The sequence below is a fragment of the Eulemur rufifrons genome, chromosome 6, assembly GCF_041146395.1.
Source record: "Eulemur rufifrons isolate Redbay chromosome 6, OSU_ERuf_1, whole genome shotgun sequence".
In the NCBI taxonomy this organism is placed as follows: Eukaryota; Metazoa; Chordata; class Mammalia; order Primates; family Lemuridae; genus Eulemur; species Eulemur rufifrons.
Window position 1 is genome coordinate 102479254 of NC_090988.1, and position 67408 is coordinate 102546661.

At 63.4% G+C, this 67408-nt stretch overlaps 3 protein-coding genes across 16 annotated transcripts; 2 read left to right on the plus strand and 1 right to left on the minus strand.

The window, feature by feature from the left end:
- Positions 1-2559: 2559 nt before the first annotated feature.
- On the plus strand, positions 2560-34978 carry LSP1 (lymphocyte specific protein 1). The gene is made up of 11 exons (XM_069470383.1): positions 2560-2625; positions 25606-25743; positions 26655-26819; positions 28369-28522; positions 28865-28933; positions 29176-29219; positions 29391-29472; positions 29904-30038; positions 30354-30431; positions 30581-30678; positions 34496-34978. Exons 1-10 carry the CDS (start codon positions 2573-2575, stop codon positions 30668-30670), a joined length of 1008 nt encoding a protein of 335 aa, XP_069326484.1. The 5' UTR covers positions 2560-2572; the 3' UTR covers positions 30671-30678; positions 34496-34978.
- Positions 32025-33431, minus strand: PRR33 (proline rich 33). Its single transcript, XM_069470382.1, has one exon. It carries the CDS (start codon positions 33375-33377, stop codon positions 32025-32027), a length of 1353 nt encoding a protein of 450 aa, XP_069326483.1. The 5' UTR covers positions 33378-33431.
- Positions 34979-39265: 4287 nt separating the features above from the next.
- TNNT3 (troponin T3, fast skeletal type) lies at positions 39266-56270 on the plus strand. 14 transcript variants are annotated; one of them, XM_069470385.1, is made up of 15 exons: positions 39266-39320; positions 42174-42208; positions 42377-42390; positions 42908-42925; positions 43929-43946; positions 45647-45661; positions 47764-47782; positions 50048-50096; positions 51859-51975; positions 52065-52142; positions 52404-52517; positions 52605-52714; positions 52862-52952; positions 54158-54198; positions 55999-56270. In XM_069470385.1, the coding sequence occupies exons 2-15, from the start codon at positions 42192-42194 to the stop codon at positions 56051-56053; spliced, it is 756 nt and encodes a 251-aa protein (XP_069326486.1). In that variant the 5' UTR covers positions 39266-39320; positions 42174-42191; the 3' UTR covers positions 56054-56270. The 14 variants fall into 14 exon arrangements, with proteins under 14 accessions (XP_069326486.1, XP_069326485.1, XP_069326487.1 ...); XM_069470384.1 differs by lacking the exon at positions 54158-54198 and adding an exon at positions 54775-54815; XM_069470391.1 differs by lacking the exons at positions 39266-39320; positions 42908-42925 and adding an exon at positions 44139-44153 and having other exon boundaries at positions 42192-42208; positions 55999-56053.
- The last annotated feature ends 11138 nt before the right edge of the window (positions 56271-67408 follow it).

Genomic DNA, 67408 nt, shown 5'->3' on the forward strand with positions numbered 1-67408 from the left:
ATGCATAGAGGCCGCCCACGGTCCCCGCGGAACGCTGGCCCTGCCCACGCCGGCCGGGCCAGGCTGGAGGGGAGCTCGGCCCAGGCGGGGGGTGAGGCGGGGCAGCACCAGGAGTCTGTGCGTGGAGGTGCGAGTGGTCTGCGCACTGCACGGCAGGACGGACGCCCGGCGGGAGGAGGCAGTGCCCAGGGACGGGGCTCAGGCAGAGCCCAGCGCGCGCCAGAGGGAGGGCGCTGCTCTGCCGTCTGCCAGGACGTGGAGGGGCCGCGGGAGGGGCGGCCGCGTCTGGGCCCCCAGCACCCCCTCCGTAGGGCCCCCAGAGCCCTCAGAGCCTCGAGTGTGGCCTGCTCCGTAACCCCTGGTGTTCCTGGAGGCCGGGAGGGGCTCTCCCCACGCTGGGGCCCCGGAAGGAGCTGGGGCCCGTGTGCCGTGCTGCTGTCCTGTGGGGCCGCAGCCAGGCGCCACGCCCCGGGCGGGTGAACAGCAGATGTTCACCCCACACCTCTGGGGCCACCTGTGGGCAGGGCTGGCTCCTTCCGAGGCCCTAAGGAAGAGCCTGTCCCAGGCCCCCCCAGCACCGGGGCCTCGCTGGCCATCTCTGGGGTCCCCCAACCTCCGCCATCATCATCATGTGTGTCTTTCCTGTGTGCGTGTATCCACATTTCCTCTTTTTGTAAGGACACCAGCTGTCTCCCGCCCCCACCCCGGCACCATGACCTCACCCCTAACCAATGCCGTCTGAAACAGCCCCGTTGCCAAATACGGTCACATTCTGAGGTCCTGGGGGTTAGGGCTTCAAGATGGGAACTTTGGGACAACAACCCGGCCACAACAGGGGCCCAGGCCCTGCCCCGGCTGTGGAGGATGGGGACAGGCAGAGGGCAGGGACACACCCTCCGAGGGCCCTGGGGTTAGGTCACACCTTGACCCCAGGCCTGTGGATTGGATTTTATCCCTGGGCAGACCCGGCGCCGTGGGCCTGGAGGGCCTGAGTTTGGTTTCATGCCCCGTGTCTCCCTCCTGAAATTCTTATATTTTGAACCAGAGAGTCTTGCATTTTCATTTTGCTTTGGCCCCTGAAAACAAGGCAGCTGGTCCAGGCTTCGGGCAGTGACTTTCGGGACTTTCAGGACAGGGTAGGACCCCGGCCGCCATCTGCCTCCCTCTTCCTGGCGTGGCCCCGAGCTTCCCAGCCAGGAGGGAGGGACCTTCTTCCCGCTGGAGGAAGGACCCGAGGGTGGTCGCCTGGGCATGACAATCGCCGAGGAGGCCTCTGGAGCTGGGGGGTGCAAGGGCCTGGCCCTCCCCCGTGTGGATGCTCCTGGCCCGGTGGTGAGACCCCAGGATGGTCTCAGATGCAGGCCGAGGGCCGCCAGATTCGCCCGTGCCTCTGATCTGCCCACCAGGCCCCGAGGGGGGTCCTGGGGAGGGGACACAGGAGGAGGCAGGAGGCCCAGGCCAGGATGCCCAACACTTGCTGGGGTGGGACCCTCCTCGCTCCGTCTTTGCTCACCGCTCTCAGCAAGTGAGGGCAGGGGTGGGGCTTTGCTGCTTCCCAGGTAGCCGGGTCCTGATGGGTGACACCTCTGGGACCTGCAGCCTTCCCTGCCCCCTGGGGCTCTCTCCCCTCCTCTTTGCCTGGGGACCCCTACAAGTCCTTCCTGGTTGGATTCCCCAGGTCTGCCCACCAGCCAGAGCATGGCAAGATGGTACCGGGGCCTGCTGCTTCCCACCCCCTGGGCAGAGGGACTCGGCCACGGCAGCCTCTATCACCTCCAGGGCTGCCCCTGTGACGCCATAGCCACGGTCCCCCAGCTTTGGGGTCCGGGCCCACAGCCACCATCTCTCCTTACGATGCCAGCGCATCTCTCTGGCCACCCCTATAGCGAGGGGACAGCAAAGGGTCCCAATCCAGCCCTGTGTCTGCCAATGCCGGCTGGCAGAGCCCCCCAGAGACAAGGCAGCTGCCCAGCCGCTCGGAATGGGAAAAGGGCGCCGGACAGCGCGGGGAAGACACCAGACGTGTAGGACGTGGGAGCATTTCATGGGGTGCCCAAGGCCGTGGCCCCGAGGCTCTGAGTGGAGGTCCCGCCAGGTTCTGGGGGTGCGTGCAGAAGATGGGCCTCGGGGGAGTCCCTCCGAAGAGGCCCGAACACTCCACGCGGATGCTGCAGGGAGAGCCCCCCCGAGCACAAGGGAGCCTGGCCACCAGGGCTGCCGGCACGGGCCCAGGAGGAGCGTGGGGTCCCCCAGAGCCGAGTGGAGCTGCCTGACCCCTCCTCTGCCCTGGCCCCTGCCCTCTCACCCCAGGCCCTGCGACTTGCTTAACGCTTCCTGATGGGTGGTTTGGTGTTTCGGTTCTTTCCTCTCCTCTTGCAGCAACAGATTCAAAAACAACACCCAGCCCGAGTCCCGTAGGTTCCAAACCTCAACCTGTAGCCGGAAGGGGAAGTGAAACCCGAAGGGAGGTGGGGGCCCGGCAGGCCACCCCAGGAAGCACCGACAGCCGACAGCCGCACAGCCACACCGGAACCGGCCCAGCACCCTGTGAGGCCCAGACGCACGCAGGCCGATGGCGGAGGCTCCGAACGACCCCGGCTCTGAGGAGCAGGAGGAGTTGCTAGGGTAAGGGTCCGCGGCAACACCTGGTTCGCTGCGCCTCTTCCGGAGTGCGCGCGAGGGCAATTCCTACTACGGAGACTGGCTACCCAGTGGGACAGGTGGCTGGGGGTCTTCCTGGGCCCCAATCCCCATGGTGGGGTCCTAAGCCCAGGACACGGCCGGGCGGCTGCGGGGGAGAGTGGGGGCCACACACTACGGGCCAAGGGAAGCGGTGAGGTGGGCTGGGAGGGCCGTGGTCCCTGGCCATCCTGCAAGCCTGTCTCCCAGGGGCTGCTGGGCCTTAGACCCCACAGCCTGCAGTGATGGAGACCACCAGGATCCCAGCAGATGCCGTGCTGGGCACCAGGCCCTGCGCTGCCAGTTGAGGGGGCATGAGGAGGGCGGGGGCAGAGGCCGTGTGGGGCTGTCTGCAAAGGGGCCACAGACCGCCCCGGCCAGAGCCTGTCTGGAGGCCTTCTCAGGAGGCAGCTGTGCACCATGGAGCCACGGGCACCCACGCCTGGGCTAGGGTCTTGGCAGAGGGTCCCCCACGGGGAGAGCCCTCCCGGGCAGGCTCCCAGGCTGAGCCATGCCACGAGGGCCGAGCTGCCCCAGGAGAGATGGGCGTGGTCAGAGCTTGGGGCCAGGTAGGGCTCTGCGGGGCAAGGGGGACATGCTGGCCACTGGGGTGGAGGAGCCTGGGGTGGGGACAGAGACCCAGGACAGGACAGGGGGCTGCTGCCGGGTGTGGGGAGGGAAGGCGCCCAGAGCCACGCTGGCCGGGCGAGCAGAGAGGCTCAGAGCAAAGGCTCGGCCGGCCACCTGGGGGAAGGTGACCTCCAGGCTCTGCGCTAGGGCTCAGGCTCGGTGCGGGCCCTGCCTGAGCAGCCACTGGGCTGTCTTGCAAAGGGGGTTCTGGCCGTGGCTCTGGTGCTGGCAGCCACCATGTCTCACGGAGCCCACGATGAAGTCCTCGGGGCTAGCACAGATGGCAGAAGCGTCGGGACCCGCGTGTGGGGTGGAGGGGAAGGCCGGCTGCACCTCGGCCTTCCTGGGGCCAAGTCCCCTTTGGGTGCTCGTGCCGGGGGTGCTGTGTGGGGACCCGCGTGGAGTGGGTGGAGCACAGGCTAAGCAGGGGCCACTGCAGCAGGGCCGGGTCAGCGTGCATGTGCCTGGCTGGGCCGTGGGGCCACATTGCCCCTCGGAGAGGCTCCCTGGGCCTGTCCCCCGGGAGGGGTCGGAGGATGCCCCGCCCCGGGTGTGTGCCCTGTGAGGACCCCGTCCTTCACGGGGAGACGGGCCGTGCGGTGGACCAGCAGGTGATCGGGCAACAGCTGCGCCCGGCTCAGAATCCGCCCCTCCCGCGGTGCCGCCTCCAGCCCCGGACTCCGTGCGCCTCCCGGCCACCTCATGCCCATAAAAGGCCACGGCGTGGGCAGCCTGGCAGGCACCCGCCTTCCTCCTCGGCCCCATCCTTAGCCGCCCCGCCCAGCTGTCCACACGGGCGGCAGGAGGGGCACAGCCAAGGCTGCCTGTGGCAGACGCGGCTGACCCTGCTGACCCTGCGGCGTCTTTGTGCAGATCCGGGGTCTGCAGCTGCTCCTGCGCCGGGCCTGGGGGGGGCTCCGGCCAGAGAGCTGGTGGCTGCTCCTCGGCCCTCGGACACCCCCACCCCCACGGCGTGCGGAGGAAGAGCTCGGCCGACCTTTCAGAGTGAAACCGAGACCCGGAGGGCGGGCAGGCTCTCATTTCACAGGGTGACTCGGGGAACCGGGGCTTCCCACCTGCGGGGAGAGAAGTCCCCAGCGCCAGGCAGGGGACGTGTGCCTGGGAAGCCCCTGCCCGGGGATCCCCAGGAAGGCTGTGCAACGTCAACCGAGGCTGCAGGGGGCAGATGAGACCCCCGCCCTGCCCACAAGGGCCAGGACAAGAGCCTGTGAGGGGCTCAGGACAGCCTCTCACTCCAGGCTGAGGGTGGGCTGCCCTCCACGCCCCCCATAAGACCGGCCCCTCCCACTGGGCAGGTCTCTGCTGCCCTCCTGGGCCCAACAAGTGGGCCGCGGCTCCTTCCCTGGGGCGCTGGCTCCCTGTCCTGGCTGCCCAGCCTATGGGTCACTAGTGTGTCCTGGACCTTGGGAGCCGCGGCACGGCATTTCCCCAGGGCTGCCTGTGGCTTTGCAGGGACTCTCTGGAGTTGCTAAGGGAACCCCGGGAGCAGGGCTCACCCCACACTGCGGGGCGAGGACAGGGCTGTAACCCATTTCACGGTGGGGTTGACTCGGGACGCCCCCATGGGCCTGCCAGCCAGCAAGTCCAACCTGGTGCCCCAACTCTGCCCAGGCCCCTCCCTGGGGCCAGCCCCCGCTGCCCTGGCCCCCGCCCCATGCCCACACCCAGAAAGTGGGAGCTCTGGCCCCCCAGACAAGCTGGCTGCCGGCTCAGGCTGTCCCCGTCTACCTGGACAACCTGGAACCTGCACCTGCAGCCTGTTCCTCCCGCACCAGGAACCATTCACATGTAGGCGGAGTCGGCACCCTGAGGGGCGGGGGGGCCAGCCCTTCTGCCTCCCGGAACTCCCTTCCTTCCATGCCTGGCATTCCCACCCCTGCCCCATTCTAGAAGGTGCCAGAACCAAGGCAGACGTGGGTCTTCTGCACGTGCTCTGCCATCTCCCCCTCGAGCTGAGCCCCTGGTCCCCCCACCTCCCATGGCACCATGTGCTGGGCTGAGTCTGGAAGGGCAGGGATGGCCTAGGGGGTGCCTGGCAGGGCCCCTTCTGGGCCACCTGTCCCTGGAGACCCTGTGAGCTCCAGGTGCTGCAGGAGGGTGGGGCTGAGTTCATGGAGAGACCGGGCAGCCCCTGGGAAGCCTTCCTCTGGGGCTGGGAGCCCACAGGATGGAAGCCCCCCGCACCAGGCCCCCGGGCAGCCCTCCCACCCACCTGTCCTCCGAGCAGGCAGCACTCCCAGGAGGAGGTGCAGTGCTCCGAGCCCGGACCACTCAGGAGGGAGGTTGGAGCTGGGAGAGTCCGGGGGAGCCCCCCAGGCCCAGCCCCAGCCCCGGCAGGGGGCTGCTGAGGGAGGCAGAGTTGGGGGCAAGCCCTGCGGCCCCCTCCCCAGGCCTGCCTGGGCTCCAGACCTGAAGGCAGCAGCTGGAGCCAGCTCAGGCCTGGGATCCCTGGGGTGGGCCTCCCTCCTCCTCCCCCAGGTCAGGGGTCTTCGGTGCCCGGAAATTTTCCAGGGCATGGGGAGGTGAGGGTGAGCCCGGCCCGGATGATGGATGTCTTCCTCCTGTGCCAGGGTCGGTGGGGGTCTGTCTCTCCCTCCCATCTGGACCCCTCCATGTCCCCTCCTTGGGTGGGGGAGGGGAACGGGCACCTCATACACACTGGGGCCCCGTACCTGCTGATTCTGGAACCAGAAATCCTTCCCGCCGTCCCTGCCCCATCCTGGTCCCACAAGTCTCCTCATCGGGCAGTCCTGGGGCCACACAGGGCAGTCCTGGGGGCCTTGGGAACAGACGGTCCAGAATGGGGCGGGCCCTGGCTAGGTGGCACCTTAGGTCAGCACAGAGGCTGCCCTCCCCTGCGCTACTCCACCGGCCAACCTGCCTCTGCCTCGGTTTCCCCGAGAGTGTGCCAGAGGGACGGCTGGGTCTCCAAAGCAGAAAGAGCCTGGAGTGGTGGGGCCTGTGGCCTCCCCCCGAGTGCTGCGGCTGGGGAGGGCGGGGCCGTCGCTCTGCTTTGCTCTCTCAGCCCCCGAGATCCCGCTGCTGGGGGGTGTGCGCAGCAGCCCCCAGGCACAGCTCACCCGGACACTGCAGCCCTGCCTGGGACATCCTGGGCAGGAGGCCTCGGTTGGCATGAGCGGTGCGCTGGCTGGGCACCCCCAGTGGGTGCTGGGTAAGCCCACACTCATACACGCCGCCCTGCACTCAGGTGCTGCTGGCACCAGGGTGGGGGTCTCAGGGCATGGCTCAGCCAGCACCCCAGGGCCTCCCCGCAGAGCAGAAATGGCACCGGTGCTGCCGGGACCAGCAGGGCCCTGGGCTTCCCTCCTAGCCCAGCCCCACCCAAATCCCAGCCCCAGCCTCTTTTCAGGGGCTTCTGAAGACCTTCCAGGAGGGGGGCAGCCCAGGACCACCAGGCAGCCAGCAAGGGGGGGTCCCAGTGCCCCTGAGGCCGACGGAGTCAGGCCCCCTCTTGGCAGCAATGCCTGAGACCAAGATGGAAGGCAGGCTGCAGGCTGGCCACTCCGCCAGGCCCTCTCCAGCCAGCCCAGCCCCCACCCCAGTACCATGAGCCTGGAGAAAGGGGATGAGGGTCTGCGTGGGCTGTGGGGTTTACAGGAGAATAGGGAATTGAGACAACAGTCCTCCCGACCCTGCCCAGCCCAGGACGGCCCTGCTGGTGCCAGACACAGGCAGATAAGAGGGGGCGGCAGGCGCTGAGGGTGGGTGGAGGAGGAAAACCCCTGGCCCTGTCTTGGGCCCAGGCCCAGTCCTGTCTGCTAACTGCCTCCAAGTTGGAAATGTGTCAGCTGGTGGGGGAGGGGATTGTCTGATCCCGCTGGTGGCAGGGAGGGGCTGTCTGGGAACCCGGGAACTGCCTTTGCCCCCCTTGGAGCCACCCACCTCCCAGAGCAGGAGTGGGAAGGCACTTGGAACCTGTGCCTGAGCCTGGAGCCTGGAGCCTGGAGCAGGGCAGCTCTGGGGGGGCCTGCGAGGGTCAATGCCCCGCACGCACAGCACGACACCACAGCCCTTCGGGGCCCAGGCTCCCGGTTGCAGGGAGCACCTACCCACCCGGGAGTGTCAGTGTCTGGGGGACCCTGTCCGCCTGGGGGAGAGGTGGCATGGGTGCTACCCCCAGTGCCCCTCCCAGAGTCCCCCCCTTCCCGAGCTGCCACATGGGCTGTGCAGAGAGGGTCACTACCTTGCTCCGTCCAAATAGGGCTCTTTCCTGCTACCAGGGCAGGGCGTAGCCCCTCATCCCAAAGGTGTCAGTGCTCCTCTTTCCTGGATGTAACCTACACTGTTGACGGTTTGGCTTCTGCGGTAAGCCAAGGTTGCCTCCTCCTCCTCCTCTTCCTCCTCTCCCAGGGACCCCCCTCAAGAGAGCAATGGGCTTGGGACAGATGAATCTAGCCAGTTCATCCAGAGGAATCTAAGAAGCCTTTAGCCTTTCTCCTAGTCCCAGCTCCAACCAAAATCCAAGCTTCACCACCACTGCCCATCACCCATCACCCATCACCCACCCCCCTGGCCCCTGCCGATGGCTCTGGTCCGCTCTCGCATTGCCAGAGGTGCTTGCTTGGACAGAGGGACGCATCAAATAGATGAGTGTCGAGGCATTTGGAGGCTGCTCCCTCTGCAAATCAGAGACGTTTCTCTAGCAGGGATCAGCCAGGAGCTGTGGCGGCCACTGCCCGACCTCCCCCATCTCCATGGACTCTCTCATTGCACACCGCACCTTTCACTGGGCTACCGCTCTGTGAACATGTATTTGGGGTCTGTGTGCCAGGGGTGATGGGAACGTGTGAACAAGAGGACAGATCCCTACCCTCCAGCCCCTGCTTAGGTTCCATTGTGGCACTCAGCCTCCCAGACCATGACTGTCTGCTATATCCTTGGGCTGCGAGCTTATGAACCATGCTTAGTCACAGAAGAAAGGAAAACAGAAAATAAAAGAAGAATCAATTATGAAGAAAAGTATGAATAAATGGAAAGATGGCTGAAGAAAAGCAGGATGTAGTAACAACTGGATGGATGAATGGATGGATGAGTGAGTGGATGGAAGGATGGACTGATGTATGGACGGACACGTGATAGAAGGACATGAAGAAAGAATATGTGAACTGATACATGGGCAACTTATGGATATCTAAACAAAGGCCATATGGAGGGAGGGAGCGATAGATGGGTGGGTGGATAGATGGGCAGATGGGTGGGCGGATAGATGGGTAGATGGGTGGGTGGATAGATGGATAGATGGGTGGATGCATAGATGGGTAGATGGGTAGGTGGATAGATGGATAGATGGGTGGATGGATAGATGGGTAGATGGGTGGGTGGATAGATGGGTGGGTGGATAGATGGGTAAATGGGTGGATGGATAGATGGGTAGATGGGTGGGTGGATAGATGGGTAGATAGGTGGATGGATAGATGGGTAGATGGATGTGTGGGTAGATGGATAGATGGGTAGATGGATGGATGGACAGATGGGTAGATGGATGGATGGACACATGGGTAGATGGATGGGTGGGTGGGTGGATGGACTAATGTATAAATAGAAAGACAAGTGAATGAATAATTTGGTAATTGATGGATGAATGGATGCATAAAGACTAGATGCATGGACAGAAGAACAAATGTAAGTCTCTATGTATGTATGTATGTATGTTTAGATGGACATATGGATAGTTGGATGGATAAATGCAGATGTGATATTTAGAATATTTAACAATGAATATGGTACAAATATCAATCTACCAGAATGAGTGCTGACTTCAATCAGTTGAATACGTGAATATATATATATTCATATACTGAATTCATATCATTCAGATACTGTGCTGTATCTGTGTATATCAGCTAATGATCAGCTTAATTGATGAATGAGTAAGTGTACCAAAAGGTGGGTGGATTTATGGATGGATGGAAGGATGGATGGTTGGGCTGGTGGATGGACATATGGGATGAAGGTATGGATGGGTGGATGAGTAGATGGGTGGAATGTGGACAGATACTGACTGGACAGATTCACAGAAGGATATCAGGAGACATAGACATGGGTGGATGTGGATGATGGATAGATGAAGAAATGGACAGAGGTGAATTTAACAAGAGATGAGTATAAAGGTAAATGGATAATGAGTCAGTAAGCAGATGACTCAGTGATGGATGAACTGTTGAAAAGGCAGACGGGTGAACAGACACCCCTAAGTAGGAATTTTGTGCTCTGTTCCTGCAATACTTCTCCCCACTGGATTACAGCTCTCAAGTCTCTTTTCACACAAGAAAAGACTGACTTCTTCCCGTGAGTCTTTCCTTGACTGTCACATATAAAATATGAATCTCCTCCAAAATTCCACATCTCCTTACCCTGACTTATGTTTTCTGCAGCATTTGCCATTATCTGATATATTACAGCATGTATACTGTGGGGATATACATATATTCTCACTAAAATGTCATCCTCATGAGAGAAGAGGCTTTGTTAATGCTGAATGCCCACCTCAAAAGTGCCTGAATTTGATACAAATCTATTGAATAAATATACAGATAGATGGACAAATATACAAATAGATAAATGGAGAGATCAATGCATGGATGGTTGGAGGAATGAACAGATGGACAGAACATAAGTAGCATTGACTGAGGTCTGTCTATGTCCCAGCGGCTGTCGTAAGCCTGAACTCATCTGGATGACCTAATACACAAGCTGCCGGGCGAGCATGTGTGTGGAGGCAGCTACACTGTAAGTGTGTGCACAATTGCATGTGTGGCTGCTAGGTGGGAAGATGCATGGCGTGGGTGTGGACAGACAGATGCATGAGTGAATGTGCGAGTCGTGTGGATAAATAGGATACTCGGACAGGTAACTGAACATGAGAACAGACGAACGCTTGGAGATAGAAAGATGTATTAAAGAAAGGACGGGTCGCTCACTGGTTGGCTAGCTGGGCAAATGGACATACAAATTGGTGGGTGGACATCCCGGTAATAGTAATTAGCATGTAATGAGGGATTATTATGTTCTAAATGGATTAATCGTTTGCTGAATGCTTCTTCTCAGTGTTTTCCATGTATTAAGTCATTTATATGGAAGGATGGATGGATGGATCGATAGTTGCTCAATGGAGAAATGTGGAGAGAGATGGGTGGACAAGGGTATATATGTATTGATAGGGGCTTGAATGAATTAAATAGAAGGAAATATTATATTTATACAGATAAGTGAATGGATAGATATATGGAAAAAGTGATGGATTGATAGATGACAGGCATTTGTTTATAAAGGATGGGTGGGTGGATGGATGGGTGGGTTGATGGGTGGGTGGACGGATGGGTGGGTGGATAGATGGAGGGATGGATAGATGGATGGATGGATGGACAGATGGATAGGTGAGTAGATGGATGGATGAATGGATGGATGGGTGGATAGGAAGATGGATGGATGAATGGATGGAAGATATGTGGACAAATAACAGTAGAGCTGACATCAAATACTCTGTAGTTTTGTCCGTATTAGGACATGCCCTAGTTGTAAAACTAGGATTCTTGGCCACTGCATTTAAAGATCTGTTCCTGCCACCTCCCACCCACCAACATTTCTGACAGATGACCCTTCTCTGGTGATGGGGAACTTCCGCCATTCCAAGGCAGCCCTTTCCCCTGTGGGAACATTCTTCTTTCTTTTGAACCAAAATATGCCTTGGCCACATTTCACACCCGGCTGTCTGTGGCTGGGACTCCAGAGCCGAGGATGGGAAGCAAGGAGGAGCAGGCAGGTTGAGATGCCAGCAAAGCGCCAGCCTGCTCTCCTGGGTGCCCTCACCCCCAGGAGACCTGCTAAGCGTTTGCCCAACCTGAGGTCCAGCCTCCTCCTTCCTCCCTCCTCCCTCCTCCTCCTCATTCTGCCAGAACCCCGGGGTCTCTGCCGCTGTGTGGATGCTGGGGATAGGCAGTGGGCACAGTGGTCTCTGTTGTACACGCGACATCCTCTGGCGGCACATCCTGGGTTGTGCTGGGGAGGGGAGATGGTGCGGGCTCCCCTCCAGGACCGGCCCTGGGACCCAGCCTGGTATGTGCCTGGGGGGGTGTGCCTGCCTTCCTGACCCCGCAGTCCCCCCCAGCCCATCGCCTGAGGCCCTGCTCACCTGAGCTGTGGCCCTACGCGGGGTTTTCTGGCTGCTGCTGCCACCCTGGCACCCACTGCCCTCACGCGGGGTTCGCCTCAGACCACTCAGCACCCTGGGTGTCTCCGCCTGGCTGCCTGCCAGCCTGGGTTCCCACTAGCTGGGGAGGCAAGAGGGGACAGGCCGGCGGGGCAGGCGGGCTGCACACGCAGAGAGGATGGCCCAGGGCGGTACCGGGTGGCTGGCCGTTGGCAAACCCGGCTCTGTGGCTCTGGTTCCGGCTGTGCCAGGCCCTGGCTCTGTGACCCTGGACACCAGTGCTGTTGGCTGGGCCTTGGTTTCCCCATCTGGGACATGGGTGCAGAGGCGCCTGCCCCTCCGGGTGGCTGCGATGTTGGCGAGCTGGGCAAGCTGGTGGGGTGAGCCTGCGCCACAGAGCTGGCCACGGCGACTCCCACCAGGGCGAGTGCCGCCCTCCCTCGCCGGCCACTAGCCGCCTGCTCCAGTGAGTCACAGCGCCTGAGCCCAACCAGAGAAACGGCGGGCTGGGCTGCGGCTCCCTGGGCCTGGGCCAGGGATGGGCAGGGCCCAGCTGGCGAGGGCACCGGGCCCACCTTGTGCCCGCCGGCCACCCTCGGGACCACGGTTTCCCGTGGAGATGCCGTGTTAGTGGACACCCTGCCTCCCCGGGTATCGCCGCAGCGGGTGGGGGTGCTGGGAAGGCAGCAGCCTCCCCTCCTGGGGACCAGCGAGGGTTCCGGGGGTGCCCCGGCCTCCCCCAGGTGATAACAAGAGCACAGGGCTGGGAATAAACAGGGGAAATGGAGAACCAGGAAGAAGGGGAGAGGAGGGAGGGGAGGAGGGTGGGGAGGAGGGAGGGGAGAGGAAGGCAGTGGGGGAGGGAAGGAGGGAGGGAGGCAGAGATAGGGTCAGAGACACCAGAGGGAACACAGAGGAGAGGGGCTGAGTGCGGAAGGAGGGGACAGAGCAGAGGAGCTTGCGGGGCCCAGGCCTGGGGCGGGGCACACGGGAGGAAACGCTGGACCAAGAGGAGGATGAGGGGGAAAGAGGGGGCTGGGGGGAGGGAGGGGCTGGCGCCAGGGGAGAGGGCACGAGGCCCAGGGGTGGGCGGCAGCAGTGGGCAGGCCAGGTCCCCGGGCCGGGGGTGCAGGGCCAGGGGGCAGCTGTCCAGGTGGCCAAGGGGGCAGGCAGGGGAGGAAGGGGAAGAGGAGGACAGGGGCGGGGAGGGAGGGGGGGAGGCAGCACCTCTGCCCATCAGCAGGCGGCAGAGGGGCGGCTGAGCCCCCGGGCTGCTGGGCTGGGAGGGTTTCTCTCTGACATTTTTACTAGTCTCAGAAGGAGGAGGAGGTGGAGGTGGAGGAGCGAGGGGCGGGGAAGGGGCTGGGGGGACAAAAGGGAAGCAGCTGCCGAAGTCCTGGGGAGGAGAGGGCAGCGGGGCCCACGAGTCAGCCAGACCCGCAGGCGGGGCACGGGCCAGGGCTGCCTGCAAGGAGCCAGCCCGAGACCCCCACCGGGCCAGCGGGTCACAGGGACAGAGGACCAGGCAGAGAGGGGACAGGGCAGGGGGTGCCAGAGCCAGCCTGAGGCCGGACTGCCAGGCACAGAGGTGGAGGGTGCGGGCAGGAGAGCCCAGGGCCTGGGGACAGAGGGGCCCAGGGGACAGGGGCAGCAGCGCAGGAGCCTTTGGAGAAGCTGCTGCGGCATCCCTGGGCCAGGGTCAGGCCAGGTCACAGCGCAGGTGGACCCTGCAGCCTGCGCGGCTCCGTGCTCCCGAGGAGGAATTCTAGCAAACAGGGCCCGGAGACCCTCTTGAGGTAGGTCCCTCCCGGCCCAGGCTGGGGCACGGAGGGCGGGACAGGGTGCCCGTGCCGGCGCCAGCCGCGTGCGCTGGGCACCTGCTGGGCCCAGTGCGGGGCTAGCTGGGGCGTTGGGCTCCCTGCGCCTTCCCCCGGCCGAGGGCTCTGCCGCCCAAGCGCCGGGCAGGGCGAGGCTGTGCCCGCTGGCTGCGCGCGCACGTGGAGCCTGGGGAGGCCAGCTCGAGGCCGCGCCCCTCCCCTCAGCCCTGGCAGCCGCCAGCGCATCCTCCTCCTCCCCTCCCACCTGCACCGCCTTCTCCCGGGCTCCAGGCCAGGCAGGGATGAGAAGCGTCTTCATCCTGGCTCCTCAGGCCTCCCCTGGGGTCCTGCTGGCCCTTGGGACCATCCAGCCACTCCGTGCCCTCCAGGTGATGAAATCAGACATTCGCTGGGCCTGGCCCTGGCACACCGACCCTGCGTGGGAGGCACGTGGGGCCAGGGAGAGAGCTTGGGCCATCTGCCGGGGCTTGGGCCAGCATGGCAGCCTCTCTCAGCCTCAGTTTCCTCCTCCGTAAAGTAGAGGTATGGTGCCTGTGGGTCCTGGCGAGGGCAGAGTGCATAGGGCCCTCCTCATGGCTTGGCCACAGTGGGCCAGAGCCACCACCCTGTGCCACCAGCCACTCACTGCCTCCCTCTGAGCCACCTGCAGTGGCCTTCCTCCTCCTCAACTCTTCCAGGCTTTCAGGGCCCAGCTGAAATGTCACTTCCTCCACGAAGCCTGCCTTGGCTTCTCCCAAGGTGGGAGGCCTGCCCTCCCTGCCACCCTCCCATGGAATGGTCACTCTGGCCAGAACTTGAGCTCCTGAGAGGCAGGGCTGGCATCGCTCAGTGCTCCCCACGCCACCCCACCCCCCGCCGGTGCCCAGTGCTGAGGCTCTGGGAGGGAGGAGAGACGGGACATGTAGGGTAGGCTCAGCAGTGTCTGCAGAGCTCAGGACAGCCCCAGGCCCCGTCTGCTCCTTATGAGGGTCCCTGCACACGCACAGTGGTGGCTCCCTCCTGGCCCTCACCCTGCCCCTAGGCTGCAGGGAGGCACCTCCTCCTGGGCTTCACACCTGCCCTGGTGCTGCCAGCCGGGGCCTCCCCTGCCGGGGCCATGTTCTCAGGCCAGACGTCCCTTCCTGGCCTGGCTGGGATGTGTCCTCCCAGGGGCCTGCGCCTGGGGATGGAGACCCTGGAGGCCACAGCCCAGGCTCTGTAGCACCACTTAAATGGGGAAACTGAGGCCCAGGAGGAGGGAGCACAGCACCCCAGGGAGTGACAAAGAGCCCGGGCCTGGCTATGCCTGTGCATACCCTTGTCACAGGGCGCCTGGCCACAGCATCCGTCCAGCTGTGGCCCAGGGCCAGGCTGGGTGAGCGAGGGGCACCCAGAGGGCACGGACGCACAGCTGGGGAGGGGGCTGGGCCGATGCAAGCCCCCAGGACCTGGGCAGGAGGCAGGTGGGAGGGGCCCGAGGCCAGGGCCAGGGGGTGACTGGCCAGTGGGGCCAGGGCAAAGGCAGGGTCCCTTTGAACCCATGGGATCTGCCCCTGTGGGGCAGGGCAGGCCCTTGCGAAGAGCAACAGAAGAGTTTGCGCAGCTACCACGAGCAGGTCCGGTGAGGCTCGCGGCTACGCACGAGCCTGCATACCTCGATGACCCGACCCTAGCAACAGGCCAGAGGCCCCACACACCCAGGCTCCCCCACGCGTGCACACACACAGGCACACACACGCTACCACCTGGCACAGTGACACCCCTGCTGCTGTTACCACAGCTGGCATCTCTACAGAAACCAACAGTTTTAACTGCCCCCAACCCCCAGTCCTCACCAGCAGATAGCTCCCCTACATGTCGCTGTTGGATAGATGAGGAAATCAGGCTCAGAGAGGTTAATTGACTTGCCCAAGGGCACCCAGCAGGGCATGGTGAGCCCATCTCCCTCTTCTACCTGCTTCACAGCAGTCTTTCTCCGGGGACCCACTGGGCTCTCCCGCCAGGCCTGGGCACAGGGCTGGGAAGGGACCGCCACGTCTTCTGTGTGACGAGCTTTGCAGGGCCCTGCTGGGCGCCCACGGCAGCCAGGTGCAACTGGAACCCAGTTCAAGCTCATCAAAAACGATGCCACAGGGGGTTAGAAATGCTCTCTCGGCCAAACCTGGGGGTCAGTGCTGGGGCCCGGCAAGTGGCCACCCGGACACCTTCCCTCCAGGCCTGACTGTCCCAGCCTGCACAGCACCAGGCTTCAGGTTGGCAGGGTCAGACTCGGGGTGACACCTGCCAATGCTTCTGTGCCAGGCTCTGGCCTTTCTGGTGTCTGGGAATCGCCCGTACCCTCCTGCCTGCCCCCAAGTGACGCGAGAGTCTCCTCAGGCCAGATCAGTGACAGGGACGATCAGTGACCTCAGGAGGAAGTGCCAGCTCCCTGCCAGAGGTCATCCAGACTCTCAGCCGCCTGCCTGGTGCCACGGCCCTGGGGCACCTGGCTTCGTGAGGCACAGGCTGCCCAGGAGTGCCTTGCAGCCTGGCGCGGAGTAAAGAGGCCGGGCGGAGGGTCACCGTGGTGGATGTCCTTATCAGGCACTCAGGCCCTCCCTGGCTGGCCCGAGCCGAGGCTCCATGGGGGGTAGAGCCCCCGTCCCATCACTCTCAGGCACACAGCTGCCCATGGCCCACACGGCCACCCCGAGCTCGGCTCTCCTGGGGCTGTGAGGCCCTCAGGCGGGCACCACCCTGAGCCGTCTGGCCCAAGAGGCCTCTGGGGACCCCAGTGTGGCCAGCGGGACAAGGGATGGGGCAGGTGGCCTGCTGGGCTGGCCCCGAGGGAGGCCGGGGTAGCCAGGCCTCGAAACCAGTGTCCAAAGGGGTGTGGCTGCCTCGGGCCCATCCAAGGCCCGGCTCCTGAGGGTGGGGCGGCCCCCGCCCTGGCAGGGCCGGGAGTCTGGTGGGCGGCACCGCCACAGGCCCGGGTGGTCTGTCGGCCAGAACCCGTCCTGCCCCGGAAGCCCGGCTGAGCCAGCCGCCGGGGTACAGGGACCAAGTGGCCCAGCCCCCTGGGCAGGGTGTCAGGGCTGGAGCCCAGAGGACGGAGGTTCAGGCTCCAGTCCCAGCCGGCGCACAAGAGCTGGGCAGAGCGGCCAGTGAGCAGCAGCCAGGGTGCCCCGGGCACCTGGGGACTTGCCCGCCCAGTGCCCCTGCCTGAGCCTTGGTGGCACCCAGAGGCTCCTGTGTCCCTCGGGACCGCCGGAGGACGCACAGTCCCTGGGGACGCTGCGCCAGGCCCAGAGCAGCTCAGCAGAGGTGGGTGGCTGGGGCTGACCGCAGAGGTCTCCGGTGAGCCACTGCAGGGGCGAGTTCATGGCGAGGAGCCCTGGGTGGCCCTGGGCGGGGCGGGGGCAGTCGGGGGGAGGGTGGGGTGCCCCAGCCCCACCTGGGCTCAGAGCGGGATCGGACCCCAGCCCACTGCTGGGCGGGGCCAGGTGTGCAGGCCCCGAGGGTGAGCGTCGCTGTGAGGGTGGCTGCTGCCCATGGTGGGCAGGGGTGGTCCTGAGGCGTGAGGTGCCTGGTGCAGAAGTGAGACTGGGGCCGGGACCCGGTGGGGGACATTGGAGGGGCGCCTGTGCCCGTAGGCGGTAGGTCTGCCCCATGGGAGGAAGGACAGGGGTGGTGAGAGAGCGGGGGAGGGCGTGTGGACGGTGACAGGGGGAGGGGGCAGAGAGGAGGCGGGCACAGAGATGCAGGATGCCCTGGGCTTGGCGCTGCCCTGTGCCACGTCCCAGGTGTGGCAGGAGGGGTCCCTCCCATGGGACCCATGTGGCAGGCCTGGGGCTGCCTGGTGCTGTCCAGAGAAGGGAGAGGGAGGGAAGGTAGGAGGAGGGAAGGGTAGGGGCGGGGGGAGGGGAGCTAGAGGCAGGACGGGTTGGGGGGCAACTCGCTCCCCGGAGGGAGGGTGGGATTCTGTACCTGAGCTGGGGCCTGGTCGGGACCCTGCCCTCAACTCTCTCAGGGGGCAAAGGCTTTCTGGCGTCTGTGCTGCCTGGTCCCCTGCAGCCAGTGCACAGGGCTGGGGGAGGGACCCTGGCTGTGCCATTGGCGGGGCGCTGCCCAAGCCCATCCGTGTGGGGTGATGGGAACAGCGTGCGGCCCAGGGGCCGGCCGAGCAGGTGTTCACTGTGGCCCTTTCAGTGTGGCCGTCCCAGCTGAGCCCCCGGGCCCTGGCCAGGGCCACAGTACAGAGGACCAGGGCAGGTCCCCTTGGCCTCAGCTGTGGTGACATCCGGAGTGCCTGGGAGTCTCCCACGCCCACAAGGCTGGCCCTGCGTCCCCACTGGTGCAGATAGGCACCCCGAGACCGAGGGAGGCCCAGCGACTCGCCCGGTGCCTGGGGGGGGCATCAGAGGACACCTGGCCCAGAGGCCTCGCGCTGGGGATAAGGGCAGGGCCAGCCTGGGGCGAGGCCCCCCCTCTGTTCCCCATGCCTCCCCCACGCCCCAGGAGCGTCCTCTCCAGGGGGGACTGGGTGTCCCTGAGAGCTTCCGAGGAGGGGCCAGTGCCAGGCAGGGCACCCGCCACTCCAAAGGGCAGAAGCGGTGAGGAGGCTTCAGGCAAGGGGCCGGCTGCTAAGGGCCGGAGGCAGGAGCATCACAGTGTGTTGGGGGCCCTGGGGCTCCCCGAGGGGCCAGAGCAGGACAGGCAGTCGTGTGCCAGGCTGATGTGGCCGTACCCTCTCGGTCCCGGCGGCAGCTCCTGCCCAGGTGGGCAGCCAGGTCGGAACAGCACGTGTGCCCTCTGGGCAGCGTCTGTGGGCAGAGCCCAGAGCCGGGCCTTCAAGGATGCGAAGGCCATTGAGCACGGCTGGCCAGGAAGGAAGGCAGGGCAGGATGGCAGGGCCTCGAGCCGGTGCCAGCGCCCAGGCGCGTGTCCCGGAACGTGCCAAACTCTTGCCTCGTGAGCACAGCAAGAGCGCTGCCAGGGCAGTGCCAGCCGGCATGGGCGCCACGCCTCTCATGGAAGGCCGCCCAGCACCAGGAGGGACAGAAGCAGCCAGGGTGGTCACTGGTGGGGCCCGTGGGCAACCGGACCCCTGGTCCCACCTGGGAGACCGGGCGCCGAGCGGCGCGTGTGCAGATGCACGGGCTGGGCAGCGCTCTCGAGCCACAGGAAAGGACGCTGACCTTGGAGCTCGGGTGTGGGTGCCGGAAAGTTCTCCTGGGCTTGGCCCAGGCCCCAGCATGCAGGCTGGCCTGAGCAGATAGGGGCAGAAGTAGAAGAGCCACAAGGCCAGGGCAGGGTGCTGCCGGCGCGAGGCTGACCACGAGCACATCGCAAGAGGTAGGGCACCCAGCCCGAGGGAGGTGACGGGCTGGGCAGCGGGGCATCAGGCTCGGTTCTGGGCCCCACTCTGAGGGCAGAGGTGGAGGGTCCCTGGTCCAGTGTCTGAGGACCCATGGGAAGCCAGAGGGAGAGGGGCTCGGGGAGGCCAGGGCTCAGGGCCCTGTGGCTTCCCAGGGTCACAGCCATGCTGAGGTCCACGCTGTCTGCTGGCACATGGCGAGAGTGAGGGTCTGCCCGGCAGCCTGGGCACATTTGGGGCCAGGAGGTGTGGTGAGCAGGCCTGGCTGCGGCCAGCCTGACCGCACTCACAGTCTGGTCACCCTGTCCGCTGTCTGGGTGAAGCCGTGCGGCAGCTTGAGGGCCTGGTGCAGCCCGGGGTGCGTCACAGGGCCTCAAGGGGCATCAGTTTCTAGGGACTGTGCTCCTCCCGAGGGGGCGCTGACCCCAGGGAGGGCCTGGGGCTGGCGGGAGAGCGGCCCCAGGTGGGGGTAGGAGCTGGTTTGGACAGGTTCGGTGGGTGGGGCCGAAGGAAGGCAGTCCAGGGGGATAGACCGCCTCCCGTACACCTCTCCCAGAGGTGGGGACAAGCAGCGTGGCTGGCCTGTGAGCATGCGCCATGGCACAGGAGGGCGGTGGGGCTGCTCTGCCTGCTGGGCCCCTGCCCTCCGCCCCCCCTCGCCGCGGCCCCGGGACTTCCCAGACGCTGCACAGCCTGCCACCCTCCCTCTCTGCAGTGGCCTCACCCACCCTCCGTGCCCTCCCTTGAGGGACTGCCTGCCGCCCTCTCCCCCAGAGAAAGCTCGGAATAGTGGCCTCCTCGGGGGTCCTTGGTCCCTGCCATGGGACGTCCTGGTTTCTTAGCAACCTCTAAGATTCACAAAGGCAGGAGGAGACCTCACTGGGCTGATTTGGGTCCCTGGCACCTGGCAAAATACAGTGCCGGTGCAGGAGGGAGGGGGAGGGAGGGGAGGAGGAAGAAGGGAGGGAGGAGGAGGGGGAGGGGAGGGGGGAGGAGGGAGGAGGGGCACTGGACCCAGGCTGTGGCCGTGGAACTGTGCGTGGCCACGGCAGCAGGCTGAGCAGGGCAGCCGGACCACACCTGGCCGGCATGGCGGTCGTGGGGCGGGCGGTAGAAATCAGGTGTCACCGAGGGGCAGAGGAAGGCGGTTGCTGTGGTGATGGGGGCTCTGGTTTCCCGACTCCCCTTCCCAGTGGCGAGACCGCAGGGCCAGCCTGGCCTCCCTGGCCTCCGCCCTCGGCGGGGAGACAGGTGAGGAGTGAGGAGCAGCCCCGGCAGGGCCACCAGGGTCTGAGCTCAGACGCAGGTCGATGGCCAAAGGCCAAGGAGCAGGTGGGGGCTGGGACCCATGGGTCCTGGTGACCAGAGCACGTGTCCTGGGCCAGCATGGGAGGGCAGTGGGCCTGGCAGAGGTGGCCCTGCGTCCGTCGGGCTCTTGGCCGTGAAGCCCCAGGCAGGAAGGAGGGGCATTTCCGTGGCTGTGGGGTTCCGGGTGGAAGCACGGGGGGCCCCCAGCAGGAGGCAGCACGGGGAGCAGAGGCCTGCAGGGAGTGTGCAGGTCCAAAGGGCTGTGGCTGGGAGACGGGGGATGCCCGGGGGCACAGGCAGCCCCGGCCCCGTTGGCGCTCTGTGCACGTGGACAGCCCCCGTGGCGGCTGTCTGGCCTTCTCCCACCCGAACGGCCCAGAGGGGTGCAGCTGCCTGCCCTGGTGGCCCAGCACCTCCTCCCTGTGTGAGGGGGCCGGAGTCCTGATTTCGGCAGGGTTCCCCCACAGCCTCCTCTCTGGCGGCCGTCCCTAGGATGTCCTGGCCACCCCCAGCTTGGCCACGGGGTCCTCAGCATGCAGAGAACATTTGCAGGGCTGGGCCCTGCAGCTTCGGGCTCCCTGGGCCGTGGCTGTGTCCTTCCGTGGGGCGCCCAGCACGGGCCTGGGTGCTCTGGCACTGCAGCCCTGCGGGCCTCCCTCCCCACCGCCGCGAGGAGCCCCAGTCTGCACCCTTCGCAGCTTCAGCCCCCGTGGTCGCAAGGAAAGCCAGCTCTGTAGGCAGACATCCAAACCCAGTGCTCCTCTTCCAGGGAGGCCTCCCAGATGTGCTCTGCCCCACCAGAGGCCAAGACAGACGTGGGTGCAGGGACCCTGGGCAGCCTCCGTGGGCCCTACCCCTGCCTGTGGCTCAGCCTCCGTCTCAGCACAGTGAAGGCTTCAGGGAAGAACTCCCAGCAGCCAGCCTTGGGGAGCAGGTGCCCACTCACAGGGGCCCTCGGTGTGCACCCTGCTGTGTGGGGCCACAGCTCCTTTGCCCAGCTAAGCAGTTGAGGCCGGGGAGGACAAGGCTGGGCCTGAGGTCTTGCCACCGGGAAGGGGATTTAGGGGACTAAGGCCACACCCTGCCACCAGCCCAGACCCCCTCCTCCAGCCGGGCTCCCTCCAGGCACTGGCCCACAGGTTCCCTGGGCCACTCTGCTGCCTCCTCCCACCTTGGTCCCTCCCTTCCCCTGGGTGCCCGTCCAACCCGACAGGGGCCCCCAGTTGCTGTCCTAGCGGGGCCTCGTCCTGGGCACCCAGCCGGTGGCTTAATCACTCATCGGCCCTCTGCAGGGCAGCTAGAGGCTCTGGGCCCCTCTGAGCCTTCCCTCCCTGCTTAAAGCCGCCCGTGGTGCCCGTGGCCCCAGCGTAGCCACTCTGCGCACTGGTGATCTCCCAAAGACCCTCCGTCCTCCGACGCCATCCCTTCTAGAATAACGGCAACAAGAGTCGCAAGGATGGCTGGCCCTTGTGCGTGGTGTGGCACTGCCTGCATGCCAAGGCAGGGCTGAGCTGGGGAGAGCACTCAGCACTGAGCCCTGTGGCCCCTGGCCTGCTGGCTGTCCCGGCCTTGCCTCCCACCTGGACGCGCTGGGGTCAGCCTCAGGAGGCCGAGTGGGGCCGCACTGGCCCAGGGCAGACCAGGAGGGGCCTCGCACTGGGGCAGGGCTGGGGCTCCGGCTCTTCCTGCACCCTCAGGCTTAGCTGCCCCAGGCTGTGGCCACACCCTGCTCCTGGGCACCTCTGACCTGCCCGCAGGGCCCACCCCACTGTCCCTGGGTGGTCTGGCCCCTCCTCAACAGCAGACCCCCTGCTGGCTGTCACCTGGGGGTCCCCTTGCACCCCGCACTGCATGCTCACGCTCAGCTGTGTCCCCCAAACCGAACCCCACCAGCGCTGTCCACCTCATGCAGAAGGGACACCCCGGCAAGTCCCAAGCTGCCTGTCCTCCCCTCCAGCACGCCTGTCCTGCCCTTCCCCCCGACCCCTGCATCTGCACCTCCTCCCTGTCCCACGCCCAGCCCGGCCCAGGCACTGCCGTCCCTCTGCCGTCCCCCTGCTGTCACTGCCGTCCCCCTACAGTCACTGCCACCCTGCCGGCTTCCCCTGCCCTGGCCTCCCTAGTACACCAGGGCTCCCGACAGGAGGCCGCACCGAGTGCTGTCGCTCCTGCTGGGGGCCGCCCCTGTGGGCCTCGGGGTCCCCGTCCCTGGGCTCCAACCACACTGTACTGTCCCTCCAAGTCTCTGGCTCTCAGGCCTCAGCCCTGCCTGGCCCGAGAGGTCAAGGTCACCTCCCCCAGGTAGCTCATGGCTGACTTTTCTGGGCAGGGGGCCCAGAGTCTTGTGGGGGGGGGCGGGGGGAGTGTCTACCTTGCCCACTGGCCTGTGACTACAGGAAAGGGTCACCTCCACCCCCTGCCCAGCCGGGTGAGACATTCCTTGAAAGAGGCAGGGTGGGGGGCCCAGCCAGGGGTGGGGGGCTGGGCCAGGGCCAGGCATGAGGGGCAGGCTCCTATGCCCCCACCCACCCGCCGTCTGGGGGCTGTCCTCGTGCTCCCAGCTCCCGTACAGCCACGCCCCCAGCTGCCTCTCCGGGCTTGAGTGACAGCGGCAGCATCACACCCCTGGACCCCTCCCTGGGCGACTCCGCCCTGGGGGCAGGAACCCCATGTTGCACAACCAAGGGGACACGGTCAGGAGGGGCCCCGTGGCCTAGGGGAAGGGTCCCCGCGACATCCTCCCTTTGGACCCGACCCTCTGCTGAGTCCCCGGGCCCTTCCTCAGGACCAGGGGAGCAAACCCTCTGCCGCCGACCTCTGGGCTGGGACAGCTGGGGGGCGGCCACATGAGCTACCTGCAGGGGGCAGAATTGGGACGGGGACAGGGGCCTGACAACCCTTCTGGAACCGTCCATGAGGCACAAGGGGTGTGGGCAGCTGGGAGGCCCAGCTCGGGCGTCGCTGGACCCTCGGTGGGGACCGGAGGGCACGGTTGGGGGGCCGTGGAGGAAGGAGGGGCCTGGCGTCCTGATCGGGGCAGTGGCCAGGGCGACCCTGAACGCGGGGCCCACTCGGGACGGGGACGGGGAGGCCACAGGCACCTGGGTGGAGACCAGGCCCGCGGTGGAGCCTGGGGCCGTGAGGGTGGGGGCAGAGCCCCGCTCCGGGCCCCTTGGGCTGAACTGTGGGCTTCGTGGAGCCAGAACAGACACAGGAAATGGCCTAATTGCATTTGCGCAGGAACACCAAATCCCTTGCAGCTGCGCTCGCTGAGCCGGGGCCACGGGCGGGGTCGCCATCGCCAGAGTCCTGACAGCTCTGCCGAGCGTGCCAAGGGTCTGGGCTGCGGGCCGGGGGCGCCTTTCCCAGGCCAGAGGCCCCCACCCCAGCCCGGGAGAGCCGCCCCCTCTCAGTTCCCAGAACAGGGCCCAGCTGTGGAGTGGGGGTGAGGCCACGGGAGGGCCGCATTACTCACATCCTGGGGCGGCCGGCGGGTGGGGAAGGGGCCCGGGGCCCCCTCGTGCACAGGCTACTCGAGGGGTGCACCGGGGACTCTTAGGCTGCAGCCCGCACCGTCCCCCGGCCCCGGCCAGGGCCCGGCTCCGCAGGGCTGGTGTCCCCAGAACCCACGCTCTGGTCTCCCGCCGCACCGTGCGTCGGGGGACGGGGCAGGAGCAGCACATGTGTGCAGTGAGGTGGGGGCACCCCTGAGGGACCCCTGGATCAGGGACGGGACCTGCCATGTGGTGGTCCCTGGGTTCCCAAGTCTAAGTCTGCACGTGGATGTCCTTGGGTTCACATGTGTCAGCACACGTGTGCAGACCATGGGTGTGTGTGCCCGTGTGGGCCTGGGTATGGGGCTCACAGAGAACTCGTGTGAGCCGGGTGTACAACTGCGTGTGCCCGAGCACACAGGCAGCCCGTTGCCATGGTGGCTTTGTGTGTCAGGTGTGACCACGTGGGGGCCTGGACACACTGCGCGTGGGGGTGGGCCCAGGGAGTTTGCACACACCAGTGTCACGTGTGCTTCCCAAGTCCCCCCAGGGCTTGGTGGAGGGGTCTGGAGAGAGCCCCACAGAGAGGCCCTGGGGCAAGGCCCAAGGAGCTGGGCTCTACCCCAGGCCGGGCGCACACAGCCCACCTGGGCACACGCACCCGTGCACACCGGTGCACACACGCAGACGCGGGTCAGGAACAAGGCAGCCCGTGGCCAGGCTCCCCCTCCCTGAGGCTGCCCAGGAGTGGGCCGGGGGCACCTTCTGTGCACACGGCCCTGCCCTGCACCTAGCCTGCCTCCCCAGCTAGAACGTGGGCCCGGCAGCCCCCACCCGCCGAAGGCCGGAGGCAGGAAGCGCTTCATCTGCGGCGTGATGGGAGCCAGGTGTGGGGAATTAAGTGGCTTCCTCGGGCCGGGGCTGAAGGCACTTCTGAGAACTCGCGGGCGGACGGGCTGGGGGCGCGGAGGTTGGGTTTGCGTGGCTGGGGTCCCATGTGGCTGTGGTGGGGGAGCAGGCCTTGAACCTGGGCCTGTGGAAGTGCCTGGCTTTCGTCTGAGAGGCTTAGGGGAGACCTGGGGGAGATTAGCTCATGTGCTGGCCGCGCTGCCTGGCAGGAGCCTGCGGCCCAGCGGGGAGTGGACTGCGGGGTCAGGCAGCGGACACCGTCCGGGAAGATCGGAGACCCCGGCCCTGCACCCAGCTCTGGGGCCTGGGGTAGTCAGCCGCACAGAGACGCACAGAGACCCTGGACCCCCGTCGGCTTCCACATCCCTGGGCCGGCCAACGCGTGTCCCCTCCTCTGGCTGCACCTGGCCCTGGAGTGAGGGGCACCAAGAAGCCGTGGTATCAGGTGCTCTGAGGGCAGAAGCCCTCCCTTGCCTCAGTTCCCCATCTTTGGAACGGCGCAGAGAGACTGGCCAGAGGGCTCTGAGAGAAGGGTGGGTGGTGTTGAGTGAGCTGACCCCATAGGGCCCCCAGCCGTGGGGTCGGGCCCAGGCCTGAGACCACAGGGCTTCTCCTGTGGGCAGGGCTGGTGGCGGGACGGGAGCACTGGGCCTGGCTAGCCAGGCTCCTTCCCCAGCCTAGGACCCTGGCAGGGCAACTTCTCCCAACACACGTGCCCTTGGGGTGCGGTGGGGTAGCGTGGCTGCCCAGCTGGGGCACCTACCGGGCCCTGCAGTGCTTTGTGGACTCAGGTGGCGTGGCCTGTCTCTCTCTGCACCCGGCATCCCCTTCCTTGATCCTCCCGGGGCCCTGCCTGGGGCCGAGCCCACACTGGTCTAGGTCCTCGCCCTGATCAGGTCCAGGGAGGCGGCTGGTGGAAGCGGGTGGAGGGTCTTATGTCCTGTCCTTGGGTTTCTGCCAGCCTGTCAGGAAGTTGGAGGAGTCTCCACCCCCTGTGGTGCCCTGGGACCTCCACCTGGGCAAGGGGACTCCTGGGCGACCGCTCGCCGGCCTCTGTATTAAGGAGGGGTGAACTGAGGCCTGGAGCTGGGCTGGGGGCTGGCCCTAGTGGACCGGGCTGGCCCACCCAGCAAGGGCCCAGCAAGGCCTGCCTGGACGGGAGGAGCAGAGTGGCACTCTGTCTTGGTGGCAGTGTGACTGTCCCTGTGTCCCGCACCCCAGGCTCACCACCCAGTTGAGTGTGGAGGACGCGGAGGAGGCCGCCTGTGAGCAGCACCGGCATGAGCGAGACAGGCAGCTGCGGGCCCAGGACGAGGACGGAGGTGGCCAGTCCCCGGAGCGGCCAGAGCAGGAGTCACTGTGAGCTACCCTCGCCGGCATGCCTGGGCCCCGACCCTGTTTCCTGCGGCCCCAGGCCTGGGCAGGGGGTGCTAGTGGCCAGACCCTGCGCCTGGGGGTCCCAGTGCAGGATGGGGCCGGGGTGGTCTCCATCCCAGGAACAGGAGCAGAACGCTCAGCCTGCCCCACGCCTGACCGGCCGAGGGGCTGCGGGCACCAGTGAGGCCAGCCCTTCCCGGCCGGCCCCCTGGGGCTCTGCCTCGGGGCCTTGCTTGGACCGACTCTGACCCCAGCTGCACAGCGCTGGCCCCCGAGCCCCCCACCCAAGCTCCCTGCTGCCGGTGACTCACGGAGGCCACGTCCAACTTGGCGGGCCACAGGCCGGCTCGTTTCCTCCCTGGGCCCAGGAGGCCTCCGCGGCTGGGCTGGGCTGTTTTCCCAATAACGCTCCCCTTCCTCCTGGCGCTGCTGTGTTCCATTTTCTCCGAGTCAGCAGCTCTGGGTGGAGTGGGGTGCTGCAGCGGTCACGGCCCCTCGGCCAGGTCCTCGGTCACCCCTGGGCCTGAGAGCCCTGTCCAGCCCCCGGCCCAGCACCCCGGTTAGGTCACCCTGCGATGCCTCACCCTGTGAGGACGGGTGGGCAGGGGCCTGGGGGCCAGAGCCTGTGGGGGAGCCCTGGGCTGATGAGGGAGCCCTGGGATGATGGGGGAGCCCTGGGCTGATGGGGGAGCCCCGGGCTGATGGGGGAGACACAGCCCTGCCCTGGGGACTTCTCTGTCCAAAGGGGAGACAGCCTAGCCCAGAGTCACCACCTCTGGCAGTGGGGGTCTCCCACACGTGGGGCCCAGGGTCTGAGGGGCGGTGGGCTGGGGCGTGGGCCCGGCTAAGGAGCGTAGCTGCAGGCCTAGTCCGACTCCCCTTCTGCTCCACAGCCTCGGCCTGGAGCCCTCAGAGGTCCCTGAACTGGACGAGGACGAGGGTTTTGGTGACTGGTCCCAGAAGCCAGAGCAGCGGCCTGGCTTCGGGGCTGGGAGGACCCCGGGCGGTGGAGAGCCCCCTCGGTGTGAGAGTCCTGAGGGCAAGCCGGAGGCACAAAGGCAAGTGAGGGGCGCTGGGCGCGCGGGCTGCCTCCAGCCCCTCAACCTGCACCTGAGCAATGGCCGTTGCCCGCTTCCCAACCAGCCCCCCAAGTGCCCCCGCCTGGGAAGGGGAGGGAGGGAGGAAGGGCGCGAGACAGCATGGCGGCTGGCCGGGGGCTTCGAGGGGCGGCGAGGAAACTTCATCCTGGGCTCCCCAGGGCCCCTGGGCCCCTCCAGCCCAGCTGCGAGGCCGGGGTGTTGCCGCGTCAGCAGCAGCTGCAGCCCGCTGACGCAATGGAGGCCCCGCGCCCGCCGCCCCTTCCTCCCCGGGGGCTGGCGGATCTCCATTCCCACGGAGGGGAGCAGGTATTTCCAGATGTGCACGCCTGAGCATCAGCCAGATGTGTGGACGTGTGTGCCTGTCTGAATGGAGGCGGGGAAGGGGCCCGGGGAGGGGGCTGCCCCCAGAGCCTCACCTCATCTCCCCCCGCCCGCGGCCGCGGCCGTGGCCGAGGCCGTGCGGGTGCCCAGCCCTGCCCGGGGGCTCCAAGCTTGGGGGTCAGGCCCCCGTTGCCTTGAATGGGTCGGAGCCTGTGGCCGGGATGCCTGACGGGTCCCTCCCTGCCCCCAGCCCTGCCCCAGCCTGGAGCTCCAGCTAGGACGGCTCCCTTCCTCCTACGGCGGGGCTCCCACACCCCGAGAGCCACTGCTACCTAGGGGCCCCGGTCCTGGCCTGGCCTGCTGCCCACTACTCCTCTCCCCCGGCCTCAGTTTCCCCATCTGCCCCTGGGAGTCAGGGCCCTCTGCAGTTCTGAGCTGGGGCGGCTCGGCCTGCATGAGGCTCCCGCTGCCGCGTCCCAACAGCAGGGGGCACTTTGACTCTTCTGGTGGAGACGCTGGGCAGCCTGCGCCCCACCCCCGCACCTGCCCGCGGCGGCAGCTCCTGAATGGCCCCTCTGTGTGGCTGCTGGCTCCGCCGCCCACCTTAGGCGGGTGGGTCTGGGTCTCGGCTGGCACGTACACCAAGGACCTGAAATCATGGAAAATGCTAGATTTCCCATCTCCTCCAGGTTCCATCCCGCTCAAAGGCAGAGCTGCACCGCTGCCAGCTGGCCGGCCCCCCACCCCCCGCGCCCCCTCCTCAGGGAGGCAGCCTGCCCTTGTGGCCCACGCACCACGGACCCTTCTCCCCGACCCGCTCGCCCTCCCGCGGAGCAGGGCAGCGGCAGGCGGCCAGGCAGGGGGCCCCAGGGGCACAGCCAGACCCACAGGGTGGTCCCGGGCAAGGAGGCCACCAGCTGGGGCCTGCCCAGGAAGCCTGGGGGCCGGGCCCAGGGGAGAGGCCTGCCTGGCGGGGGCTGGGCAGTCACCGAGGGGCCTCAGGCCTCAACACAGAGGCCCAAGGGGACAGGCTGGCTCTGAGGTCTCTGGGCCTCCTTTCCCCAAGAGGCTCAGGTCTCAGAATTGCTCAGCACTCACAGGTAGGGAAACTGAGGCTGGAACTGGGATGGGACTGGAACCAAGTAGGCACATGGCCGTGGGTCAGCTTGCCTCCCTCCCACCCCAGGCCCTGCCCACACACCTGTGGGACTGAGGATGGGGACCTGCGCCCGGATGAGGTCCCCCTGGAGGAGTCGGGTCTGAGCCAGGAGAGGCCCGGCCCACGCGAGGCTGTCCAGGACATGCTGGGTGCAGCGGAGGCTGAGGAGGCAGAGGAGGAGGTGACAGTCCCCCACGGGGCACCTGGGCACACCTGAGCCCTGGCTGGGCTGTCTTTGCTGCCTTCCGGAGGCCTTGCGGGCCTGGCCTGGGAGCCAGCACCCCACCCCGGGGCCCATATTCCCAGAGGGGGTGAGGCTGGGGACCCTCTGGAAAAGTTCCTCCTACATGACGAGGGGACAGGTCCCTGGACCCATCTGTCCCAGAGCTGGAGCCTGTTGCCTATCGGGGCCAGAGAGTGCGGGAGGCCCTGGGAGGGACAGTATCTGCCCCATAAGGTGCTGGGCAGGGCAGGAGGGTGCGAGCAGGGGGTCACCTGGGGCATCTGGCTTCTCTTTTCCTAGCACCAGACAGGCTGGCCACCCAGGACACCCAGCCCCTTGGGCTCACCTCCCCTGAGCCCCACCACCAAAGTAGGTCAAGCTCCAAAGGTGTCCTCTTTGTACCCCTTCTAGCCTTGTGGCCCAAAGGAGGGCCCACACGTCAGCCTGGGAAGACAGGGTGCAGACCCAGCCAGTGTGGGTGGCCCCCGCGCCAGCGCTCGGCGAGTCCTGATGCACAGACAGGGTGGGATGGGTGGAGGGGGAGACTCGGGGGCCTGGAGCTCGGGCATGGCCTCCGCTGCCCAAGGCCCACGTGTCTGCCCACCCCGCAGCTCATCGACAGGACGGAGTCGCTGAACCGCTCCATAGAGAAGAGGTGTGTGTGTCTGCCCCCGTCCCGGAGCCCAGGTCTCTCCAGAGGGGGCTGGAGATGGTGGTTGAGGGGTAGAGACCTAGAGGCCTGGGGGGCTCTGGGAGGGGCTGGGCTGGGCTGGCAGAAGCCGGGTGGGGGACAAAGGGCCTGACCCCACTCCCTCCCATCCTCCAGCAACAGCGTGAAGAAGTCCCAGCCTGCCCTGCCCATTGCCAAGATTGACGAGCGGCTGGAGCAGTACACGCAGGCCATCGAGGTACGCCCACCCGCCTGTGCCGCAGGCCCCTCCTCCACCCAGGCACCACCCTGCCATGCAGCCAGTGCCCCTGCACCCAGTCAGCGCCCTTCCATCTAATCAACGCCCCTCCACCCCGCCAGTACTCCTCCTTCCAGCCAACACTCCTCCATCCAACCAGCAGCTTTCTGTTTAACCAACGCCCCTGCACCCCCAATGCTCCGCTCACGCACAGGCAGGTGCGCCTGTCTGTGCCAGCGCACCGTGCGCTCTCCAGAGCAAGGGGTGTCTCACACGGGCACTGCACCTTTGCAGAGAGCCTCTCTCCGGCCTGCACCGGGGAGCATGCCCAGGGAAGATGCAGAGACAGAGGGGGGGCTCCCAGTGGGACCTCCGATGTGTCCCATCGTGGCTGTCCACTGTAGAGGTGTGGGGCTCTCTCCCCTCCGCAGAGTGCTGGCCGGACCCCCAGGCTGGCCCGCCAGGCCTCTGTAGAGCTTCCCAGCATGGCTGTCGCTAGTACCAAGAGTCGGTGGGAGACGGGAGAGGTGCAGGCTCACTCCGCAGCCAAGACCCCTTCCTGCAAGGTAGGACCCCCTGGCCAGGCTATGCTGGGCTGTCAGAGCCTGGGAGGTCAGCAGCGGGCTGGGGTCCCCTGGGGAGGCAGGTGTGGGGCCGTCCGGCATGAAGTGCGCTAGACAGAGCGCGGAGGGCGAGGCGGATCCTTCCCGGCGTCCGGGCCGTGTTGGCGGGGCGAAGTGGTGTTCTTCCTCGCCTTGCGCTGCCTCTGCTGGGGTCTCACACACAGGCGAGGTGGGCGGGTCCCGGGCTCCTGGTAGGTAAGACCAGGCAGGAGAGCAGGGCCAGGGGTCTGTGCCTGGGACCTGTCCTTTTGCCCCCAGGACATTGTAGCTGGAGACATGAGCAAGAAGAGCCTCTGGGAGCAAAAGGGAGGCTCCAAGACCTCGTCCACGGTGAAGGTAGAGTCTGGTGCAGCTGGCATGAGGCGGGCGGTGCGGCAGGGAAGGGTGGACAGGGGCTGTCCGCTGTGCATCCGGGAGGACTCCCTGGAGGCGGCCATCACTCTTCTGCCAATCCCACCTTTATTCTTGATGTCCTTCCCCAACAGAGCACCCCGTCCGGGAAGAGGTATAAGTTTGTGGCCACTGGACACGGGAAGTACGAGAAGGTGCTGGTGGACGGGGGCTCGGCGCCCTAGACCTGCCGGTGAGTCTGGGGCAGCCACCAGAGTGCGCCATTCTGGGGAGGTGACACTGTGAGCAGGGCCTGTTTGTCCCTGCTACTGGCTGCGAGGGTGGGCTCTGAGCCGGCCAGACCCCAGGGTCGGCTCAGTGTCCCAGCCCCATGCAGACTCGGCCACCCTCTCTTACGCTGGAGTCAAACTCTGCTCCTCCCGCCAGAATCAGCCTGGCTCAGCCTCCGCCCGCCAGGGCAGGGTGATGCTCCCTCTGGGCTCCCGACAAGTCCCAGGAGGGCTCACTGGGGAAGTGAGGGCAGCCCGGCCACCGTGGGGCTGGCGCTGAGGGAGGCAGATGGAACTCAGCCCCGGGGACCTGGGCTCCCCACCCCGCAGTCTCACCTCCTGTCCCAGCCGAGGGCCACTCGGGGGTTCTGCTACCCTCCCTACCCCTTGACGAAGACAGAGAGGTGACACCCAGGCCATGGTCAACATACGTTTATTGGTGGCCTGGCCCCAGCTCCCTGGGCAGCACCTGTGACATCCCAGGCGGGGCAGCATCTCTACCGCCCGCTTCCTTCCCCTCCTTTCCTGCCCTTTCTTGGTACCTGTGTCCCTGTCCCCGTGGCCCCTGCCCAGGCTCAGCCGGGCTGATTTCCCAGCCCCAGGGCTGAGCTCACCCTGCCCGCCCAGCGTGGAGGCCGGGGTGGTGGCTGGATGCAGCCTGGGCCTGGCCGAGACCCTGGCCCTCTCCCTCCCATGAGCAAGCCCCTTGCGCCGCCAGCCCAGGCCAGGGGAGCAGGTGTGGCCGCGAAGGGGTCACAGCCTGGCCTCCTAACCAGCACCCACTCATGTGCCGACTGGCCCCGGCCCGGGGTCTGGCTCCGTCCCTGGGAAGCGCAGGGGCCAAACTGTTTCCACAGCCCCCATGCCCACGACCACCCCGAGCGCCCCCACTGCCCACAGCAACAGCCACCTGGCCCCCAGTCCTGGAGGGCAGACGGGGAGGCCTGCAGGGCTGGCCTGGGGGCAGGCTTGGACCGCTTGCCTGGCGAGGCCTAGGGGTCCCGCCCTCTGCTTCATCGTGGACTTGTGTGTCCTCTGTCTGACCAAGTTTCACCCCATAAGCCCCGACACTGCACCCCAGCACAGACCCCTCCACATGCCTTGTCCGCACTCCAGCCTGTCGCTCCTGCTCCATCCCCGGCCTCCTCTCCCGACCTCCCTCAGCACCCTCTCACCCCTCCCCACCTGCACCTCGCGCCTCGCGCCCCTCCACCTCTGCGCTCCCTCTCGCGGTGGCCACGGCTCCAGCTAAAGCCTCAGCCCTCTCCATCCACCCCACGGTCCTGGGCCTGGGGCCACCCCTGCTCCTTCACTGGAGCTTCCAGCCGGCCGCTGTCCGGTTGAAGTTCCTGGGTTGGGGACTCAGCTCTGGGAGGGAGTAAAACGTGGGAGGGGGCCGGGCAGCCTCTTGCAACTTCCGGGCGTTGAAGCGAGGCCGGCACAGAAAGGGCAGGCGGGTGAGGCCAGCCAGGGTGTGCTCCCCATCTCTGGGCCCCGCTGGGCGGCTGCGGGACTCGGCCACCGACATGCGGTACAGCACTGCGTCCCACATCCTGGAGGCCCGGGAGGCAGGGGGCCGGGCGTTGGCAGGGGCTGGCGCCTCCTGCTTCTCGGGCTCCGGGCTCTGCCTCTGCTCTGGGAGCCGGGGCTCCTGTGCCTCTTCCATCAGCTGCTTCTTGAGACGCGTCCAGCCGCTGAGCCGGGGCTTGGGTGCAACTTTGGGGACAGGGTACGGGTGGGGGCCTGACGGTGGGACAGGGGATGGGGCCCCCGGGGGGCTGGAGATCTGCTCCACCTCAGCAGCAGGGCCAGCCGTGGCAGCCTTCTCCAGGTGCTCAGCTTCTGGGGCCACAGGGGCTGGGCTGTGGGGCGAGGGTCCCAGCGAGCGGCGGGTAGGGGCCACGGGCACCACCACCCTGGTGCTGGCCTCTCTGGGCACCGAGGCCTGGAAGCCGGGCGGTGGCCTTGGTGCAGGGGGCTCCCCGGGGCAGGGACTGGCAGCCTGGGCCCCGGCAGGCAGTGGGTGGATGTGAGCCACCAGGGCCAGGGTCTGGGCCCGGCTGGGGCCCGGGGCTGCATCTTGGTCCTGGCTGCTGGGCCCCCCTTCCGAGGCTGCCCTGGGGGGCTCAGGGGTCCCAGCATGTGGGGACGGTGCCATATGGATGTGCACCTGGGTGATGTGAGTGCCTCCTGCTGCTGGGGCCGAGACAGGGACAAAGCCACCGGGAGGCCGGGCAGGCTCCGGGGCTGGGGCTGTGGGCTGGGACCCAGTGGCCTTGACGTGAGTGGCCGGAATCCTGCACTGGGCCAAGCCGAGGGAGAGGGTGGACTTCTGCAGGGGTGACGCCACGTGGTGGATGACAGGGGTGTGCAGGGAATGGGGTAGGGTGGCCACCATGTGGGGGACCTCCACGGGGTGTGGGGCCATGGTGTCCTGGTCGTGGCTGGCCTCACTCACGGGGGACAGGGAGGTGCGGAAGGCCCCGGGTGGGGTGGGGGGCCCAGTCCGCTTCATCTTCTTCCAGGCTGCCTTCCTCAGAAGTTTCTGTAGACGCAGGTTGTCCTTCCCGGGCTTGGGCAGCAGGGGTGGGGGGGGCCCGGGTGGTCCCTGGAGTCTTGGGCCAGCTGCCTCAGGGGGTGTCGACACGGCTGAGAGGAGCATCTCTGTGTTCTGGGGAGGGAGGCAGGACGGTCAGGCCGGCCCTCGCCCTCCCTGCGAACGCGGGCTGCTGTCTCCCGTGATGTGGGAGGACTGTGGGCCTGGAGCGTGGGGCCCTGGCCGCCCAGAGCCTGCCTGGGGCATTCTAAGCTTGTGTGTACGCTGGCGACTCTATGGGGTGGCTACTCCGTCACCTGAGTGTAGAAATGAGACCACGGAGGCCCAGGGTCACTCGGTGGGCGACAAGGGCTGGGGCCTGCCTCCGGGGCTGTGTCCCCGATGCTGCCCTGGCACAGAGCAGGGTGCGGCATGGCGCAGGAGACCCCGCGGAGCTCCAAGTGGGAGGCGTGCGCCTGGTCGGCTGCCGGCCACGGAGGGGCAGGAAGAGCGGGCTGCCCGCAGACACGTGAGGGGCGCCGCGCCGTCGCCGGCTGACCACAGGCGCGTCCGCTGCAAGCCAGCGGTGAGGAGTGGCGGCCAGCAGGCTCAGGAAAGCTGAGGCTGCATCATCAGAGGTAGATTGGCCGGAAGGTGGGAGCAATTTTCGCTGAGCTACGCTGAATGGGATATTCCCGCAGACCTCCCGGGGTGGTCTCAGCCAAGCCGCCCGCCCTGGTTTCTGGGCGCCACGTGTTTGCAAGGACATTGACAAATGGCATCTGGGCTGAGCCAGAGGCTGTCTGGTTTCGGGGGAGGAGGCCAGGGGGCTGCCGCTGTGGGGGCTGGTCTGCCAAGGCAGGAGCGGATCTGCCTGGGGAGCGGCCAGGAGGAGTCTGCCCAGGGCTCACTCCCAGCTGTGGGCCTTCTCTGGGGGGCAGGGGCCGCAGGAGCCGCAGGAACCCCAGATCTAGCTCCAGGGGCTGCCAGGCTGGGGGTGGGCAGGCAGCATTCCCTGCACCTGGAGACCCAGGCATGAGCACACGCTGAGAAGCAGGTATCCGAGGCAGAGGCTGGAGCAGGGAGCCTTCTGCAATGCAAAGCAGGTGTGGGCAGGGCCCTGGCAGCCACCAGATAGAGGCCCCTGGCCTGGGGGAGTGGGGGGCTCTGAGCTTGCAAGAGGCAGGCTGTGGCCCCTCCTGGACCCCAGCCTCACCCTGCCTGCTCCCCACACTGTGTTTCAGCACCCTCCGTGTTCCCAGGGGAGATTCCGGCCAGACACCTGCCCCTAGCCCTCGCTAAGAAGTCGCTTCCTGTCACCAGCCTGGCCCATTCTCCTTTGACACCCCCCCACCCGCCTTGGCCCACCTGCCTTTGTCACCCCCCCCAACACCTCCTTTTGCTCCTGGACCCTCCAGCCTCTCTCCCCTCCTACTCTCTGACCCCAGCTCTGCCTCTGACTGCTTGGGGGAGGAGAGAGACTCCTGATCATAGACCAAAGGGACTGCCCCCCAGAGAGGCCAAGAGCTCTCGGGGAAGGCAGGAGAACAAGGTGCCACCTGTGCAGAGAGGGGGCTGGTCACCCCATCAGATCTGAGGGGTACCTGCAGGGTGATCTCCAGGCCAAGAGCCACCGACACCTGCGCTGGATGCTCAGGACTCTGTGCCCCTCCTGCCCCCTGCTTGCACCGCTGCCCTCCCCACATCATGCAATAAAGCTCCTTGTGTCCCCGTGCGCTGACTTGCCATGCTCACTGAGGGGGGCGAGGGAGTGGGGCTGGCTGGGAGACACAGCTTCACACCATGCAATGTCCTTCTGCCCTGTCCTCTGGCCTTCCACAGTGGTAGGCACCAGGACATGAAGTCTGTGGTGGTCTAAGTCAGTGCCCATGCAATGAGTGGGGTCCAGCCTTCCTTTTCCAGAATGTCATGACATCTCCCTCTTGACTGCCCACTATAAGCCTGTACTCTGACTGTGTGCCTGCTGAGGGCAAGACCCACCTCAGGGTCATTGTCCATCCCAGCACCTAAGCAGTGCTCAGTGAAGGTTTGCTGGATGGACAGATGGATGGGTGGATGAGTGGGTGGATAGTAGATGGATGGCAAATAGATGGGTGGATGGTGGATGAATGGATGGATGGTGGATGGATGAATGGTGGATGGATGAATGGGTAGATGGATGAATGGATGGATGGTGGATGGGTGGCGGATGGATGGATGGATGGATGGTGGCTGGATGCTGGCTGGATGGGTGCTGGATAGATGAATGGATGGTGGATGGATGGTGGATGGGTGGGTAGTGGATGGATGGATGGATGGTGGATAGATGCATAGTGGTGGGTGGCTGGATGGCTGGTGGATGGATGGATGGATACATGGTGGATGGATGGTAGATGGATGGTGGTGGATGGATGGATGGATACATGGTGGATGGATGGTAGATGGATGGGTGGTGATTGATGGATGGATGGTGGTAGGTGGATGGTGGGTGGTGGTGGATGGGTGGATGAATGACGGTGGAAGGAGAGGAGGAAGGAAGGAAAAAAGGGAAGGAGAATGAAAGGAGGAAAGAGTGTAGGACATATGAGATGGATACATGAGAATGACTCAACCAGTGGTTGAAGGGACAAGTGTGTAACATGGGAACGGGGGAATGTCCTCCCCAGCTCTCCCTCCTCCCCTGGGCCCACACTTGGGCTCATGCTCAGCCCTGCTGCCCTGGGGAGCCCCTTTGAACAGCAGGTCCCCCTGGACCTCTGACGCTCTGGGCTGGACCTTGCCATCCCCTGGTCCCTGGGAGCCTCCATCTTCTGAAGAACCCGCGGTCACATCTGCCTGCCTCGTGCGCATGGAATGGCTGAAACTGCACAGGGCATAGCCACCACAGCCCTGGCTGAGAACCTACCTCCTGTCACCAGCCTGGCCGCCTTCATGCCTTTGACACCCCCCCGCCTTTTGCTCCTGGAGCCTCTGGCCTCTCCCCTCCCACTCTCTGCCCAGCTCTGCCCCTGACTGCCTAGCGGGGGGGAAGAGGCTCCTGACTGCTGGCCAAAGGGACTGCCCCCCAGAGAGGCCAAGACCCCCCCATCCTCTCTGCCCATGGCCTGGCCTGAGAGAGAGTGTGACGCCCATGCCCTCTCCAGCCGGAGACCCTCTCCCAGGTGACAGGGGCTCCCTCCCTTCCCATCTAGTCTGGACGGGACAGTAACTAGGGGCAGCTGACAGAGGCAGCCCCAGGGACACAGTGGCAGTGAACTGGGTCCAGCCCTGGGGTCCAGAGTGGACGGCACCAAGGGCCAATAGGCAGCCAGCACTCCCCTACCCCCACCCCGGGCCCTATTGGATTCTCCGGCCCTTGACTTGGCCTTGGGGATGAGGACTCAGGGTCTGTCCCTCTGAGAAGCTCAGCCTCAGCCTTGCAGTGTTTCTGACACAGCTCCACCGTGACCACGGTGGCCCCAGTCCCACTGCCTGGAACCTGGGTCAGACCCTGCCTGCTGCAGAGTCAAGGACGCTGTCCCTCCGCCATCCGTCCTGCTTGCCAGGGGCCCATCTGTCCCCCAGCTGCCACCCCTGCAGGCCCCCGACATCAGGCCCACACAGGGACATCCCTTAGTATCTGCAGAACATATCGACGAATCTGCAAAGTCCGGAGAAGCACCGTGCGTGCAGGGCGGCAGCCACCCGGGGCTGGAGCAGCTCAGGCCCCAAGTGCTGTGTCAGCTGCTCCTGTCCCAGGCCTGGCAGTGCCCGGGCCTGTGGCTGGGCCGACTTGCCACAGGCTGGAACTGGCTTGGGTGCCCGGGTCAGCTCAGGGCACTCCGGAGAGGCTCAGCGTCCCTTGGGCTCTGCTGCCCCCAACCATGCACACCGGGGCTGGAAGCTGGGTGGAGGGGCGATGCCACCCCCTGCCATCCTGGGGTCCCCCATGCAGGCCGCTGGAACCGAGACACTCGGGAGGTTGGGCCTGTCTCCCCGCAGCCTCCTCCTTGCCCCGGGTTCGTCTCAGCACCTGCTGAGTTCGGAAGCCCCTCCCGCCGCCCTGGCAGAGACCCTGCAGTCTGCAGACCTCCTGGGCTGGAGATCAGCCCCCACCTACCCCTCGTCCCTCGCCTCCACCCCGGTCTACGGCCCCCGCCTGTCCCTGCCCTGCCTCCTCTCCTCCCACCCGACCCCGGCCAGGCCCGGCGGCACCAGGGCGTGGGTTACCTGCCGCCGACGCTCGGTGGCCAGCGGATGATGCCTGCTCTGGGCCATCTGCGGCCGCTCGGGCCAGGTGTCCTGAGGGGAGGTCGCTGACACCCGAAATAAAACCTGCTTCTCCCTCTGACCTCAGCCGGCTCTCAGGAGAGCGCCTGGCACGGCCGAGGCCGAGGCCCGCTGAGCGGGCAGCCACCCTCCCCTGCTGGCCAGGCAGGGCCACTGCAGGGCCCATGGTGTGCCCACCTGCAGGGAGCCCCTAAGGACCCCGGCCCAGCACACAGGCCCCCTGTGCCCGCAACTGTCAGCAGAGCCAGAGGAGCCGGCCCCACCACGGGAGAGGACAGGGCTCCGCGTGGCGCCCTCAGGAGCTGGCACAGGTGCCCCTGTAGAGGTGGCTCTGCAGGTGACCCCAAGAGGCAGGAAGACAGCCAGGCTTGTCCAGCACTCGAGGCCGTGTGTGGCCACCAAACCCTCGCCCGTCCGAGGCCGTAGGCAGGGGGAGGGAAGGCGTGCAGGGCTGGAGGACGCCAGGTTCTGACTAGGAGGGCAGGGACGTCCCCAGCCACCCAGCTGGAGCGTCTTCACGTGTCAGGAGCTCGTGGGGAGATGGCAGGGGAGGAGCTGTGTGGCCTCAGCACGCCTGGCCTGCTGCGCCTTCCGGAAGGCGTCTGAAGACCCAGTCCCGGCACAGAGCTGGGGTGGGCCTGGGCCAGGTCGGCCTGACGTCCCCGACTCCCCCTGTCCTGGGCACTGGCCGCTGTAGGCACCAGCTTTTGCCCTGACTTGAGCAGCGCCACAGGCTCCACTGTCAGAACTCAGCCCGTGGGGCCCGGAGGGAGTGAGGGGCAGGGGCAGGTGCCTCAGTTTCCTCAATCCAAGGGGCAGGGCCATCTGGGCTCAAGGCCTCACAGGCCAGCATGTCCAGTGGAGGCCAGGGCATGGTGTCTCTTGGTGGTTGGTGCCACCTGGAGTGGTGAGGACAGGAAGTCCAGACTGCACGGCCCGCTTGGAGATGGGGACACGGATGTGACACCAGACCCCCGGGGGAGAGAGGGCCTGGGGGGGGGTCTCGATCCCCAGACAGCGAGGGCCCAGGCACAGCCGCTGGCCTTGGTAGGCACCAGCTCAGCACAGAAGATGCCACAGACATGAAGTGGCAGCCAGGCCTGGGGACTTCTTGTGCCCATTTATTCTGCGTGCCCCAACCGCGACCACCCAGGAGACAGGCCTGGCCTCTCGGGGGCTCAGAGGTGACGGGCCTATCTGAGGACGCGGCCTCCTCAGTCTAAGGTGTCTGGCAGGACCTCAGGCAGCTCCCCGTGGTAGGCGCAGGGTGGGCCTGGGGCACTGTGCCAGGTGGGTGAGGGGACCCTGGCCGTGCAGACCCCTTTCCTGGGTGAAAGGTCGGCTCCCACGGGACACCTCAGAGGGAAGGGGAGGGCACTGGGGAGCCTGGGCCCAGCTCTGGGGACCCCATGTCAGCCTGGCCCAAGGAGAACGGGGACGCCTCCCCCAGGACACCCTCCCCCAGGGCCACCCGTCTTGCTCCCCTCCTCGGCGCGTCAAGAATGTGCCCACTGCCGGCGTAAAAATAGAAGCTGACACCTCCTGAGGAGGAGGGAGGACCTGTCCCCTTCAGGCACGTCCCTCCGTCCTGGCTCCGTCGGCCTCCTCCGAGGGCCATTCCTATACTTGGTAAGGGGCCTGCGTGCCACAGCCCCCGACGCCCCGGCCACCCAGCCGCTGGCCAATGGGCTGCTGGGAAAGATCGAGTGTCACTATAACACGAGGGTGCACGGCGGGCGGGCAGCCCTGCACCGGTGCCGTCCACAGGGAGCTCCAGCCCTTCTCGGTCTTCGCCCGCAGGTTGGTACAGACAAGAGCAGCTGCCGGGCGGATGGGCTCCGGCCTCACTGGCCAGCCCTGAGTCCCCACCCATGCGGGTCCTGGGTGCGAGGTCCCGGGGCAGCGCAAGTGCTCGGGTACCCAGGCAGCCTCCCCAGAGCCCGGGAGTCAGGGATGCGACACCGTGCCACCACGTCCTCTGAGCATCCACGCGGCGTGGAAGAGATGGCTCCAAACCAGGATGCAGGCGCGGGAGGCCAGGGAGGGAGGAAGCTGGGGTCCCTGCGGAAGCCCTAGGGGTGAGGGGTCACCCCACCCCGAGGCAGGAGTCAGGAGGAGTGAGGAGGGTGAGAGAGAGGCGGCCACCGGGAGCTCTGAGGGCCACCCGCCATGACGCGGCACCAGGAGGGTCCTTGGCCCGCCTGGCCTTTCCACGGCTCCTGCGAGCTGGGACCTGGGCCTGGGAGGCCGACGGTGCCTCCAATACCGGCCTTTTGTGGAAGCAAGAACTGAGGCAGAGGGGCAGGGGCTCATCCAAGGTCACCCCCGGAGTGAATCTGTGGGGGGCTGTCTGGAGCCCAGGCAGCCTTGGGGTCCCCCGTCCAGAGCTCCCGGACAGGAGTGCACGGGGGGCTGGGGGTGCAGCCGGCGCAGTCCTCCTGGCCCCGCCTAGACACCATCCCCCTTCCGGGTGCCGTCTGGCCGCGGCTCAGCGCCCTCCTGCAGCCATGGGACCCGTGGAGGACGTGAGGCAAGGTGGAGCGGGGCCCCCACGGGCGGGTGCTGCGCCCCCCACTGCACCCCCGTACCTCGCCCCCTTCGAGAGAGGGCAGGAGGGCGCGTGTGCCCAGGAAGCTGACTTCACGGGGTATTTGCAGGCCCCTCTGCGGGCAGAACATTACACTGGACAACTGTTTCCTTCTCAGCTGTTGCAGTGCCCGCCCTGGCACACTCTACCACCAGCCCCACCCCAGCTACAGGGACCTAACCCAGACCCCACGGTGGGGGGAACAGAGCAGCCCTGTGCTGCCTTCAGGCACTCAGCAGAGGAGCTGGTGCCTCAGTTTCCCCACTTAGAAGTGAACTTTTGCTGCTTCAAGCGGGGTTCTCGAGGGTCACCCTGCCTGGCAGTCCCAGGGCACATGTGGGTGCCCATTTGGACTCTGGCCCAGGGGTGGGAGGGAAGATGGAAGAGCTGGGGCTGGCCTGGGTGCCCGAGGAGAGGCGAGGGGCCGGGAGGGCCGGCTGCCCTCTCAGCCCCCACACCTGCCGTCTTGAGTTTCTGGGCAGAGGTGTCTTGCTAATTTTGGTGCCTATTTCTGGACGTCTCAGCTGCCACTGGCTCCTTATAAATAACCCACCCTGGGTGCGTGCCATGCCACCCCCTCCTGCATGGCTAACAGGTGTTGGCCCTGCCGAGGTCAGGGGTGAGCGGAGCAGGGCAGGCGGGGCGTCCACCCGACAGAGAGCGGCCCTGAAGGAGGCCACGGGGTTCGGGGCCTGACCCAACCGGGAGGGCGGCCCCCAAGGGCAGAGAAGGACCCGCAGAGCTGGGGCCCCTGGGCGCAGGCGCAGCCGGGCTTGGGCAGCAGTGGACTGTGCACTGAGCCCCCCGCGCTGCCGGGCTGAGCAGGGGCTGCGACTTGAGGGGGCGTCGAGCCCCGGGGAGAGGCTCTGGGATGCGAGAGCCGCAGGTCCCTGGAAGAGGATTCGCAGATATCTGCTGGTTAATTTTGCATGGAGCTTAAGTTGCTCTGGGAAAATTAACATTTTTGACACAGGGTTTGGAAAACAGTTCCCACCTTAGCAATGGGATGCAAACGCATTTTTAGCTGATGAACGTTTGTTTTTCTTATACGAAGCTCCCTGGGGGGACCGTAACTATTGTCTTCAAGCGAGCTGCAGTGTGTTGTAACGGTCTTTGTTTTTTAAAACCCTGGGCCAACATGCTGATGCAGCTGTGAGCGTTCCCAGGCCCCGCGGCCCCCGGCGCATGCAGCGGCCAGCTCACGGAGACAGTCCCCAAGCACGCTGGCCCAATGCCGCCGCACCTGGACGCGGGCAGCCAGCCCCGGGCACAGAACGGACAGTGACAAATTCAAGCACATCCACGGGGCCTGGGAAAGCAGGAGGAACACGGGGCTGTCCCCGGGGCTCACGCAGCACACGTGCAAGCCACGCAGGCACGGGGCGGGGGGCACACAGAGAAACAGCCGCCCCGGCCCCAGCGAGGTCAGGGGAAGGGAGCTAGAACAGCCCCCTGCTCCAGGGTTTGGAAGAGGGCTCCTCAGAGGGCCGTGGGGGACACACAGGAGACGCTGGGGCACCCACAAAAACAGGCGGCCCTCGGAGGAAGCCAGGAGGACTTTGGGCTCCCACAGGGGCCGGTGGGGCAGGCAGGGAGAGACGGTCTGGTCACCCATCTGTGGAAGCCTGGTTCAGTCAGTGAGGGGCTCCCAGGGAGCCCCCCAGCCTAGGCCCACTGAGCAGAGACCATCAAGAGGCCAGTTCTAGCTCAGATCAGCAGGACTTTGCCAGAGTCAGCTGTCAAGGCCTGGACAGGCACTCTGCACTCGGGGACCCTCCTCTCGATGCCACAGAGGGGACGTCTGCACCAGGTGGGGGTGGACACTGTGGCTGTCCAGCATCCTGTGCAGCTCCGGCTGGAGCCAGGCAGGGGGGCCAGAGTCTGGGGCGAGGAGGGCTGGGTGGGGGCCGTGAGGAGGCCCCGAGTGTGTGAGATGGACATGCCCGAGGTGGAAGAGTTGGCCCTGACCCCGTCTGTGGTCCCCTTACAACCCACCCCCCACGCGTCCCAGCAAAACTTCTGAACCCAGGCAACTCCAGCGTCCTCTCGGCCCCTTCTCTCTGCAGAGACAACCCAGCCCCACCATGTCCGACGAGGAAGTGTGAGTACCAGTCTGAGTGCCGCCTCCTCGCCCAGCCCGGGGACCCGGCCCCTTGTGTGCAGAGTCTGGGGACATGCTGATGTTTGCTGCACACCTGCCCCAGCAAAGCCACCTCACTCTTCTCTCTCTCTCCCCCCACCGCCCCCGCCCCACCTCCTCGCCGCACAGTGAGCAGGTCGAGGGTAAGTGTCACAGCTGTTCTCTTCTGACTTGCGCCACTAGGCGGGAAGGCCACACTGGCGCAGGGGCATGGGTGTGGGTGGCCGGCATTGCCCTGGGCCCCCTGGCTTGGGAGCCCTAGATTTGCGCCATTCCTTGGGTGGGCTCTGGGGTGACCCCTCTGGAAATGGCCCAGCGCCTGTGATGGGGTCACGCCTCAGGCCCTCCCTGTGTGCCCCCGGCTCACACCGCAAAGCTGTCAGCGAGGGCTGGTGGCCCTGAGGGGCCTCCCCGTCCTGTCCCTCTCTGCATCCTTTGCGCCCGAGGTAGGATGAAGGCACCTAGCGCACACAACCCCTTCCCCAAAGCCACCACCATCGCCAGAGGCTTGGCCCCCTCCAGTGCCAGCAGCCCCTTTGGGTCCGAGGACCCCCAGTGCCCCCCTGGCCGGGGGAAGCTGCTGGACGGCACAAGCGTGGGCACCCTGGCTCCCCCACCGCCTCCCTGACGCGGCCCCTCTCTCTGTTCTGTCTGACACAGAGCCCTACGAGGAGGAAGGTAATCTTGGCGCCCTCGGCACCCCGAGGTTCCCAGACCTCCCGCCTCTGAACCCCACCCCTCCCCTGCTTCGTGCCTGCAGCCCCACCCAGGCCTTAACCCCCCTCTTCCTCATCATTACTTCATCCTAACAGCCAGCACCAATCAGCAATCTGATTAACAATTAACGACACACTTGTTTTGTTGGTGATTAATGACTAACCTCTCATCTCTGTAATCAATTAGTGTGCACTTGTTGACTATTCTCTAACACTTCACCAGCCGGCGTCCACGGCGCGTGGGCATCGGCCTCCGGGACCTTCACTCGGGCTAATGTCTAGTGCCTCGTGTGCACGGCCTTCCGGGTCCTCAACGCCCGTCTCTGCCTCTCTGCGTGTCTCTCAGTATCTCTGCGTGTCTCTCAGTATCTCTGCATGTCTCTGTCCCTGTCTCTCTGCGTGTCTCTCAGTGTCTCAGCCTCTCTGTGTCTCTGTCTCCTGGTCTCTCCATCTCTGTGTCTCTCAGACTCTCTCCACGCCACCCGAGCCCAAGCGGCAAGCGCGGGTGGAGTCTGGAGACGCCCTAGCGCAGGCCGGGTGCGGTCTGCGGGCCGCGGGCTGTGCCGGGCAGGCACGGGCGGGCGGGAATGCCGGGCACAGGCACATCTGGGAACGGTGCGGAGCTGCGGTTCTCGGGCCCTACGGGCACCGCTGCAAAGCCCCAGGCACTTGCTCAACTTGGCCGTGCGGAGTTCTGGGTGCTGTTTTGAAAATATTTTGAAAACACTTGGGTACCCTAACAACGTGAGCAAAACATTTCTTTTTTCTGCCGAAAAGGTGGAAAGATGCATTTCTGAGTGGGAAACATGGCGCTGGGGCGGCTGTGGTGAGAGCCCTTGCTCCCCAGGCTGGCCGTGGCGGGCCAGCCTCCTGTCCTCGCCACCCCAGTGCACCCCTCTAACGACTGTCCTTCTTCCCTCTCTGTCCACCCGCCGCCTCCTGCTTCCGGCTTCTCCCACCCTCAGAGGAGGCCCAGGAGGAAGGTAAGTGGGGTCCAGGACCCCGGCCCCCATGGCCCCCAGGCCTCCCGGCCCCAGTGACCTCCACCGTACCGCGACACTCCAGTGGGTCGTGGCCCTGGCCCCCGCCCCGCCTCTAAGGACGTGCCGTGTGCTCCTGTCTAACCCTCTCTCTCTCCTCTCTGCCGCCCTCAAACCCTGGCTCCTTCGCTGCAGAAGTCCATGAGGAAGGTACGAGGACACAGGACTTCTGGTCCCCATGTGGGGCCCGGGGCCTGGCTGGAGCCCGTGTGGGGTGGGGGAGGGGCGGGAAAGCCACGAGGCACCAGTCAGCCAAGGGGCCCCCACATGTGGCCCCCGAGTAACCCACTAACCATGGCGATGCTTGACCAGGGAGGGCCCGGGCCCCCGAGGGTGGGACCCTTTCCCGCACGTCCACGGAGCACAGCCAGGGCCCCCACCAGGAACATGCGTTTCCCGGGCTGGAGGGGGCTGGGCTCCAGGTTGGGAGGGTGCCCCGAGCACGGGGGCAGTGGGGAGACCGCAGGACCAGACAGAGGCCAGCCTGGCCGCTGCCCCAGGAGGGGAACCCAGAGCCCAGGGTGGCGTCTGACCCTGGGCTGGGCCAGATCTCGGGGAGAGGAGGCAGACGGAGCCCCACACCTGGCCATGTTGCCAGCACCCCAGCCCAGCCAGCCAGCCTCCCTCGGGCATCCCCCTGTACCCCCAGCAGGGCCCTGCCACAGCCCTCTGTCCTGGGACTCCTCAGGGCGCGGCAAGGCAAGGGGCGGGGAACAGGCTGGGGTCCCGTGCTCTGGACAGTGGACGAGCCGCCACCCGTGCCCGGGACTGCCAGCGCCTCTGGAGGCTGGAAACCACCCCATGAGGGAAAGGAAGGGAATGGGTGCTCCTCTCTTGGGGCGCAGGAAACGGGGCTGTCCTGGGCGTGCCACCCCGGCCCTCTGCGGCTCTGCTTCCCTGGGCCACAGGCCCTGCCCTCCAGCCCCTGGCGCCATTCCCCCAGGCTGCAGCCGGACGCGTGGGCCTCGCAGCCCCAGCGGAGGCGAGCCAGTCCTTCTGGGGCCCCAGCACAGACGGGAGGTCGGGGGAGCAAGGGCCAGGTCCCTGTACCCAGAGCGGTCATGAGGCGTCACCACAGTAGCAAGAGCCAGCATCCCAGACTAGCCCCTGGGCCTCAGTTTCCCCATCTGTGGGACAGAACATGCTGGGGGTGGACTCAGGTCTCTGAGCCCCTCCTGCCCCGGGATTCCGAGAGCACGTGGCAGGACGTGGGGACGTGGGGACGTGGGCCCGGGCGGGGGCGGCACCTGGGCTAACTCTGTCCTGCTTGCTTCCCGCATGCCCCCTCCTTGGCCTCGAGTGGCGATGGGCTGTTTTTCCATTAACCTCGGATTCCTTTCTCCTTTGACCTCTGACCCTCGGTTTTGCCTCTTGTTCCATGGCCCTCCTTAGTCCATGAAGTTCATGAACCAGGTATGTGACATGACTTCAATGCCACATGGGCACATGTGGTCAGTGTGGGTGTGCCAGGAGCCGAGAAGGAACAAGAGGGCCGTGTAACCCACTCACCCTGGTTCTGCTCAGACCCCGCTACCCCAGCCTGACCTCCTCTGGCCCCCCACCTCCTCTGCCCCCCAACTCACGCTGGTTCTCCTGGTTCTCTCTCCCTCCCACCCCTCTCCCCCCACGGTGCCGCCCTGCAGAGGAAGTCCAAGAAGGTACGCCAGCACCCCCGTCCTCCAGGCCGGAGCCCCCGTTCCCCCCTTCTGTCCTTCCTTCCTCTCTCCCTCCCACCTGCCCTTCATGACTGACGTTCGCCACCATTGACTAACCCTGTTCTCGCCCCTGGGTGGGGACAGAGTGGGGACCCTGGCTCAGACGGAACTGGCTGGTGGGTTGCAGGCCTGCTCCTGGTCTCCCTGGCAGAGAGCGGTCAGGGGCTTGTGGGCAATGAGGTCGCTTTGGGGCCGCCAGAAGGAGGGTGAAGCACAGGGTGTGGCCAGCCTGGAAGCTGCGAGCAGAGCAGGCTTTGGGAAGGTGATGCTGGGTCCACTGGGACCCTCTGGATCCACTAGGGTGGAGTGGCGGAGAGCAGAGGCAGAGAGGCAGGGCCTGCCCCAGTTATCCAGCCAGAGCAGGGAAGTGGAGGGAGGGGTGAGGCTGCAGGGAGGGGGAGGGGAGAGTGGGGTGAAGCTGAGGCCCAAGGGGGGGACGTGGGTACAGGAACAGCCGGGGGCCATGCGTGCAAAGGAGCAGTCAGTCAGGGCCCAGCATCCCACTGGCGCCCGAGCCAGAGCCAGACACGCCCGGGAGCGAGTCGGCCCTGGGTGGGCCCTGGGTGGGCCTGCCCTCCCTGTGCTCCTGGGTGGGAGTGAGGGAGCTGCACCCTGAGGTCAGGGGCCCGGGTCGGGGAGCTCTTCCCAGCCCCTCACTCACAGCCCTGGTGGGCTGTGGGGCTCCCCCCGCCGGGCCTGGCCCCTGCGAGACCTGGGCCGCAGTCCTCCTTCCCTGGCCCGTGCGGAAGTGGAGAGCTAGCCGAGGGTGGGGTGACTCCCGGGCCACGCAGGTGGGAGGTGTCCAGGAGACAGCCGGTGGGCTCACGGGGCACCAGGCCTCCCTGAAAGCAGCACCAAGGCCAGACAGTGGGGGACAGACCCGACGGACGGACGGATGGATGGGGTGCTGGGGGCCGGAGCAGGGAGGCAGGCCCCGGGACCGCTGTGTCGCTTGGCCATGTGGCTGTCTTCCCCACCCTCTCCGTGGCCCTGGCCCCACCCCACGGGGCCTCGGTCAGGGGCTGCTCCAGCGAAGCCCTCAGCAGGGAGGGGTCCGGGCTCCCGAGGAGCCCCCGGGGCGAGGGCACAGTCTCCCCAGGTCAGGAGTCCCTGTGGGTGGTCGGGCCTGGGCTCCCGCCCGCTGAAGGGGCCGCAGTGGACGTTCTCGACTTCAGTGGGGCTCTGTGGTCTGGGGCTGGTGGGGGCTGGACGTGAGGCCACGGACAGAGGCTTTCACAGGCTGAGGGGCCGAGAGGCTCGATGAACATGACCGTCTGTGACTCTCGGGGTTCAGCTGGACCCCGAAGCCCCGAGCCAGGAACTGCCCAAGGGCAGAGGCTGCGCCCACCGCAGTCGGAAAGCTCCAGGTCAGGGAGGGTCTCAGATTCCAAGGTCAGCCCTGCCAGACCCATGGGACAGACCGGGGGCACAGACGCAGGGGACAGCCAAGGGACAGCACCCCTGGCCCTTCTGGGCGAGGTCCTGTGTCCCTCCACGCTTCACTAAGCCTTCCGGGCAGGGGTCCCCTGGGTGCCCCTGGCCCCTGTCCACAGACAGCAATTCTCTGGCGCCAGCCTGGCACGGGCTTGGGTGCCTGGCCGCTGCACAAAGAGGGCAGACGGGGGGCTCTGGTGCCTATTGGGGTGACTTCCCCTAAGCCCCTCCTTTCCCCGTTGCCCTGACCCCCGTCCCCGGATCTCCTCCTCCCTCCCTGCCCCCTCCCGCCTTCTGAAGATGCTGCACCCTCACTTCTCTTCTTCCTCCCCTCCCTCCCCTCCCTCCCTCCTGGCCCCACGTCCTGAGCCCCCCTAGGGAACACCAGGGGCTGTCACAGGCCTGGACGCAGACGAGACCCTCTTGTTTTGGGGGGTGTGGGGGGAGGGGGACAGTGAGTTCAGCCCGAGACGCAGGTGGCCCCAGATAGGGCCCAGGGAGCCCCCAGCAAGGTGGTCCCGGGCCCCGGCTGAGGCGCTGTCTGGCAGCTGCAGTGCATGGTCCACTCTCACCGTCTCTCTCTCCTCCCCACGCTGTGCGCTGCTGACCAGAAGAGAAGCCAAGACCCAAGTGAGTGTGGCGCCCGGGCAGGGCTGGACGCTGAGTGTGTGCGGGGCGGGTGACCGGGGAAGGCCGGGCGCAGGCCTGGAGCCAAGCTTGGAGGAGAAGCCCAAGCGTGTGGCCCGACAGGCCCGGGTTCGCCCAAGAAATGGACTCCAGGAGTGCAGGAGGGTGTCTGCCGGGGTCCTCCAGCGTAGGCAAGGAGGGCTTCCTGCAGGAGGAGGCCACCAACCAAGGAAGGCCACCAACCACTGCAGGGTGGGGAAGAGTCAGGCAGGGAAGGGGAGGCGGGGGCTGTGGGGGACGGGCCCCTCATGACCTCGCCGAGCCCAGCCACACTGCAGGGTCTCCCAGGACCGCAGATGTGAAAATAGACAGGAAGTGGGTGGTGGGAGGGAGAGGGGGTCTCGCCCAGAGCCCCCTTCGGAACGGCGCCTTCGCAGTGCGCCACGTAGTTGGCCGCGCAGGGGCTGCTGGGCCCCTTTGGGCAGCGGTCCTCCCGAGGACGGCCTTGCCCGGCTCGCGAGGGTTTCGGGGACTCGTTCAGTGCAGCTCCGCCACGTTCCTGCTCCCGCGTGGGAGCCGCAGCCCCTCGAGGGAGGAGTGGGACTGTGCCCGGGGCCGGCGCGTCTCTGTCCTCTGCGCTTGGCTCTCTGCAACTCTGAGCACAGCAGCGCCCGGTCACGAGATACGCTCTCATTTTAGAAAAATTGTTTGTATTTTCATTATGAAAATAAAACACCCCATTAAAGGAAATTTGGAAAATACGTAAAAGTCAAACGAAGAAAAAAAAAAAATCTCTAACTCCCCCGCCCGGCCGGCCAGACCGTGAAGGGGCAGGAAGAGGCGGAAGGCCCTATTTCTTCCTACTCTTTTTCCACGCAGAGGGCTCGGAAAAAAAGATTTAAACTCTGCGCTGTTTTTCAAACATCATACTGTCTATACGACCTTGAATTCTGCCTTTTTAAGATTTAGCACTATTCATAAGTATTTTTCCATGTTTTTACATCGTCTTTTCAAATATTTTGAATGGCCACATAATATTCCATCAATTGGACAAACCATAATTTTCCTACCCGCTCCCCCGTCGCCGGCTTCCCCAGTGTTTGACCGTCATAAATAACGCTGGGTGGGAGTGCTGTCCGTCTCCAGGGTTATTTCCCTGGGCAGGCGCCCAGCGCTGGAATTACTGGGTCAGAGAGGACGAATGTTCTTACAACTCCGGCACCGCTGCCAAATTGCTTTCCACAAGGGCCCGGCCAAGGCCGGCTCCTACGTGGGACGTGCGCGGGCCTGCGCCCCACACCCCTCAGCGAGGACAGAAGCCTGCTTTGACGTCCGGCCCCTGATGGATGAGAAACGGCCTCGCACGGTCGCTGCACCCCGCATTCCGCCGCGGCCGCGCTCACTGCCGCCTTTCTTCCCCAGAACGGGCGGCTTGTGCGCCGCCCTCATTTATCTCACGGCGGAGGCGTCTCTGTGTTTTCTTAATCATCAGTTTGCATAAGGATATAAGTCTCCTCTGTATTTGCTGAAAATATTTTTTTAGTCTGCTTTTTTTGGGTGAGGTGGTTTTTTTTTTTTTTTTTTTTTTCTTTGCCTCTCAATTTTTGGTTTTCTCACAGGCATGAGTTTTTCATTTGCACGGAGTCATCTGGCTGTCTTTCCCGTACAGGGACCTGGTGCTTGGAGCTTAGAAAATCCTTTCCCACTCCAGTTTTTGATCAATATTCCATTCCACGTTCTTCTATGGCTTGTTTTAAAAAATTGCTGTTGTTTCAACTATTTGCTCCGTCTGGAATGTATTGGTGGGAGGAGGGGTCGTACCCCAGCTGGATGGGGGCCCCACTTCCTCTTCCAAGGGCTTTCTTCCCAGCCCCCTCCTCCTTCCTCGGGCCCCCCAGAAGGAAAGATTAAAGAGCGGCCAGAGAAACTCGAAGGGTCGTGCAGCCCACCCTGGCCACGGGGCCTCCAATCTGGCTGGGCCAGCTGTGTCTGTCCCTGTGTGTGGCAGAGAAACCGAGTGCCCCCGGGCAGGTGCGGGGAAGCAGGACTGCAGCATCCAGGGGCTGCAGAGTGGGGGGCACTGAAAGGTGGACCCTTCTCGAAGGGGCCAAGCACTGCCGGGAGGGCAGGTTGTAAATCTGACAAGAAGTTCAGGCCAGGTGCCCTCAGCTGGCGTGGGGCCTGCAGCTGCGGCCTGGGGGGCCAGACCACCCCTCCAGGAATGTGTCCAGTGGTCCCTGCTCACTAGCCTCTCTCTCTCCCCTTCAGACTCCCGACTGCTCCTAAGATCCCAGAAGGCGAGAAAGTAGACTTCGATGTAAGTTTGTGAGCCTCAGTTTGACACAGCCACCACCCCCACACCCCAGCCTTCTGGCTCCAGGTTGGGGCTCAGAAGGTCATCTCTTCTGAGTAGACAGAGTGGGGCTTCCTGGTTCCAGGCAATGCTACCATAATTCACCCCTGGACCAGAGGATACCCCCCTAAGAATAGACATCTGTCTTCCCTTCTCTCCCATCTATTCTTCTATCCATTCACCCACCCACCCATCCACCCACCCAGTCACTCATCCATCCACCTATCCACTCACCTACTTACCCACTCATCCACCCATCCATCCACCCATCTACCCACTCATCTACCCACCCAGCCACTCATCCATCCACCCAGCCACCCATCTACCCACTCATCTACCCACCCAGCCACTCATCCATCTACCCATCTACCCATCCATCCACCCATCTACCCATCCATCCATCCACCCAGCCACTCATCCATCCACCCATCTACCCACTCATCCACCCACCCAGCCACTCATCCATCTACCCATCTACCCATCCATCCACCCACCCAGCCACTCATCCACCCACCCAGCCACTCATCCATCCACCCAGCCACCCATCTACCCACTCATCCACCCACCCAGCCACTCATCCATCCACCCAGCCACCCATCTACCCACTCATCTACCCACCCAGCCACTCATCCATCTACCCATCTACCCATCCATCCACCCATCTACCCATCCATCCATCCACCCAGCCACCCATCTACCCACTCATCCACCCACCCAGCCACTCATCCATCTACCCATCCACCCATCCATCCACCCATCCATCCACCCACCCAGCCACTCATCCACCCACCCAGCCACTCATCCATCTACACATTCACCCATGCACTCACCAACTCATCCATCCATCCATCCATCCACCCATCTACCCATCCACCGACTCATCCACCCACCCAGCCACTCATCCAGCTACCCATCTACCCATCCATCCACCCATCTACCCATCCATCCACCCACCCAGCCACTCATCCATCCACCCATCTACCCACTCATCCACCCACCCAGCCACTCATCCATCTACCCATCTACCCATCCATCCACCCACCCAGCCACTCATCCACCCACCCAGCCACTCATCCATCTACACATTCACCCATGCACTCACCAACTCATCCATCCATCCATCCACCCATCTACCCATCCACTCACTCATCCTCCCACCCGGCCACTCATCTATCCACCCTTGCACTCACTCACTCATCCATCCATCCATGCATCCACCCACCCATCTACCCATCCAACCACCTACCCATCCATCCACCAAGCCATCATCCATGCATCCATCCACACACCCACTCTTTCATCCTCCCACCCCTCCATCCACTCATCCACACTGCCACCCATCCATTCATCCACCTACCCATTTCTCCAACCCACCCCTACATCCACCCTCCCATGCATCCACCCACACATCCATCTCTCCCTCCATCCATCTGTTCACACACCTGCCCATCTCTTCATCTAAAACACCTGTCTCACTGCAGTCTTCCCTCTGCCAGGCCACGCAGGGCCCCTGGGAAGATGGGGAGAGCTGAGGCAAAGCCAGCCAGTGCCAGGGGTAGCAACAGCCTCTTGTCTGGGCAGAGCCTGGGCTTCCCCACAGGAAGGCCACTGTCCCTGCCTGTGCCAGGCCCCGGGGAGGACGGCAGCCATGGGGGTGTGGGGAGGATGGAAGGTCCCTTGCCACTCTCAGCTTGCGTGGTGGCCACAGATCCTCTCCCACCCACAGGACATCCAGAAGAAACGCCAGAACAAGGACCTCATGGAGCTCCAGGCTCTCATCGACAGCCACTTCGAGGCCCGGAAGAAGGAGGAGGAGGAGCTGATAGCTCTCAAGGAGAGAATCGTGCGTGTGGGAGGCTCTGCTGCAGGGGGTGCTGGGCACCTCAGGGGCCGGGGTGGGCCCGGCTGGGCTGACCACGCCTCTGGCCGCAGGAGAAGCGTCGTGCGGAGAGAGCTGAGCAGCAGAGGATTCGCGCGGAGAAGGAGCGGGAGCGCCAGAACCGGCTGGCGGTGAGCACGGTGCCCACCCCTGATGCTGAGCCCGGGCCCTGAGGAATGCGGGGTCTCGGCCCCTCCTCTCCTGGGGAGTCCCACTGCCAGTGGCCAGTGATCAGAGCTGCCGGCCAAGGCCCCGCCCCACGGACCCCTTGCAAGATGGTAGCCAGGATGCGGAGTCCCTTCCAGTACACTCTAGGCCAGGGCGGGTCCTTGACCCCTGCCCAAAGCGCCTGCCCTCACCCCACCCTGAGGGCTCGGGACGGGTCTCCGCAGGAGGAAAAGGCCAGGCGGGAGGAGGAGGATGCCAAGAGGAGAGCCGAAGATGACCTGAAGAAGAAGAAGGCTCTGTCCTCCATGGGAGCCAACTACAGCAGCTACCTGGCCAAGGTGCGCGCGGGCACAGGGTGGGAGCTGGGGGCCACCACCGTCCCCCGCCCCTCCTGAGGCCAGGCTGCCCCGACCTGTCCCTGCCAGGCCGACCAGAAGAGAGGCAAGAAGCAGACGGCCCGAGAGATGAAGAAGAAGATTCTTGCTGAGAGACGGAAGCCGCTGAACATCGACCACCTGAGCGATGACAAGCTGAGGTGAGGGAGGCTGCCTCGGCGACATGGCATGGCGGCAGGGTGGTCCGGGGCTGTGTGGCCATTCCTGTGGCCGCAGGAGGACAGCAGGGGCCTGGACGCGGCCTGTGTGGCTTCTGCAGCCAGGCCTCACCTCCTCCACCTCCCCAGGGACAAGGCTAAGGAGCTCTGGGACACCCTGTACAAACTCGAGACCGACAAGTTCGAATACGGGGAGAAGCTGAAACGCCAGAGATACGACGTGAGTGCAGGCACCGCCCTGTGTCCGCGTCATCACCCCTGCCCGCCTGGCGCCCTGGGCCCTGAGAAGCCTGTGCAGCCATCCCCACTATCCTCACTGTCCCCACTGTCCCCACTGTCCCCAGTGGTCCCATTGTCCCCAGTGGCCCCACTGTCCCCACTATCCTCACTGTCCCCATTATCCCCAGTGGCCCCACTGTCCCCACTGTCTCCACTGTCCCCAGTGGCCCCACTCTCCCCACTGTCCCCAGTGGCCCCAGTGTCCCCACTGTCCCCACTGGCCTCAGCCATGGCCCCTGTCCTGCTGGGGCCTGTCCTCCACCCTGCAGTGGGGCCGTCAGGAGAGAGTGAGGCAGAGCGGCCTCAGAGCCCACTTCCAGAACCCCCTGGCTCTCAGGAAGTCCCCAGGTGGCTGAGCTCACCTCTGGGGCACCAAGTCCCTCTGGTGCAGGGGTGTCCCTCCCTTGCAGCCTCTGCCACCAAGACGTCTACTTCCCCAGCGCAGGCGAGAAGGCGACACCTTCCTCCACCCTCGCTGGGAACGGGGCCGTCCCCCTGGGGTGGCCTGGGGGGCTCAGGAAGGGGAGAAGCCTTCCTTGTGGGCACTGCAGGGGGGCAGAGCTGGGGCCAGGGAGGCCTGCGGGGCGCTCTGCGCAGCTGGGGGCATCAGGGCATCTCCCGCTCTCTGAAGCCCCATGTCGGCCCACGGTGGGGTGCCAGTCTCTCGTGACAGTGCGCTCGGTGCAGACACAGACACCTCCAGCTTCGCCATCAAAGCCGCGTTGCCCACCCCTCACGCCCGCAGGGTCGCTGGGAAGGCAGGTCATGCTCACGGGCCTCCTAAAACTCCCACGGGCACATCCCGGCACCTCAGGTGCTCAGGGCATGCCGCCATCTGTCTGTGCCTCGGTTTCCTCACCTCTAGCAGAGGCAGGACGTGCCCCTCCCGGAGCTGTCCCAGGAGGAGATGCTCCCCTGCAGGCCGGTGTGGCCCAGGCACTGGGGACAAGGCTGTCCTGGAGGGGATGGGCCTCACCACACCATCCCAGAGCAAGCCAGGGACCCACCACCTCCGGGTGCACTCGGTCCACATCGGTCCCAGGGGCTCAGAGAGCCTGGAGGGCCACGGCCAGGCCAGGCCAGTGCCCAGCGGGGCCCAGAGGCCGCGCTGCCCATCCAGCCCCGTAACCGTCTCGGTCTCTCTAGATCATGAATGTCCGGGCCAGGGTGCAGATGCTGGCCAAGTTGTAAGTAGCCAAGCCCCGTGGCCAGGCTCATGTGTGCAGTGCACGGCCAGCCTCTCGCATGGCAAGACCTGGGTGGCTCAGGATGCTGGCGGCAGGGGGCCCAGCGCCTCCTTCCTGCCCCTCCTCCCTCGGCCTGTGGCCTGGTGGTTTCTGAGCCACCCTTGTTGGCAGGTGAGGAAGGGCTCCACCACTAGCCAGGCACAGCAGGAGGGCTGGACCACGAGGCCTCGAGCTCCGTGGCCAGGAGGGAGCTGGGGGCTGGGAAGGAGGGGCCTGCGGGCCTCCCCCACCAGCCACGCCACGCCCCGCGTCCCGCATCCCGCGCGGGCTGGAAGGTAAGTAGCCGGCTCCAGAGCTGCGTGTGTGGGAGCCCAGGCCAGGCCAGTGCAGGCGGCCAGAGCGAGTCAGAGCCACGCGCCCGAGGGCCACGGAACCAGGACACAGTAAGGGAGCCGAGCGCCCTGCAGTGGCACAGGAGGCCTGGGGCAGCAGGTCCGGCCGTGCCACGGCGAAGCAGGGCGCCCCGCCCGCCCGCCCGCCCCCCGGGCACCGCAGTGAGTAGCTGTGTCCTTGCAGATCACCAACCTCAGGAGCCGCATCGACCAGGCCCAGAAGCAGTGAGTAGCCTCCGCCGGCGGCGCCGTTCCAGCCGACCCCCAAACCAGGCGGCCGGCAGCGGCCTCGGGCCAGCATGTGCAGGGCCCACAGCCCTTCCTCACCCGCACGCGGCGTCAGGAGGAGGGACCCGGGTGGGGCCTCCGGGACACCCTCCCCGCGTCCGCACTGGCTGCAGGGAGCGGCCCGGCCCAGCCAGCCTGGCTGTCCCACGGCAACTCACCCTCGAGGGTGACCGGGCAGGGAGTCGGGAGGCTGGGCCCTGTCAGCAGCCCTCTGTGACACTTAGCAAAACCACCGATGCCTCAGGGTGGTGACCCCTCTGCCCATGACATTGTGTCCCCACGGGCACTGGATCCTCTAGGACAGCTGCCCACCACCCGGGCCTGTACCCAGTGTCTGAGGTGACCTAGTGCTGGCGCCCACCGTGCAGCCAGTTCACATGCCCCCGGGACCCCGCATTCCAGGGGCTCCTTGGAGGGTCAGTGTTTCCTGGGATTCCCTCCTCCTCCTGCGAGCCGGCTTGCTTGCGCTCCAGGGTGGGCTCCTTGTCCACGAAGGGCGGCTGGGGGGCAAGCACACCGCCCCGTCCCCGTGGTGAGGTCCCGGCTCATTGCGGGCCCCTTCGAAAGCCCGCGGTGCGGTGCTGTGAGCGTGTGCGTGTGCATGTGCGTGTGCATGTGCATGCGTGTGAGGTGCTCAGGAACGTGCCTGGCCCGCCGGCCATGCAAAGCGTCGCAGACAGGCGGGGCGGCCCCTGGGGACCGCTGCCCCCAGGCTGCTGTCCAGAGGGGCACAGACTCTTCCCGGGCAAAGCAGCTGGGAAGGTGACAGTCACCTGCCATGACAGCCTCCCCCCGGGGGCCTGTCTTCAGGGAGGATGAGGGGCTGGGCAGGTGTAGGGGGCCCTGGCTCGCCGTGGCAGCCCCTCCTAACACGCTAACCGCCCAGGCCGTGGCCAGGCCCGGTACAGGTGAGTGGGCACTGCTGGACTGAAGCTGGGTGCGTGTGCCGGGGAAGTCGGGGACGGGCCGTCCCCCCAGCAGTCAGGTGGGCAGAGCGGTCGGGCTGGGGTCTGCCCTGGCCAGCCCAGCCCAAGGCTGCGGGCCGGAGGGGCCTGGCCTCACAGGGCTGCCCTCCGCGGCTCGGCCGGACACTCACCAGCAATCTGCTTCCCGTTTGCAGCAGCAAGAAGGCCGGAACCCCGGCCAAAGGCAAGGTCGGCGGGCGCTGGAAGTAAGGGGGCGGAAGAGGCCCCCCGAGGCAGAGACCCTGGGCCCTCTCCCCCTCCCAGGCCCACGCGCGGCACTCCTCATCCTCCAGCCCCCGTGCCGAGGCCCCCCCTGTGGCTCTGTGAGGATCCTGGGGATGAAGGGGCCATTCCGGAGCGCCCCCTGCATCTCTGTCCTCGCCGTCCCTGTCCCCTGGGGTCTGTGAATAAAGCCAGCAGACTCCCCTTCTCCGGCGTGTGCTTGCTCACGAACGGGGCCCTCGGGGAGACTGCTGAGTGGGGTGGGGGCTGCCTGTGGGCAGAAGCGTCCTGGTGGGTGCCCACCTCAGGGGCCAGCTCAGGAGAGGACTGGTCACATATGTCACCTGCCACCATGGCCATGCCGGACGGTGCCACAAGCATGGGGCCCAGACGCCCCACCCGCACTCTGCCCGCGGCTTTCACCCCAGAACGCTCCCTCCCCGTGTCCCCTGCCCCAGCCCACATGTCCCTCCACTCTCCAATTCAGGGGGGTCTTTGCCCGGCCCGAGAAGCCCCCGCCCACTGGCAGCAGTGGGGGCAGAGGGGGGCAGTGCCGTGGGACACCACAGGCTCCCCCAGAAAGGGGGCAGACGCTGAGTGAGCCCCTCACACAGGCTGCGCCCCACGCTCGCGGAGCCCGCCGCATGGCGGGGCGAGGAATGCAGACAGCACATTTCCCACCAGACAGCGAGCACGGCAGACACAGATGGCTTTTTCTATAGCACAGAGAGCACAGTGCACAACTGTGTAATAAATGCGCAAATCCTGACCAAACAGAATTATGGAAAATATAAATCACAGAAATTGGATCAAGACACAGGGCCTCGCACAGCAGAGCATTCATGGAGGAGCGTTGTGAGCCCAGAGCCGCCTCCCCAGCCAGGCTCCGGCCAGGTGGTCACGTCTGGGAGGCTGCTGTGGGGGTCGGGAGGGGCGGGGGAGGGGGCCGGGGCGGATGGGGCTGGCTGGGGCCCTGCGGACACAGTGGAAGTCCCGGATAGCACACGCACACGGACGTGCATGCCACACACCCGCCTACGGCCCTCTCACAAACAGACTTGTACCTGCGTGGCCACCCTTGAGCACACATGCGTGACCACAGGCAAGCACACGCAGGCCGTCTCTCCTGCAGACGCAACAGACACCCCACATACCTGCAAGCCCTCGCTCCTCCACACGCACAGCAACACCTCCAACCAACACACGCACACCTCCCTGCACCCCAAAGCAGGTGTATACAGCAGGTTTAAGCGCACTGCGCGTGCCCGAGTACGCTCTGCTCCAGCAACACAAAGGTGGACACCGGAGTGTGCTGAGCGATGGGGCCCAGTGACCCGGCGTCACCAGCCTGGCTGCGCGGCCTTGCTCTGAAAGGCACCCGCGTGGCACAGGGGGCAACACCCGTGCTGGGGACAGCGACAGGGCTCGGGTCTCCGGCAGCCGGTGATTCACAGCGCTCATGAGGTCACAGCAGATTATCTCAGGGCAGTGAGCGAACCCGCGAGTGGATCGCACGTCCCAGGTAACCGGTAGACCGAGGAGGCCCAGCACGGGGTGGAAGGATGTCCAAGATGTGGACGGACACTGCCTGGGTGCCGGGGCTCCAGCCTCGAGGACACGCGGGAAGGCTGACACAGGCTGGCCGCACGCGAGGACGTAAGCACGCTTAGCTGGGATGTCTGGCTGCCGTCAGCCCTCTGTGGCCCCGTCAGAGCCACCTAGAAGGTGCCTCTTGTCCCAGGTGTTCAGAAACATGCAAACACTCCCACGGCCCAGGGGCCAAACAGGACGTCACGATGGCAGGAGGCAGGTGGGGCTGGGCGAGAGGGGACGAGCCACAGGTTGACCCTCCGGGACGCAGAGGGGACAGGGCCAGGCCCCGAGTGCTTGTGTCAGAAAAGGGGGAAATCCGAATTTGAATACATTATATATCTAATTTAAGAAGTTAGAAAATGAACAAAAAACTAAAATTAGGAAAAAGAGAGGTGTGGAAATAACAGTAAACAAAGAAGTTAACCAAAGCCCAAAATTAATGGAGAAGAGAACTCCCTGGGAAAGGCCGATGCCGCGGCCCCTGCCCGGCGTGGGGACGAGGTGGAGGGGAAGGGCACAAACAGCGTTAGCGGGAAAAGAATACTGCAAACAACTTTATGAAAATATATTTGAAAACTGGAAAAAATGGCCAATTCCCAGGAGAACTGTAACTTACGGAGTTGACTCGAGGTGAAGCACAGACCTTGAATGGACTGATTCATGCTAAAGATGTCGAACCCGTCGTTAAACATCTCCCACCAAAAGGCACCACGAATTTTTTTTAAATTACACTTTGACCAAGGTGGTCTTTTTTAATGTGAAGATCGTTTTACACCAGAAAGCTGAGTGATGTAGCGACACGCGTCCACAGCACACAGAGGGCTCACAGACCACACAAGACACTGGAGAAAGCACCGCTCACGGCAACTCCCGGCCAGCGCGGAGTGGGGGCACAGTCGGCGCCCTTCCTGCTCAGGGCTGAGGGAGGAACGTCGCCCTCCGGCCGCCGCTGCGGACCGCGCCTGTGCTCACCCAGAGCCGTAGGACCCGAGACCTGCGGGCCAGGAGAGAGCCATCAGCTCCCACCACGCAGCTGTCTTGAAGGGGGCCCGCGGGAAGCTGCAATCCTAGTTGTCGGACACGAGCAGATACAAAACTCGACGCCTCCCGTACACTTGCGACACGGAGTGAGGAAAGGCCATGTTTAAAGACACCGTTTACGATGGAAATTTTAAAAACATACGATAACATATCTAACAAAAGATGTACAAGACAATTACAGAGAAAGTAAACAAAGTAAAATGTTATTGAGAGACTTTACAGAAAACCCCAATAACTGCAGGTTGTCACTGTGTTCTGGGAGCGCATGAAACAAAGAATCGTCCAGTGATGCCGGCCAGCGCCAAGGGAGGCAGACGCCACCCAGGGCCCTCAAAGCAGGCGCAGGAGCCGCTGCGACGGGGTGTTCCAGAGGGGGACAGGGACGGGGCTCAGTTCTGCACACACACTCACGGCCAGCAGGAACGCAGGGCCCAGGGGTGGGCAACCCCGGGGTCGGGAGTTCTTGCTGAATGAACTTGAACAGTCAGGCCGGGGTGACCAGACGTTCCCCGTGGGCGGTGCAGGATGCCGAGGGGGGGCTCTTGCCACGCTGAGTGACGGGGGTTGCTGAAACCGACGCGGCAGGGAAGGGCACGGTGGGCCTGGGAGAAGTCTCAGGAGATGGACCAAATTCTAGTCGAGCAGAGAATGTGTCAAGAGAAAGATGCGATATCTTATAAGTGTTAATTCTTCCTAAGTTAATCTACGAACTCAAGGCAATTCAGCCACATGTCCACAGGGCTCCCTACAGAAACAGACAAACTGGCTCTGGAAGTCACACGGGAGGGAGGGGACAGGGTGTGTGACGTGCAGACAGTTTGAAGAGCGATTGAGGTTGAGGTCCTCCAGTGCATCGAGGTGGGGGTGCCGGCTCCCAGAGGGCACAGGGGCGAGGGAGAAGGGGCCCCACACACAGGGGCCTCGGTGGCGGGGCCGCGAGTACCTGCGGAGAGATGGTGCCCAGACAGCTACATGTTCGCAGAGAACACGTCAAAGGAAGGTGCCGCCCTGCCTCACGCCATCCCCTCAAAGATCCATTCCTGGTCACTTAAAGGCCGCGTATGACAAAGAAAACATTCCACCTTAAAAAACACAATGGGAGAGTGTCAGAAAGCTCTCTTACCTGGGAAAATTTCTTAAACAAGACATAACCACAAAGCACAAAGTCGGGGACTGACACAGCCGACAAGGAAAAGTCAGGTTTTGGTGAGCGAACGTCTCTGCGTCAAAGACACCACCGGCCTCGCGGAAAGACAAGCCCCCTCTTGTCGCACGTTTCGCAACGAAGCCTCAGTGGTCCCCGCCGTGCAGGACTCGGGGCCCCGTGAGGAGAAAGGCAAGCGACTGGCAGAAAACGGGGCAAGGGCAGCACTCGGAGACGAGAACCTGAGTGGTCGGCACCTGCGAGAAAGGTATTCAGTAGGAGTCAGATGAAAAGCACACATCAGGTGGCCGAAATACAAGCATCAGTCGGAGGAGGAGAAGCTCCCTTCTGCAAAAGCACAGACACGGAGCCGCGGAATTCGGAAAGGGCCATCTGCAGCCACCGATGTGGTGGCCGCAGCGAGGCAAGGTCGTCCGTGGATGCCAAGGTCGCCGGGGGAGGAGCCACGGCGGTTAGAACATCCAGTCTCAAAGTGCCACCTACGGAAGGAGAACCAGCGGGCACCACCTCAGCCGGATTTAGCATCACCCACGGGCAACGCATCGGCCGCTGGGCCTCCGCGAGACGTGCCGGGAACGCAACGTCCCCTGAGCGACTCTCTCGTCACACCTCCAACCTGAGTCTAACCGCGAAGAAACAACAAATCCAGACGGCGGGACCCTCTTCGAGACCCCTGGCCAAGGTGCTTCAAAAACTGTCCCTGCCCTAAAAGTACAGAAAGTGCTAGGTGGTTCTAGACGAAAGGAGACTAAGGAGACATGACAATGAAATAAAATGCATGAGCTTGACTGAACGCGACATCAAAACACAAGCTGTCGGCAACATTTTGAGACACTTGTGTCCGTGGCGCCGTGACAGCAGCGAGTTATCGAGGAGGATCTTGTTTCTCGAAGGCTCGTGCCTGTGACTGAGTTTCCAACAGCTCAGGACCGCCCGAGGCGGACAGCAGAGTAAGAACCTGAGTCTAACGGCGGCGAGCGTTGGAGCCCGCTGCTCCCGCGCTGATGGCGAAAAGATGCCAGGGCCGCTGGCCACGCCCGCCCGGCTTGAAGCGGGCATCCCTCAGTCCGGCAGTTCCTGGGCTGGGCACAGATTACTGCTGGTAATTGCAAAAAACTAGAAAAACCCTGGACACTCACCAAGATGAGAATGCAAGGTAAGCGGTGGGCACCCATAGCCGGCCCCTGCGCCGTAACAGCAGCTGTGTCCGGCCATGGCGACCCCTGGCCGCGTCTGGGGCACACCATGTTGTGTGGCAGTAAGTTGCAAAAGGAAAATTACTTACATAGAATTTTAAAAATATTTTTATATTAAAAGATAAATCATATGTGCCTGGCTATGTGGTTCGGACGGACAGTCCCCGGGCGGCGGGGGGACTGTGAAGGGTCAGCACAGAGCATGGGGACAGGCTCGTCACGTCTCATCTCTTGCGCTGAGAGCTGGGTGGTGGACGAAGGGTCTTCCTATTTTTATTTCTGCCTTCTGGGATGTCTTAAATAGTCCATCATTGTTAACCACAGGGGGAAGGGCATTTGCTAAAAGTCAATCCTTATTTCTGAAAACAAAACAAAACAAAACAAAAGCTCAAGAAACTATAGAAAGCTATAATAAGCACTTCCTCTATCTGCGCTTGCTGGGGACGCAAGGGCGCGCAGTCCGAGGCGGGAACCAGCAAGGACGCCTGCTTTTGCCATTACTGCGCGGCCGCTCTGGGAACCCTACACAATACAAAGATGTTGAACGGAAACAAGATGTATAACTTCTGGAAAGGAGGAGACCAAAATACCACATTCCTGGGAGCCCCGAGAGAGTCAACGGAAGAGCTTTCAGAATGAATGAGGGAATTCAGGAAAGGGGCCAGATGCGAAATACATATTTTAAATCAATAGTTTTTTTTTTTTTTAAAAAACTTTCCACCAACAACTAGCTACAAAATATAGCTGAATAAAAAAAAAATTTCTACAAAGAAAAACCCCAAAACCAAAAAAGCCCAGCAACCACAATGAGGAGCATTAAAAGACTTAGCAATAACCCTCTTAGGAAAGGTTCAGGGTCTGCAGGAAGAAAATGACAAAATGTAATGAGAAATCTAAGAACAAAATTGGGGGGAAAAAAGAAAAACACATCACGTTCTTAGGAAGTTTGACTCTTAGAAAGATCATTTCTTCTCAAATTGATGTGTAGGTTTACCAGACTTTTCAACCAGAATTCTAATTCTGGGGGGGAATGTATCTGGGGGTGAGGGGTGGGCCGGAGTGGGGGATACTCGGCAGGATGAATCTAAAATTCATACACAACAAGAAAGAGGCAAAGAAACTGTTGAGAGTCAGGAGCATTTTTGAAAGTGAAGGGATACAGCTAATTTAACCTGAGCGTTCCCAGCGGATCAGCCCTCCGGCAAGGCGCCTTTGCCGTCCCCCGTAACCCTCATGGCAGCCAAGGAGGTAGATACTTTCCTCCGCTGGATTTCCAGAAGAGCACAACGAAGCTCAGAGAGGGTTAAGCAAAGGCCCAAAGTCACACAGCTACTAAGTGGTGGGCTCAACTGAGGGCCAGGACTCATAAGCCCCACACCCTCTAGTTTGTGGGCTGTAAACCTTACTCCATAGTGTTTCCCAACGTGACCCTCTGTCTGCACAAGCCCAGGGGCGCCACAGTCAAGGAAGCAGGGCAGGGACCCTTAATAAAGCAGTTCGAGGGGACCAGGCAGGCATTCGGGAGGAAAGAAAGGCCGTGAGATTTTCACTCCACACCAAATACCAGAATACATTCCAGGAGAATTACAGAGTCCAATGTGAACAAAAAAAAATAGTTAAAAATAAAAATAGATATTTAGATGCATAGGTATTTGCTTTCGTGCTGGGAAACAATTTTCTAAGCTTAAAAACAATGAAAATGCCGTGAAGCAAAAGGAAGCAGTAAATTCCTCTTCTTAAAACATTCACATTTCTGTATCTCGAAAAACGTCCATCAAACTTTAAAAGGCAGATTTCCACTTCTGGCCCAGATGAAGTAACAGAGACAAGATTTATTTTCCTGTCTGAAACAACCAAAACCCCAAAACAGAACAGACACAAATACTTGAAACAATGGCTTTCAGGACACTGGACGCAGCAGCGCGGCGAGGATCCCCGAGCCGGGAAACAATCGAGGGCCCTCTGGCCGCCCGCGCACTTCCTGGAGAGGTTTCCAGGCTGAGGCGCAGGAAGGGGGTGAGGTGGGGCCCACAGAGCCCCTGAGCTGATGAGACCGAGCTGGGAGTCGAGACCAAGGCAACTAAAGTTCACCAGGCAGAGGCTCCGCGAGGAGAGCGCGGCTCAGAGACAACCCCAGATACCTGCGGGGGCCCCTCAGGTATTCAGCACACGCCTGGCTGGGCACCCTCTGAAGGGAGTGGAGGGCACAATGCCTGAAGCTCAGGCAGGGCCAGGGCCAGGTCTGTTCCCACCAGCCGGGGGGAAAACCCAGTAACTCACAGGCACTGGATGCTCACAGACGTTTCGCCTCAGGGGTGGGGAACGCTTAGGCCTGGACCGCGTGTGCTTCCCAACCTGCCTTAAAACCATAACAGTAACACCCAAAGGGACCAAACCATTTGCAGGTAAATAACTACATCCCAGAACAAAGCTCTGAATACTTACAGAATATAAAAAAATATAAAAATATCTGGCACCCACTAAGGTAAAACTCACAATGTCTGGCATCCAGGGAGAAGTTAGGACAAAGGCGGAGCACCAGGAAAGGTGGCCCATAAGTGTGGGGGGGTCAGTCAATCAAAACCAACTGTGACAAGTGCCAGCTATAAACCTCAGAGACATTTAGGGGCATCCGTATCTGCTTTCATGCTGGGGAATGATTTTTTAAGCTTAAAAACCATGAAAGTATCATGAAGAAAAAGGAAAAGCTCAGCGAATTTCACTACCTAAACTTTTAAAGTTTCTGTATATCAAAAAATGTCCATCAAACTTAAAAGGCAGATTTTAAAATAACCGTAAAGCAACCATTAAAATAACAAAACAAAGCGTTGTAGCTGAAAAGCCAACAAAGATAAATGAAACGAATAAAACTCCTGGTAAGAGCAAAAGGAGGCAGAGAAAGAGGAAAGGGCAGAAGAACAGCTTAGACACACAGAAGGCAGCTAACGAGGCGGAAGGAAGACTCAAACCGACCAAACCAACAAGCACCTTGAATGTACATCAAGACGCAGACGTTGTCAGATTGGATTAAAAAAAAAGCAAGGTCCGACTATGTGCTGCTTACGGGAAACACGCTTTAAATAGAAAGACAGAAACAGCTTAAACAAAAACCCCAATAGACGTTCGAAATATACACGAAGCAAAAACTGGCAGCACTGAAAGGAGAAATAGGTAAATCCACAATCACAATCAGAAATTTCAATACCTCTCTCAATAATTAATAGGCCAGGCAGGCCAAAAATCGGCAAGAATATAGTAAACTTGATCAATACTTTCAGCCCACTTGACCTGAGTGACATTTGTAGCACATTCCACTCAAATACGCATTCTTTCCAAACACACATGGAACATTTACCAACACAGACCGTGTTCTGGGCCTTCAAACAAGCCTTAATACGCTGAGAAGGATTCAAGTCATATAAATTATATTCTTTGGCCATAATGGAATTAAATTATAAATCAATAACAGAAAGATCGTTGGAAAATCTCCAAGCAGTTGGAAACTCAATAACACGCTTTAAAATAACCCATGAGCCAAGGGAAAATTGGAAAGGAAATGAGGCAGTATTCTCAACAGAGTGGACGCGAACATACACGTGAGAGTCTGGGGAAGGCACCACGGCAGCACCAGGGGGACGTTTGTGTCACCAAATGTCTCTACTGGGAAATCGGGAAAAGGCTCCAGTCAATGACCTCAGCTTCCACCCGAAGGAAAAGAGAGAAAGAAAAGTAAATGCAACCCGAAGTAAGCAGAAGAAAGGAAACGGCAATAGTAAAAATCAAGCGGAAGTTGATAAAATAGAAAGCAGAAAAACAACAGGAAAAAAACAAGAAAACCAAAACCTGGTTCTTCGAGAATATCAATAGTATTGATAAACCTTTAACCAATCTGATTGGGAAGGGGGAGAGAGAGAGAGAGAAATTGCCAATATCAGGAATGAGGGAGGTGGTATCACTACAGAATATAAGAAAATATTATGGACAATGTATGCGAATAAATTTGAAAAGTTAGGTGAAATGGACTAATTTATTGAAAAGCTCAAAATACCGAAGCTCACTCAGGAAGAAACAGCTAATCTGAGTGATCCTGTATCCATTGCAGACTTGGAGAGTAGTTAAAAACCTTCCCACACAGAAAACTCTAGCCCCACATGGCTTCATGGGTAGATTCTACTAAACACATAAAGAAAAAATAATAGCAGTTATATACAAATTCTTCACAAAAATGAAGAGGAAAGAATACTTTCCATCTCATTCTGTGAAGCCAGAATTATTCTAGTACCAAAACCAAAGACATTACGAGGAGGACAAGCCAATATCCACCATAACACAAAGCAAAAGACTTCGTTGCCTCTGGATTAGGCAAAGATTTGTCAACATTAGATAACGATACCAAAACCACAATCCCTAAAAGAACAAATTGACGGATTGGAATTTATCAAAAATGTTTAAAATTTGCTCTTCAAACGAGGACTGCAAACAGAATGGGAAGACAGGTTGCCGACGGGGACAGAATCTTTGCAAAGCACACGTTTCATCAAGGGCTGATCCAGGACGTAGGAAGGAAGAACTTTCAAAACTCAACAGCAAGAAAACACACTGCCCAATTCAAAACCAGTGGGCAAAAGATCCGAACAGACCCGTCACCACACGAGACGTGTGACCGGCAGACAGGCCGCCCAGCGCCGTCTCCGGCGCACTTCGCCTCCAGGAGAACGGCCAAGGATGAGACCCACCACCAGGTGGTGGCCAGCGTGGGAGGAAGCCCACCCCAGTGGGAGCGCCAAGTGACTGTCTGGCAGTTTCTGGGAAAGCCGCAAAGGTTCGCCTCCCGTGGGATCTGGTCATCTCCTTTCTAGGTCCTCCCCAGGAGAAAAAGAAAGGTAGATCCTTTTGAAGACTTGTACGTGAGTTTAAGTAGCAGCGTTATTTTTAATCATCAGAAACTGGAAACAGCCCCAGTGTCCACCAGCAGACGAGGGGATAAACAGATCGTGGCGTGTCCCTGCTGCGGCCCCAGACGTGTGTCCCACTGACACACGCCACGGCGTGGCTGACCCGCAGGGCAGTTACGCTAAGTGCGAGAACTCGCGTAGAAAGCGCGCGCACCAGACGGTCTCACGCACCCAGCGCTCTGACCAAACACAAACTAACCGGGCCACTGGCGACTCGGGGTGGGGCGCCAGGGAGGGGGAGCGAGGGTGCCGTGGGGCGACAGGCGTGTTTGTGCCCGATGGCGGTGGCTTCGTGGTGTCCAGGAAGGTCAAGACGATCAAATCGTACACTTTAAATATGTGCAACTCTGTGTGTCAACTATACCTCGATAAAGCCGCTTTTTAAAGATTCGAAGGCAAATGACACCCGGGAAAATGTGTAGAGTCAAAGAGGAAGACAAGGGACAAAGGACGTGTGGTTAACGCATCCACAGCACTCGGACGAGCACAAGGAAACAGCCCTGGCGAGTTTGCCTGGGCTGCTGGGCCGCCACGGCCAAGCCCCAGTCGGCACGGCTTAAACAGCAGACGCTATTCTCTCTCGGCCCTGGAGGCTGGAGTCCGAGATCGAGGTGTCGCAGGGCTGGTTCCTCCTGAGGTCTCTCTCCATGGCTTGCAGACGGCCGCCTTCTCCCTGAGTCCTCACGTGGTCGTCCCTCTGTGGCATCTGCGTCCTGGTCTCTTTTACTAAATGAGGGTCCCAGCGCCATGGAGCGGGCCCACCCTGACGGCCTCAGTTTACCTTCCTCACCTCTGCAAAGACCCATCTCCAGATGAAGTCACGTTCGTGGGGACGACGATCAGGGCTTCAGCACATGGATTTGGGGGGACACAGTTCAGCCCATAGAAAAAAATTAAGCAAAAGACAAACAGACAAGCCACGGAATCAGAAATACAACCCACCAGCCCGTTTGTAAAAACCTGCAAATACTTGTCACCAGATAAGCACAAATGCAACGAGCCGCCACGTTTTACCGCCAGATTTTGAAAGGTTAGTAGGAATGTCAGTCACCGTTCCTGGCTACTGGCATCTCCTCTGCACCAGCCCCTGGCGAGAGATGCCCAGCTCTCCCCTCCAGGAGTCAGGAGTGCTGTGGGGGAGTCCGACACAGGCGCCAGGAGCCCTGGGGGGAACACGCAGGGCTCGAGGGACAGTCCGGAGCTGGCAGAGGGGACAGCTTGGAAGTGTTCTCTCCAGCCCCTGCCTGTGCTGCAGGCCTTGAAATGGACGACAAAGACGCCTCCCTGCATCCAGCACCCAGCAGCGGGCCAGGCGCCCTCAGCTCTGGAGCCGCGGCTTACTCACATCCCTACAGCCACTCTGCATCCATCCACGCCGCAGAGATCACCAGCC

What these genes read in the sequence shown, in the direction of transcription:
- PRR33 (XM_069470382.1), bottom strand. Translation starts at nt 33,377, where the DNA reads ATGCTCCTCTCAGCCGTGTCGACACCCCCTGAGGCAGCTGGCCCAAGA.
- TNNT3 (XM_069470385.1), top strand. An exon ending in GCGAGAAAGTAGACTTCGAT is followed by an intron (nt 50,097 to 51,858) that starts GTAAGTTTGTGA and finishes TCCCACCCACAG; the next exon opens with GACATCCAGAAGAAACGCCA. An exon ending in AGCGCCAGAACCGGCTGGCG is followed by an intron (nt 52,143 to 52,403) that starts GTGAGCACGGTG and finishes GGGTCTCCGCAG; the next exon opens with GAGGAAAAGGCCAGGCGGGA.
- LSP1 (XM_069470383.1), top strand. Translation starts at nt 2,573, where the DNA reads ATGGCGGAGGCTCCGAACGACCCCGGCTCTGAGGAGCAGGAGGAGTTG. An exon ending in AACCGCTCCATAGAGAAGAG is followed by an intron (nt 29,220 to 29,390) that starts GTGTGTGTGTCT and finishes CCCATCCTCCAG; the next exon opens with CAACAGCGTGAAGAAGTCCC. An exon ending in CCAAGACCCCTTCCTGCAAG is followed by an intron (nt 30,039 to 30,353) that starts GTAGGACCCCCT and finishes TTTTGCCCCCAG; the next exon opens with GACATTGTAGCTGGAGACAT.